At 39.1% G+C, this 72,089-nt stretch overlaps 2 protein-coding genes and 2 pseudogenes across 2 annotated transcripts; all 4 read left to right on the forward strand.

The window, feature by feature from the left end:
- The first annotated feature begins 2,502 nt into the window (after positions 1-2,502).
- Positions 2,503-3,432, forward strand: LOC136175577 (olfactory receptor 4A47-like). Its single transcript, XM_065945842.1, has one exon. The coding sequence runs from the start codon at positions 2,503-2,505 to the stop codon at positions 3,430-3,432; it is 930 nt and encodes a 309-aa protein (XP_065801914.1).
- A 16,766-nt stretch (positions 3,433-20,198) lies between these two features.
- On the forward strand, positions 20,199-36,369 carry LOC136175579 (olfactory receptor 4A47-like). Its single transcript, XM_065945843.1, has 2 exons — positions 20,199-20,877; positions 36,347-36,369. Exons 1-2 carry the CDS (start codon positions 20,199-20,201, stop codon positions 36,367-36,369), a joined length of 702 nt encoding a protein of 233 aa, XP_065801915.1.
- Positions 36,216-38,130, forward strand: LOC136175580 (olfactory receptor 4A15-like; annotated as a pseudogene).
- A 20,117-nt stretch (positions 38,131-58,247) lies between these two features.
- LOC136175581 (olfactory receptor 4A15-like) lies at positions 58,248-59,056 on the forward strand (annotated as a pseudogene).
- The last annotated feature ends 13,033 nt before the right edge of the window (positions 59,057-72,089 follow it).

A 72,089-nucleotide genomic window follows, 5' to 3' on the forward strand; every position in this document is an offset into this window, starting at 1 on the left:
TCACTGAAGAAAAACGACTGGGTTTATATATTATTTTTGATTGCCTTTAGTCTCAAAAGTATTCTAAATCACTTTTTAGAATCCTGAACCTTTTTTTCTCCCCCATGTTGGACCTTTCTGACATGAATTATGTGACTTGGCATATTAACATTTTTGCATATAAATGACCTTTAAAAACTTTGGGGAAAATCCAAGTGAGTTAATTAAATAGGAATCAGTTTTCTTGGACACATTCCAGTTCCAAGACTCAATAATAATTGCAGCTGAAAGGGATAAAATATACCATGATCTTCACTCCTAAGATGATGATAATCGCTTAGTAACTAGCATTGATTTTTCTGAAAGTTTGTAAGTATGACTTAAAAAAAATTCATGGAAATATCTTTCAAAATCTTAGATTAACTAATCTGACCATGTTAACATGACAGAGTGAGAAGGGCTAAATTGCCAAATGCTATTTTTCTTTTTCAAGTTAGTAAAAAGAAATTACTTGTGAAAAATCTCCCTGGGAAATGGCTACTTGATATCTTCTATGTATATATAGGATTTCTTGTTCATTTTGACAAATTTCCTAACTTTTGTTTTTCTGTATGTACCTTATTTGAAATTCCTTTCAAATAATCTACAGTGCACATAAAAATGACTTGAATAATTATAAGACTCCATGAAGAAAATGTACAGTCAAATGAAATAAAATATATTCTCAAATAATAAGGCAACCTTTTGCCATCCAGTGTCATTACACTGGATGAAAAGTAATTCCTAGTGTCTATGCGTAACTGAAAGTCATCGTTCAGACTTTGAACAAGTCTCCAAAGGTAAGACTAGTGGTCAGTCGTGGGAACCAGACTCATAAGTGTGGGACTTTCTTTGTTGTATAAGAAGCTATATTACTTTGAAATCAATCAAACTTAGGTTCAATTCTAGATATACCACTTAAAATTTGTTATTTGAGGAAAATGAAAGAGATATTCTGAGTACTAGTTTCTTCCATTATAAAATGGGAACTCCAGTTCTTGTTACTCTAAATATTTAATGTGATACATTAAATTATGAGTGTGTGATTACAATATAAGGTTGAGACTTTTCAGCAGTAGGATGATGTCATCAGAATAAAATTTGAAAGGACCATTTGGGCTGCTTTGGGAGAACCAGTTTTTGGAGGGAGGCTAGAATAAACATGGAGAGGTTTGGCAGGAGGCTACTGCAGCAGACCAGGAAGAAAGCAAGAAGTAGGATATGACCAAACTTGTGATATATTTTGAAAGTGGAGGAAAGAGGAATTAAAGTTTTATGAGACTATCAGTGAGTGAAGAGCACTGAATTTTTTTTTGTCTGAATAAGAGCATGGAAAATAATAGGATTTAATAGATGAATATGGAACACCTGTTTAAGTTTTGTATAGGAAATGTTTATAGTAGAACTTTTAAAAGTTGGTTTTATAAATACTACACTGTCATTAAACTGTATGTCAGAATTAGATATGTTGCATATATGCGTTTGAAAATTAGAGGAGAAATAGGGACTGATACAAAATGAGATTGTAGCATTTATTGGTCAGGAGAAGGGAAATTTCCAACCAAAGACCTAAGAAGTATCAGTGATGTTTGAGACAATTCTGGGCAAGGATCTTCTGTTCACAGTTTGATCTCCCTACACCGAAAAATCCCATGGACAGAGGAGCCTGGCGGGCTACAGTCTATGGGGTTGCAAAGAGTAGGACACGACTGAGCGACTAGACAGAGAGGGGAAAGGATCTTCTATTCACTGTTTGACCTCCCTACACTGATTATGTAAATTACCTTAACTGTTTTTCATTTACTATGCTTTCTGACTCTGTAAATGATGCACCTTTTTATGGAGTTCTCTTCCCATCTTTTTTATTTTTTCAATTTTTTTTTAATCTCAGCCATAGCATTTCTTCCTCCAGGAAGCCTTCTTTGATTATAGTTTGTTATACTCCTATACTGTGACCCTAAGCACTGTGTAAACATGCATTTTAAAGAAGCAATCTCTCAGCCGTGTCCAACTCTCTGACTGCTCGGACTATAGTTCACCAGGCTCCTCACTCCATGGAATTTTCCAGGCAAGAATAAGAGAGTGGGTTGCCCTTTCCACCTCCAATGGATCTTAACAACCCAGGAATCAAACCTGGGTCTCCTGCATTGTGGGCAGATTCTTTACCATCTGAGCACCAGAGAAGCCAAATATTAGTGGCACTTATAACTTGGATTTGGAATTGCCTAATCCCTTGTTATGTACAATATCATTGAGGGAAAGAAACTACCTCATTCAACTTGGTAATCAAATGGCCACGACATATAAGACACAAATAGATGTTCTATATACATTTTTCTAATGAATGGGAAAATAAACAATTATACATTGAAGTGTTTTCCCCTTCAAGTTTTTTTTCCCCCCAATTTAAGTGTGTTTTTGTCTTTCCCTTGTCTTTTAGATCAACTGCTTCTAATACCTGAACTCAGCTTTTGTCCAGACTGGATGGAACCAAGGAACAATGTAACTTACTTTGTCCTCCTGGGCCTCACTCAGAATCCAAAGGAACAGAAAGTCCTTTCTGTAATGTTCTTCTTCTTCTATGTTTTGACCCTGGTGGGCAACCTGCTCATTATTATGACTATAACTGTCAGTAAGACCCTGAACTCACCAATGTATTTTTTTCTTGCTAGCTTATCTTTTATGGATGTCACTTTTTCTTCTTGTATTACCCCTAGAATGATTTCAGACTTGTTCTTAGGGGAAAAAATCATATCATTTGAATCTTGCATGACCCAACTGTTTACAGAGCACTTTTTTGGTGCATCAGAGATTGTGCTTCTGCTGGTGATGGCCTATGACCGCTATGTGGCCATCTGTAAGCCCTTGCATTATCTGGTGATTATGAGGCAGAGGGTGTGTGTTGTGTTGCTGGTGGTGTCCTGGGTTGGAGGTTTTCTGCACTCAGTGATTCAACTCAGCACTGTTTATGGGCTCCCATTCTGTGGCCCCAATGTCATTGATCACTTTATCTGTGACATGTTCCCTCTACTGAAACTCGTCTGTACTGACACCTATATCATCGGCATCTTAGTGTTGGCCAATGGAGGACTGATCTGCACTCTTGTGTTTGTGCTCTTACTCGTCTCCTACGGAGTCATCCTGCACTCTCTGAAGAACGTGAGTCAGGAAGGGAGGCGGAAAGCCCTCCAGACCTGTGGCTCCCACATCACCGTGGTTGTATGCTTTTTTGTTCCCTCTATATTTGTAAATGCAAGACCTGCTAAGACCTTCCCCCTTGACAAATCATTGAGTGTGTTTTATACAGTCATCAGTCCCATGCTGAACCCATTAATCTACAGTCTAAGAAATTCTGAGTTAAGTAATTCCATGAAGAAAGTCTGGAGAAGGAACATCATAGCTCATTTTAACTAAGTGCATCAGTTACTATGAAAGGAGTCATTTGGCATCAGTGGCCATTTCCTTTGAATGCAAAAGTCATTTTGTGTTTAGCCCCTCAGTTGTGTCCAACTCTCTGCGACCCCATGAATTGTAGCCCGCTAGGCTTCTCTGTCCATGGGATTCTCCAGAGAAGAACACTAGAGTGGGCTGCCATGTCCTCCTCCAGGGGATCTTCCCAACCCATGGATCAAATCCAGGTCCCCCACATTGCTGGCAGATTCTTTACCATCTGAGCCACCAGTGAAGGCATTTTGGAGTTTGATTCTTGTTTCTCTTTCTTCAACTAGTTTATGATAATTATAATTAGAGATTACAATTGTACAACTCTGCTATCAATAACAGCTTTTCTCCCTACTAGAATGTAAAGTCTATAATTACTTGTCCATCTCTGTACCTAGAATGATATAATGCCTACATAGCAAAGAGTCACCTCAGAAGCCCAACCATTTATGGATATATATTTTTCACTCTTTTTCATGAAAGAAAAAGTAAAAACGATGCTGCAGGTCATGGGGGTAGCAGACAGTTGGACACGACTTACAGACTGAAAGCAACAAAAACTTTTTCAGGACAGATCCATTTTTATTTAGATTCTTACCATGTAAATGAATTTTTAATTTATATAATTTAAAGTATTTAATTCTATATATATTGCCTTCTTTACTATATTTCAGTTGCATTATACACAAAATTTTTAACTTATTGCTTTTCCTGTTTACAAGAAAATTTGAAGTAAAACAGGTATTAATAAACCACAGTGATGGAAACCAAACAATATGGTATGAAGTGTCAAATGAATTTGCTATTTTTTTTCTCAGCATTTTCCAGCCCTAAATGTTGGCCCTAAATCTGTTTCTTTTCATCTGGTAATAATCTTTGCAAATGCAAATGTAATTAACGTACTCATATTTGTTTCTTTCTGTATATGTAACATTTGCTTTTCCTATTCAACTTCTTGAAAATGTTTCCATATCAGTCCATATATTTCGTACATGCACGCTCAGTTGCTTGTAGTTTCTGACTGTTTGAGTTACCGTGGATTGTAGACAGCCAGGTCCCTCTGTCCATGGAATTTCCCAGGCAAGAGTTTTGGAGTGGGCTGCCGTTTCCTACTCCCGGTGATCTTCCCAATCCAGGATCAAACTTGTGTCTTCTGCATCTCCTGCATTTAGCAATGTGCGACCTTGGAAGCCCAAGTCCAAATATATATATATATCTTATTTAACATATATATATATCTTAATTTTCTTATGGTACAAAGTTCTCTTTATAAATTTATACAAAAATTAGCATGCACATTTCTCTTCATGTGGTTGCTAAACATTTTTATAACAAATAATATTCCAATAAATACAAGCTTTATATATGTGAAAGTATGAGTTCATAGGCATAGGATTGTTCCTATGATTTTTGAACCAATGATCAGGTAATATATGAATTTAAGATGTTGATATTGATAGCTCTTGCCAAACTACCATACTTGAGGTTGTTTAAATAGTTACAATCTTGTCTACTCTATGAGAATTCTTTTGTCCACATCTCAATGACCAGTACCTGATAAGCATTTATGACATATGATTAAAGTAGCTCATACTTTAACCATAACCCTTTTGATATAATTGAATTTATTATCTTTCCATATGTTTATTTTTATTTGTATTATTTTTGTGTGAATTTGTGTGTATATAAATATACAGAATTATATACATATATTCATTCAAATTTTATCTATTTCACTCAATGGCTAATCTTTTCCATACTAAATTTTATGAGATATTTATATACTAAAGAAATGATCACTTCTACCACTGCGTATAGTTAATATTTTCTGGTTATATGTTTCTAAGTTTTTAAACTATGTAGAATGCTTTTTGCATGTAATTGTTTTACATTTTGTATTCAATTAAAAATTTTTTTTACCTTGCTTAGAAAGATTTTCCCCATTCCAGTGTGTCAAATATTCTTAAATTTTTTTGCAGAGTTTAGTTTTAAAAGCATTTTTATATCTTATGTTAAAAATTTTGATTCTTCTCAAATTTATTTTGGTTTAGGAGTTAAATGGGGATTGAAATTTTGGTGGTTTCTCTATATTTTATGGTTTTTAAAAAATAGTTGCATGATTATCTTTTGGCCATTAATTTGAAATCCTGATTACTATATCCTGAAATCCCAATGTATTTGGATCCAGCTTGACACTCTTCTGTTTCACTAATCTATTCATGTGCAGGCTGACACATAATTGCCATAATATATAAGATATCTTGATCTGTGCGGAGACTCGCAGTCTCTCATTCCTGTTGTTTCTCACAAATATGCCTAGACTTACGTATTTCTATTTCAAAATTATTAAAAATTAATGATAAATTTAATGTAATTAAAATAAATGATATAGGTTAAAACTAAAATTAAAATTAAGTTAAAAGAAATTTAAATGAGGTGGAACTTCCTTGGTGGCTCAGATATTAAAATGTCTGCTTGCAATGCGGGAGACCTGAGTTCGATCCCTGAGTCGGGAAGTTCCCCTGGAGAAGGGAATGGCAAATCACTTCAGTACTCTTGCCTGGAAAACCCCATGGACAGAGGAGCCTAGCGGGCTGCAGTCCGTGATACCCCAAGAGTCAGACACGACTGAGCAGCTGAATCACCACATATTTAACACAGATTATGACAAGTCCTACTGTATAGCACAGGGAACTCTACCCAATATTTTGTAATAAACTAAATGGGAAGAGAAATTGAGAGAGAGTAGTCACATGCGTGTGCATAACCCAGTCACTGCTGTAGACCGCAAGCCAGCACGTTGCTAACCCCGGACTCTAACAGGGCTTCCGGCTGGCTCTGTGGGAGAGAACCCGCCCGCCATGCAAGAGCTGCAGGAGAGGCGGGCTGGATCCCCGGATGGGGCAGATCCCATGGAGGAGGGCACGCATCCCAATCCAGTATCCTCGTCAGGAGCATCCCACGGACAGAGGAGTCAGCGGGCTGCAGTCCACAGGTTTACAAAGAGTGGGACATGACTGAAGCCACCGAGCACGCAAGCAGGCACGCCCCAAATTAAAATAAAAATTTAAAAGTAACAATTTTGCTTCAGTAGTTTTGCCACTGTATTGACATATTTACCTCTTAAATTACCCAGATGTATCTGATGCCAATGATATTTGCCTTTACTTTGGGCTATCATGCTATATACTCTATGTTCATATCATAAATCAATTAATGAGGTCATCTTAGTTCTTAAATTTACTTGTTAAATTATGGCTGAATACCCATAATAAATTCATAACTTTCATCATTTTAAAGTGGCATAAGTTAATTCTCATTGTTATGCAATTATTACCACTGTCTATATCCAGAACTTTTCCAACTTCTCAAACTGAAATTCTAAAACTATTAAAGAAAATTCTCCATTTTCCCTCACTGACCTGTGGGCAGCCACCATTCAACTTTTGGTCGATGATTTGATTAAGTGTCTTGGTCATGTGGAATCATACAATATTTGTTTTTTTGTGACTGCCTTTTTTTTTCACTTAATGTCATATTATCCTTTTCCCATAAAATACTCTTGGTGATTGAAAATTATCTGGGACAAATACAAAAGCTTATTTCTAGAATCTTTTTACTCCATTAGTCTGTTGTCCATCTTTACCCCAGTACTAGTGCTGTGGTTACTGCAGCTTTGTAGTATGTTTTAGAATCAGGAATTATGAGACCTCCAACTTTCTTCCTTTTCAAAACTGTTTTGGCAATTTTGAAGTCCTTAATATTCCATATGAATTTTATCATGAATTTTTTTACTTTTGCAAAAAACATTTTTGGAGTTTTGATAGGGAATGTCCTGAATCTTTAGGTCACTTGAAGTAATATTAACATCCAAATACTATTAAATATTCTAGTTCATAAAAATTTTCCCATATATGTATGTGTTCTAGAAATACTTTAACATTTTGTGATTTTCAGTTTACAAGACTTTTGCCTCATTGGTTAAGTTTGCTGTTAATATTTTGTTCTTTTTGGTGATTTGTAACTGAAATTATTTTGTTAATTTCTCCTTGGTTTGATTACAACCATGTAAAAGCTAAACATCTTTTCATAAACAACTCTTAGCAAGTTGGAAATAAAAGGGATGTCAGTTTAGTCCAGTTCAGTTGCTCATTCATGTCCTACTCTTTGTGATCCCATGAATTGCAGCACACCAGGCCTTCCTGTCCATCACCAACTCCCAGAGCTTACTCAAATTCATGTCCATCGAGTCAGTGATGCCATTCAACCATCTCATCCTCTATCATCCCCTTCTTCTCCTGCCCTCAATCCCTCCCACCATCAGGGTCTTCTCCAATGAGTCAGTTATTCGCATCAGGTGGCCAAAGTATTGGAGTTTCAGCTTCAACATCAGTCCTTCCAATGAACACCCAGGACTGATCTCCTTGAGGATGGACTGGTTGGATCTCCTTGCAGTCCAAGGGACTCTCAAGAGTCTTCTCCAACACCGAAGTTCCAAAGCCTCAATTCTCCAGTGCTCAACTTTCTTTATAGTCCAACTCTCATGTCCATATATGACAATACTGGAAAAGTCATAGCTTTGTCTAGATGGAATTTGTTGGCCAAGTAATGTCTCTGCTTTTTAATATGCTGTGTAGGTTGGTCATAAGTTTTCTTCCATGGAGTAAGCATCTTTTAATTTCATGGCTGTAATCGCCATCTGCAGTGATTTTGGATCCTAAAAAACTAAAACCTGACACTATTTCCACTGTTTCTTCATCTATTTGCCATGGAGTGATGGGACCAGATGGTTAGTTTTCTGAGTGTTGAGTTTTAAGTCAACTTTTTCACTCTTCTCTTTCACTTTCATCAAGAGGCTCTTTAGTTCTTCTCTTTCTGCCATAAGAGTGGTATCATCTGTGTATCTGAGGTTACTGATATTTCCCCCAGCAATCTTAATTACAGCTTGTGCTTCATCTAGCCCAGCATTTCTCATGATGTACTCTGCATGTAAGTTAAATAAGCAGGGTGACAATATACAGCCTTGACTTACTCCTTTTCCTATTTGGAACCAGTCTGTTGTTCCATGTCCAGTTCTAATTGTTGCTTCCTGACCTGCATACAGGTTTCTCAAGAGGCAGATCAGGTGGTCTGGTATTCCCATCTCTTGAAGAATTTTCCACAATTTTTTGTGATCCACACAGTCAAAGTCTTTGGCATAGTCAATAAAACAGAGATAGATGTTTTTCTGGAACTCTCTTGCTTTTCTGATTATCCAGCAGATGTTGGCAATTTGATCTTTGGTAGGTCTACCCTTTCTAAAACTAGCTTGAACATCTAGAAGTTTACGGTTCACATTAGAGAATTTTGAGCATTAGTTTACTAGCATGTGAGATGAGTGCAATTGTGCGGTAGTTTGAGCAATCTTTGGCATTGTCTTTCTTTGGAACTGGAATGAAAACTGAGCTTTTCCAGTTCTGTGGCTGTGAGGCTGTCACAGCAAATGCCATGACAGGCAGCCTAGATTAGGAGTAGGCCTGGTTTCCCAGGGTAACATAATTATCAGGCCTCCTGGAGCTAGCCAATCAACATATACCTAGCAAGAAAAAGGGAACCTATCAGGGGAAAGCTGAAAGCCCCACGTTGGGACAACAAAAATTGCCTTGCAACTGTGTAACCAATCCACTTGGGCCAACTACCTGCTGCTTTTTTTGACCTAATAAATACCCGAGAGAACTGGGACTCGGGGCCTTTTCATCCTCACACCCTTGGTGAGGGCGGGAGGCCCTGGCTCGAGTCAGTAATAAATTCCCCGATTGCAAGTTGCATTGTTTCAAGGAGTCTTCTTTCCCGACCGGGGACTCGGACTACAGGCAGAACATTTGGGGGCTCGTCTGGGATCCCTTGACCGGGGAAGAACGCTCTTTGGAACAAAGGGGAAAAAGGACAGGTAATAGCACCGGTGCTCAGGCAGGTCTGGAAAAGTCCGGTGTAAATCCAAGGCCCTGCTAAAAAGAAGGAAGGTGTCTGGCGTGAGGGAAAGCTTTCCATGAGGGAACGGATTGGCTGTTCTGGCCGGCATGAGGCCGAGGCCAGCGATCATGCTGGAAGGCAGCCGGCTCTGTGGGAAGGAGACTTCCTCTCCTAAGGCCAAATCTGGGGAACAGTGGACGCCATTCGGTAAGGTGACCCTTGTTCCAGAGGATAGGGAGACTCAGGGGGTCCCGCCCCCCAGCTTTGTGTTGTCGGCCGATGTGTGTCTATGTGTTTTTCTACGCCCATTCACGTCTGTATAACTGCTGTCATCCTCTCCTGTCTCTTTGTTCTCTGGTGTGTTGTTGTCTACTTCCTCCTATAAAGCCTTGGAGCCTCGTTTCTGTTTCTGAGAGTTTCAGTGAACAGGCAGACAGTTGTCAGGGCAATTGACAAGTCCTGGCCAGGGCTACTCCCTGGCGGATTCTGAAGGCCTCCCAACAAGTCAGCCCCAGTAACGGGAGCCCGAGAGGGTGAAACTCTTTTCTTTTTTCTCGTATTCTAAACCGAGAATCTGGCCAAATAAAAACCCGTCTGTGTGGGCACGGGACAGGCACTTAAGAGCCGATAGGGCGCCTGCCACTGGAAGACTCCCATGAAAGGATAAGGGGGTCATAGAACGGGCTAGAAACCCTTAGGGTGCCCGCCCCCAACAAGAAAATTTCCGTGCAACGACTAAGGCACTTAAATAGTTCCACGAAGCATACCACAAGCCCAACCTCCTGGCCGCCACCACTCCTGATAGGATTTTTTGGTGGTAATTCTCGGTGACTTTCTTCTGACTCTTGTTATGGGGCAAGGAGAATCCACCCCACTCTCTCTCATGACTGATCATTTCTCAGATGTCAGGGCTAGAGCATATGATCTGTTGCTACTGGTTACAAAGAGAAAATTAATAACCTTTTGCTCTGCAGAGTGGCCCGCCTTCCAAGTTGGATGGCCTCCAGAGGGAACTTTTCAACCTTCTATTATTCGGGTGGTGAAAGAGAAAGTTATGGCTCCTGATCCCTGGGGCCACCCGAGCCAAGTCCCATATGTTATGGTCTGGCAAGATCTAGTAGAAGGTCCGCCCAAATGGTTAAAACCTTTTGTTCACGAACTCCCTGACTCTCCTAATGTACAGGCCCTGGTTATGGAAACTCCCACTCCCCCAGAAGAAGCCGAGAAGAATAAGGGCCCAAAACCGGTCTTGCAGGAATCCTCGTACTGGAACCTGATTGACTTGGAGACGGAAACTAGGCCCCCACCATATGCCCCTCCTCCGTTGCAGGTTCTCCCGGGGGGAGGAGCTCTCCCCCCCGGTTAATCAGAAGGGATAAGGGAACCCCGACCCTGGAGAAGGAATAGAGGAAATAGGGGTGAGCAGGATCATGTGGACCCAGAGTTACCTTCATCTACTGTACAGGCACTCCCCATCCAAGTGGGACCAGTTAATCCGGACGGAGAGCGAACCTATCAGTACTGACCCTTTTCCCATTTTGTTCACTCATAACCCCACTTGGGATGATTGCCAGCAGCTGTTGCAGGTGCTCTTCAACACGGAAGAACGGGAGCAAATCCTGGCAGAGGCGCAGAAACAGGTCCCGGGGGTCGACGGGAGACCAACCGCCCAGCCTCATCTCGTGGACGAGGGGTTTCCTCTGTTGTGGCCTAACTGGGATTTTGAGCTAGTGGAAGATAGGGAGCGTCTCCAAGCATACCGCCAGACTCTAATGGTTGGCCTGCGGGCCACAGCTAGGAAGCCGACAAATTTGGCAAAGGTAAATTTAGTAAGGGCTCACTGAGAGCCCGGCAGCCTTCCTAGAGAGGCTAATGGAAGCCTTTAGGCAACATACACCCATGGACCCCCAGGCTGAGGAATCATGCGCTGCAGTTCTACTAGCGTTTGTGAATCAGGCAGCCCCAGATATTAGGAGGAAATTTCAAAAGATAGAGGGGTTAGCAGAACAGACAATACAAGACTTACTGAAAGCAGCTGAAAAGGTGTTTAATAATAGGGAGACCCCAGAAGAAAGGGAGGAACGACTTCGTCGGGGGGAAAGGGAACTAGCTGAGAAGATCAGGAAAGAAGATAGGGAACATAGGGCGAAGGAAAACCAGAAGAACCAGAGAGAGCTAGCAAGATTCTTTTTGTGGGGATAAAGGCCAGAACAAAATTGAGGGAGCCTCGAGGCCCCCAGACAGGAAAAAAAGAGAGACCAAAAAGGCAGGCCCTAAAGAAAGATCAGTGCGCCTACTGCAAAGAACGGGGGCACTGGAAAAATGAGTGCCCTAAGAGGGACCTTAAGAGAGGAACAACCCAGAGAGAGAGAATTTCCCATGGAACTCGAGTTCCATATGCGGGGGAAGACAGTGACTAGTCAAGACTCGGCACCCCTCCCCGAGTCCTGGGTAACCATACATGTGGAGGGGAAACCCGTTGGCTTCATGGTGGACACTGGCGCCCACCACTCTGTTTTAAATCAAAAACTGGGACCAATGTCTAAGAAAACCAGCTTGGTGCAGGGAGCCACGGGGACAGATATTGTTGGATCACAGAACGGAAAGTAAATCTGGGGACCCATCAGGTGTCCCATTCGTTTTTGGTGATACCAGAATGCCCAGCCCCTCTACTTGGACAGGACTTGTTGACTAAAGTTAATGCTTAGATCCGTTTTGACCCTGGGTGAATGTCAGTCACGGATGGACTTGGACAGCCGATACATGTCTTGTCTCTAGCTTTAAGAGATTAATACAGACTTTTTGTGCCTAAGCCCTCAAAGGTTATAGCACCAGATATACAACCGTGGGTCCACAAATACCCGTTGGCATGGGCAGAAACAGCAGGAATGGGACTGGCTAAACAGAGACATCTGGTCGTCATTGAACTAACAGCCGAGGCGACGCCTGTGAGGATGAGGCAATACCCTATGAGCCAGGAGGCTCGGCGGGGGATCACTCCCCATATTCGATGGCTCATGGATGCCGGAATTCTCAAGCAGTGCCAATCCCCTTGGAACACCCCCTTACTACTGGTGAAGAAGCCAGGGAGTACGAATTACAGACCTGTCCAGGGCCTACGAGAAGTCAACAAGCGGGTGAGTGACATACACCCTACTGTCCCCAACCCGTATACCCTCCTGAGCAGTCTGCTGCCTGAGTACACTTGATACACTGTGTTGGACTTGAAAGATGCTTTTTTCAGCCTACCCCTGGCGGCCCAGAGCCAGGAGATATTTGCCTTTGAGTAGACCGAGGGGGAAGGCCAACCGGTAATACAATTAACTTGGACCCGCCTCCCACAGAGGTTCAAAAACTCCCCTACCTTGTTTAATGAGGCTTTGAGTGAGGAACTCTATGAATATCGGACTCGCCACCCAGAGGTCATCCTGCTGCAAAATGTGGATGACCTTATGTTGGCTGGAACCACAGAGGAGGCATGCAGCCCTGCCACCGGTGACCTCTTACAGACTCTAGGCACCTTGGGATATCGTGCTAGTGCAAAGAAGGCGCAAATATCCTGGCAAGAGGTCACCTATTTGGGGTATAAGATCAGGCAGGGGCAAAGGTGGCTAACTCAGGCCATGAAGGAAGCAATATTGCAGATACCAGAGCCTGAGACCCCCCGCCAGGTGAGAGAGTTTCTGGGGACTGTTGGATATTGCAGACTGTGGATCATGGGGTTTGCTGAGAAGGCCCGGCCCTTGTATGATGGAAGTAAAGAGACCCCAAGCTGGACTTGGACTGAGCCAATGAAACAGGCTTTCCAGACACTCAGACGGGCCCTACTGGAAGCCCCAGACCTTGCCCTGCCCAACCCAAATAAGCCATTCCAGCTGTTTGTAGATGAAAAGCAAGGAATAGGAGAGGGGGTCTTGATGCAACAATGGGGACCATGGAAGCGGCCGGTAGCATACCTTTCAAAGCGATTGGACCCGGTGGCCTCTGGGTGGCCCCCTTGCCTCCACATCATTGCAGCCACTGCCCTCCTCGTCCGCGACACCGACAAGTTGACGTATGGACAGCAACTCTGGGTTTACACCCCCCACGCCATCGAAGGGGTTCTAAAGCAGCCGCCGGGTAAATGGATCTCCAGTGCCCGCTTGACACATTACCAGGCCCTGCTGCTCGATGCCCCACGGGTGCGTTTTCTGACCCCTTGCTTCCTAAATCCGGCCATGCTCCTACCAAACCCAGAGAAGGACCGCTCTCTCCATGATTGCAATGAGATACTGGCTGAGGCCCTGGCGGCACGAAAAGACTTAACTGATGTTCCCCTAAGCAACAGTGAGCTAGTATGGTTCACCGATGGGACCAGCTATGTAAAAGATGGGCAAAGGAAGGCGGGAGCCGCTATAGTTGATGATTCAAGACAGACAATATGGGCTGAGACACTTCCCCCAAACACATCTGCACAAAAAGCAGAGTTGATTGCCCTAATACAGGCTCTGGAACAAGCAAAAGGGAAGAGAGTCACCATTTTTACGGACAGCCGATATGCTTTTAGCACCGTCCATATTCAAGGTCCGATACACCAGGAAAGGGGATTTAGAACAGCGGAGGGAAAAGAAGTCAAGAATTTGCCTGAGATCCGCAGGCTCCTGAAAGCTGTTCAACTGCTGCGGGCAGTAGCGATTGTACATGTCCCCGGGCACCAGAAAGGAGACGACCCTAGGGCACGGGGCAATCAGGCTGCTGGTGCGGCCGCTCGAGAAGCGGCCAGCCGGGACTACGCTGCCCCCATGTTAGCCATGAGACTTCCAACTCCTGGTATGGGGACTCTGCAGCCATTCCCTGACTATTCTCTCCCTGACCTCGTTTGGATGAAAGAGGATACCACCCTCCAGAAGGATGACAGAGATGGATGATACCGAGATCAAAACAACAACCTGATATTGCCTGCCATCCTGGGTCGTCACCTATGTGAACATCTGCACACAACTACACACTTGGGGGAGAAAAAGACCTTGACACTTCTCCAGACGGCCTGCCTGAGGTTCCCTCGACAAAATGCAACTGGACGAGAGATAATCCAGACTTGCAAAGTGTGCCAGCTGATGAGGACAGAGAGAAAGCAGCACACGGGGACGAGGTGCCGAGGGGAAGAGCCAGGGCAACACTGGGAGATAGATTTCATTGAGGGAAGGCCAGGCAAGTACAGGTATCGCTGTCTGTTGGTTCTGGTAGATACCTTCTCAGGGTGGGTGCAAGCCTTCCCCGTTAAGGGAGAGACAGCAATAGTGGTTGCTAAAAAGATCTTAGAGGAGATAGTGCCTAGGTACGGGCTGCCAGTGACTATGGGCTCTGATAACGGACCTGCCTTTGTGAGCCAGATTGTACAAGGGCTGGCCCAAGCTCTGGGGACAAAATGGAAGTACATTGTGAATATAATCCCCAGAGCCCAGGACAGGTTGAGAAAATGAATCAGACCCTAAAAGAAACTTTGACAAAGTTGGCAATAGAGACTGGCGGGGACTGGGTGACCCTCCTTCCCTTCGCGCTCTTTCGAGCGCATAACACCCCTTATAAGCTGAATCTTACCACTTTTGAGATTCTGTATGAAAGACCCCCTCCTGTGTGTCCTATATTCGAGGGAAAATGCCTACCACCCCCTACCTTGGGACAATTCCTGCAAACACTGATGGCATTAAGTAAGGTGCATAGCCATGTTTGGAAATTAATTCGAGAGATACACAAGGGAACAAGCAAGGGGACCATCCCCTCACATAATATTGGCCCGGGTGATTGGGTTTGGGTAAAACGACACCAATCTAAAGCATTAGAACCTAGATGCAAAGGCCCTTATGTTGTTCTCCTTACCACTCCTACTACTGTTGAGGTCGACGGGATCGGGCCCTGGGTTCACTGCAATCACGTGCGGCAAGCCACCCCAGAAGAACAGGAGAAGGCGCAAGCAGAATGGGAAGCAAGACCTCACCCGTCAAATCCTTTGAAACTGAAACTCGTATGACGGGAGCCCTCTTAACTCTCCTGCTGACAACAGTTTTCATCCGCCCAGGAGCAACCAGCCACAACCCCCATCAGCCCGCTAACCTGACTTGGGTGATCTACAATCCTGAAAATGGAGAAGTGCTTAACTCGAGCTCCAACGTGGCCCCCAAAGGGACATGGTGGCCAGTACTGACCTTCGATTTGTGCATGCTGGCAGCTGATAGTAATGGGTTTGGTCCCCACCAACTGACCAAGTTCTTTGCCCACGGCTCTTTCGGTCTGTTCACCCGTAACTGTGAGCAAAAAGGCCCACAGTACTACGAACAGGTGCATGTCTATGTCTGCCCAGAGGGAGGAAGGGATCAGAACCAAATTGAGAAGTGTGGAAGAGTTGACTCTTTTTATTGCGCCTTGAGCTCCTTGGCTGAAGTAGTGTTACAGAATAGGAGAGGTTTAGATTTGTTGTTTCTGCAACAAGGAGGATTATGTGCAGCACTGGGAGAAGAATTCTGTTTCTATATCGACCATTCAGGACTGGTACAAAAATCTCTCCAGAAACTAAGAGAGGGACTAACCTAGCGGAAGAGAGAATGAGAAGCCCAACAAGGCTGGTTTGAATCCTGGTTTCAGCGCTCCCCCTGGTTGACCACTTTGATTTCCACCCTCCTGGGTCCACTTATAGTATTAATATTGTTACTGCCCTTTGGTCCATGCATTTTAAACCATCTGGTCTCATTTATTAGGGAGCGCCTAAATACCATCCAAATTATGGTATTGAGACAACAATATCAGTCAATTTCACAGGGTGAAGAGAAAGAGTCCTCTACAAAAGTACAAAGACAGGGGGGGAATGTGAGGCTGTCACGGCTAACGCCATGACAGGCAGCCTAGATTAGGAGTAGGCCTGGTTTCCCGGGGTAACATAATTATCAGGCCTCCTGGAGCTAGCCAATCAACATATGCCTAGCAAGAAAAAGGGAACCTATCAGGGGAAAGCTGAAAGCCCCACGTTGGGCCAACAAAAATTGCCTTGCAACTATGTAACCAATCCGCTTGCACCAAACTACCTGCTGTGTAACCAATCCGCTTGTGCCAACTACCTGCTGCTTTTTTTGACCTAATAAATACCCGAGAGAACTGGGGCTCGGGGCCTTTTCATCCTCACACCCTTGGTGAGGGCGGGAGGCCCTGGCTCGAGTCAGTAATAAATTTCCCTATTGCAAGTTGCATTGTTTCGAGGAGTCTTCTTTCCCGACTGGGGACTCGGACTACGGGCAGAACAGTGGCCACTCCTGAGTATTCCAAATTTTCTGGCATATTAAGTGCAGGACTTTCACAGCATCATCTTTTAGGATTTGAAATAGCTCAACTGGAATTCATCACCTCCACTAGCTTTGTTTGTAGTGATGCTTCCTGAGGCCCACTTGACTTCACATTCCAGGATGTCTGACTCTAGGTCAGTGATCACACCGTTGTGATTATCTGGGTCATGAAGGTCTCTTCTGTACAGTTCTTCTGTGTATTCTTGCCACCTCTTCTTAATATTTTCTGCTTCTCTTAGGTCCATACTATTTCTGTCCTTTATTGTGCCCATCTTTGTATGAATACCAAGATGCCCTTGGTATCTTTAATTTTCTTGAAGAGATCTCTAGTCTTTCCCATTCTATTGTTTTCCTCTATTTCTTTTCACTGATCACTGAGGAAGGCTTTCTTATCTCTCCTTGCCATTCTTTGGAACTCTGCTTTCAAATAGGATTGTCTTTCCTTTTCTCCTTTGCCTTTTGCTTCGCTTCTTTTCACAGCTATTCTTAAGGCCTCCTCAGACAGCCATTTTGCTTTTTTGCATTTCTTTTGCTTGTGGATGCTTTTATCACTGTCTCCTGTATAAAGTCATGAGAAGGAATGTACCTTGACATGATAAAGTCCACATGTGACAAACCAATTGCTAACATCTTCCTCAACATTAAAGCTTTAAAGCTTCCACATTAAAATCTGGAAGAAGACAAATGGTCACAGTCTCACAAGTCCTTTGTAACATATTGTTGACATAAAAATTCCTGTGGAAATCTTAGATTTTCCTAAGTAGAGCTCCTGTTTTCTGAAGTGAGATAATTTTGTTATTAATTTTTATTTAGTTTTGCTTTCTGTAACAGTGCTTCTAATGGCAGCCATTTCCTTTCCTTTTCATCTCAGTTTAAGCATCACTTTTTAAGAAAGACCTTCTCTGATCACATTACCCACAGGAGAATTCTTTCTTTTATTTTCTATCCAGTACTCTATTTCTTATATTACACGCCATGAATACAGCTACAATTAACATCTCCTTCTTTATTGTCTAACTTTATTATGAGAAAATAAGAAAGGAATGCAGGAAAAAGAAGCTTTTACCTGATTTTAGCCCAGTTTTATTAATTGCTGTGTCCTTACTTCTAGTACAGTTGCTGGCATTACAGAGGTGCCCTACTTTTTTTAAAAAATGACTAATTGTTGAAATTATTAACTTTAATATATTTAATTGTGTCTTTTGATATGATTTTCATATTTGTACCAAATTTTATGGTGACTAAATTGAGTATTAAATAAAAGTAAAGAAAATTTTGCTATTGCAGGTGGGGAGATACACAACAAGTAAGTTCACTGAGGAAAAATGACGGGGTTGATATTTTATTCTTGATTGGCAGCAGTCTGATAGAGATCTGAAATACTGCTTTTTTCCCCCGTGTTGCACTTTTCTGACATGAATTATGTGATTTGGCTTATTAATATCTTTACATATAGATGTTCTTTAAAAACTTTGTGGAAAATCCCACTGAATTAATTAAGCAAGAATCAGTCTTGGACACGTTCCAAATCTAAGATTCAATAATAATTGCATCTGGAAGGGATGGGGTGTTTCATGATCATCATTCTTAAGTCGAAGAAAATGCTACCCACTTAGTAACTGGCATCAACTCTTCAGGAGGTCCTTTCTTAGACTTAAAAAAACCAATCTGGCCATGTCAATGTGACAGAGTGAGAAGGGCTAAACAATCAAATGCTATTTTTCTTTTTAATGTTATTAGGAAAGAAGTTGCTTATGAAAAATTTCCCTGGGAAATGACTAGTTGCTATCTTCCTATGTTTATATAGGATTTGTTGGCCATTCTGATAAATTTCCTAATGTGATAAACCTTTGTCTTTCTGTGTACACCATGGAATTCTTTTCAAACAATCTGTACTTCATATAAAAATGACCTTCTGAATAATGAGAAGAATCCATTTAAAAAATAGACAGTCAAATGACATAATTTTATCCTCAAGTAATAAGGCATCCTTTGCCCTATACTGTCTTACTGGATGAAAGAATTCCAGGGCTTACATTGAGTTAGACCTCATTCTTCAGATTGTGGACAAGCCTCCACAAGGTAAGACTAATGGAGAATACTGGGAGACAGCTTAACAATTGAGTGACTTTATTTATTACGGAAGAAGTTAGCTCACTTTGAAATAAATGAAACTTAGATTCAATTGCAGATATAGCACTTAGAAATGTGTGACTTTGGGAACGTGAATGGATGTTCTCAGCTTTAATGTTTTCAGTTATGAAACAGGGATTATAGTCTATGTTACTATAAATATTAAATGTGATACATTAAACTATGACTGCGTGATTGGGGTATACCGCAATACTTTTGAGCAGCAGAGTGATATCTTCAGAATAAGACTGAAAAGGACAATTTGGGCTGCTTCAGGAGAACCAATTTTGGAGGCCAGAATAAACATGGAGAGACTTGGTAGGAGGTTATCACAGTGGATCAGAAAAAAAAAAAAAAAGTATAGCAGAAAAAATAGAAGGGATTGCAATTTGTGATATATTTTGAAAGTAGCATCAATAGGATTTTTTTAATTTTTATGAGTGAAAAATAAGTGAAGAGCACTGAAATTTTTTATCTGAACAATAACATGGAAAATTATACCATTTAGCAAGATAAATAGGTAATAATTCTTTAAATTTTGTATAGGTAATGCCTATGTTTATTGTGGAAAATAAAAAAAGTTTGTTCTATAAATATTAGTTCAGTTCAGTTCAGACTCTTTGTGACCCCAAGAACCACAGCATGCCAGGCCTCCCTGTCCATCACCAACTCCCGGAGTTTACAAATATTAAATTGCATTCAATTGGATGTCCACAATTAGAAATATATAGTTTGAAAATTAGGAGAGACACAGGATCTGAAGGCACAAAATTAGACTGTTGCAGTGTTTATTGGTCAGGAAAAGGGAAACATTCACTTAAAGACCTAAGAAGTATCAGTGAGGTCTGGGACAATTCAGGACAGAAACCTTTTCATGATTTGATCTACTCACATTGATCATGTAAATTACCTTGAGTGAGTCTCACTTTTACACTTTGTAACCTCACTGAAGTCCATTTCTGTCGTTTCTTGCTAATTCACTTAAAAAAAAAAATTCAGCTGAAGCATTAATTCTTCTGGAAATTCTTCTCTGATTCTTTTGATTGATATATTCCTTTACTGTGACTCTTAACTTCTGTGAATATCTTTATAACTTAATGCATGTGTCTAGAATTATCTGATCCCTAGTCGTGTGTTATATCTTGAGGGTAAGGAACTTTGCATTATTCAACTTGGCAATTAGAATGTCAATAACACATTGGACATGAAAAGATTCTCCACACACATTCTTTTAATTGAATTTGTAACAAAGGATGAAATTTATAATTCATTTAAAAACTTCCCCCTTGTTCTGTAGGCTCACTGCCTCTAACCCGTGAACACAGCACCTACACAGACTAGATGGAACCGAGGAGAAATGTGACTTACTTCATCCTCTCAGGCCTCACACAGAACCCGAAGGAGCAGAAAGTCCTCTTTGTTCTGTTCTTGTTCTTCTACGTCTTCACTGTAGTGGGCAACCTGCTCATTGTTGCGACTGTAGCTGTCAGTAAGACCCTGAACTCACCGATGTACTTTTTTCTTGCTAGTTTATCATTTATAGATCTAGTTTATTCCTCTTCTGCTTCCCCCAGATTGATTTCAGACTTGTTCTTTGGGGAGAATACCATATCCTTTGAATCCTGTATGACCCAGCTGTTTACAGAGCACTTTTTAGGTGGATCTGAGATATCCCTTCTGCTGGTGATGGCCTATGACCGCTATGTGGCCATCTGTAAGCCCTTGCATTATCTGGTGATCATGAGGCAGAGGGTGTGTGTTGCGCTGCTGCTGGCGTCCTGTGTTGGAGGTTTTCTGCACTCAATTATTCAAGTTGGCACTGTTTATGGGCTCCCATTCTGTGGCCCCAATGTCATTGACCACTTTATGTGTGACATGTTCCCCTTGTTGAAACTCGTCTGTACTGACATCTTTGTCATCGGCATTTTAGAGGTGGCCAATGGAGGACTGATGTGCACTCTTTTGTTTCTGCTCTTACTCGTGTCCTACGGAGTCATCCTGCGCTCTCTGAAGAACCTGAGTCAGGAAGGGAGGCGGAAAGCCCTCCAGACCTGTGGCTCCCACATCACTGTGGTTGTCTGCTTCTTTGTTCCCTGCATTTTCATGTATGCAAGACCTGCTAAGACCTTCCCCATTGACAAATCATTGAGTGTGTTTTATACAGTCATAAGCCCCATGCTGAACCCATTAATCTATAGTCTAAGAAGTTGTGAGATCATGAATGCTATAAAGAAGCCCTGGACAAAAAAAGTGAGATCAAGTAGCAAATAAGTGCATTGTGCATTACAGAGAAAGTAGTTTAACACTAGGAATTTACTTCAAATATCAAAGTCTATTGTTTTGATGAAAACTTATCTTTTCTCTGAAGAATTTATCATGAATTTTATTAAAGAATAAAATATTTGTTTATGTTATTAATAGTAGTTACCCTCCTTGAATGTAAACTTCAATGTCTAGTTTATCACTGCAACTGGAAAGTTGAAATGGATTTAAAATAGTGTCAATAAGTCATATGTAATGTGTTGGTCAGAATTACAAGATTAATTAACTAATATCCATTACTTTTATTACTTTCTCATTTTTTGTAATCAGATTCTTACCTTTTATCCTCACTTGTTATTGTACTAATGAAAATATTTTATACTATATATTCTATCCTCGTCATTCACTTTTATTTGCTACATATGAAAATTTAGTGTAACAGTTTCCTCTATATAGGAATTTGAAAGTATGATGGATAATAGTAAATGTTAAAAAATAGAATCCCTACAGAAATAGAATCATGTAAAATGTACCTCCTGTCCAACCAATATCAGAGTTTCCCAGTTTTTCCAGATGTAGTCACTATACTGTTTCTAAGATTACTCAAATAATAATTTTTGCAAAAGAAGCATATTTTCATGTGTGTTTGCCTGTATATCTCTGTGTATAAATTTGCATTTTGTAGCTCAGTTTTCTGAAGATCTTTCCATACAGTCTTCACAGATCTAACTCATTCTAGTTTTCTCATACTGCTCAGCTTCTTTAAAAGTCTCTAAAATTTAGGTATCCAGTTTTCTTCAAGTTCGTTCTCCTTTTCTACAATAAATAATTCTGCAAAGAAGTTTTTTTAAAATTTTCTCAGCATGAGTTTCTAAAAGTGGAATTGTTGAGTTAAGTGGTATGTGTATTTAAAATATTGATATTCATAGCTATTGCAAAAATGTCATTATGAGTTTAAACAAACTTATTACTCTCCTCACTTTGGAAAATACATTTGACAACATGCTGAACCACTCGGGTTTGATGAACATCTATGGTATATGAAAATGTGATTAAACAAATTGTTTCATTTGTATACTTTAATTGATATTCAATAAACATGATTGAATTGGAGTATCATCCTTGTTTAAATGATTTGCAGTCCTTTTTCATGAATTGCCTATTAATGAACTTTTGTGTGTATTTGACTGCTGACACTGTTCCATACTGATATTAATGATTGAGTTACACACTAATTATCCCTATTACCCTGTGTTTGGATTACTGTTTTTCCTGCTTGTGATTTATTTTTTAATTTTTTAAATAATGTGAAGAATATTTTGGGGCATGGACAAATATTTATACATTTGCATAATTAATTCTATCAATATTTTTTGCCTCTATATCTTGAATTTGTCTAACTCAATGTTGTCAAAATATTCTTCACATTTTCAACACTCAATTTTTTGTCTTTATATTTTATGCTTACATTTTCCTTTGATATAAAGAAATAAGTAGGGATTATATTTTAATTATTTTTCTAGATTGTCGTTATTTTAGATGCATAATTATTTTTCCCCATGGCTTTGATATCCTAACTTTGTAAATATGGCATGTGTTTGCATCAAATTCATTCCTCCACTAGCGTCTATTGATGTCTTTATTCATGTGCCATTTAACACACAATGTAACTGTGTACATTTGATTTAGAATATACTTTACTATCTTAAAAGCCTAGGATTCCTTCACTGCTAATTTTTTATCAGAACTATGTCTATTTTTGCATATTTGCATTTTAAAATTAAATTTCAGTAAGCTAGTCTGGTAAAAACTACATTGAGTTAGTATTTTGAGTAATATTTGATTGAGAAAGCATTTGTATCTTCAGAGAATTGAGAATTCCTATCCACAAACTAAATGGTATCAGGTCCATAGATTGTAATGAAGATTTATGCCACCTATTTGTGGTCATATTACATACATCTTATTCAAGAATATGTGAACTCAAAAATCTTTTGGTTTGAAAAATATTTGCATCTGGTAATTGAATGAGAGAACACAATTTTCCTGAGTTGAGTTCTGGTTGTTCAGTTCAGGCCTCTGTTCACCAGACCTACATTATTATTATTATTATTTTTATCATTATCATTGTCACCTTAGTCTGCATGGGTTGCCATAACAAAATACTACAGACTGTGGAGCTTAGACAACAGACATTTATTTTCCCATAGTTCTGCAGGCTGATGTCCAAGATCAAGGTGATATCTAGGTTGGTTTCTGGTGAATCCTCTCTTCCTACCTTGCATTGGGCACTTTCTCACTCTGTCTTTGCATGGCCTTTCTTCTGTGCACTTGAGCAAGAGAAAAAGCTCTTTGCCCCTTCCACTTCTTATAAGAATGCCGGTTCTATCAGATTAGGACCCACCCTTATGATCTCAAGGAGTATGAGCTATTTCAGTCCCCATTTCAAGGTTTCCAAGCCTAGGTACAAGATGTAGGAGTGAATAAACTTTTTAGATGACCTCAGTCTGACAATTTCTAACTGCAATCATGAGAGAGGTGGAGACAGAAGTATTCAGCTGAATGAATCAAATTCTTGGCCCACTGAAATAATCTAGTATAACAGAGTGAATATTGGTACTTTAAATAGTGAATTTTTTTCAGATATCACAATAGTATCTGAAACACTGTAGTAATTTAAACACTGTGGTACTGGCTCATGAATATGTACACTGATTGAACAAAAGAGAAAGCTAAGAAATAGAATAGTAAATATACGGATTTTTGTGTCTGGAAGTAATGATGTTACAGGGTATTGGGAGACAGAATGGTTATTCAATATATGTACCGGGAAAATTTCTTTATCCTTTTTTTTTAAGAAATCATGATTTTAAAATTAAAAAAATTTTTTTCTGTGCCACAAGTCACATGGGGTTTTCGTTCCTCACCCAGGGTTCAAACCTGCACCCCTGCATTGGAAGCACAGGGTCTTAACCACTAGACTGCCAGGGAAGTCCCTATTTATACTTATGATAGGAAAGTGTATTTTCACATCACACTATAAAGAGTATAGTCTATGCGGGTTATATATGTAAATGTGAAATAAATAACTTTAAAATGTTTAAAGATAATTATCTTTATAAAGTTGAGGCAGGGAAGGACTTTGAGAAGTACATGCAGAGAACTTTCATCCTGAATCTAGTTTCCATATTCCTACATGATAGAATAGGTGGTTAATCCTTGATCCCAACCATGTTCACTGCAGTATCCAGGTGTGAGCTCCCCCTATTTTCATAATTTGGAAGTGTGTAATACAGTGAATTAAATATTCCTTTCTCAGATCCTCCATAGAAAGGTTGGAATGAAGACTTACATCACCTATGTGTGGTCATATTGCAAACATCTTATTCCATAATTCATGAAGACTCCTTCATTCAAAAGTCTCTAGATCTGGAAAAATATTGTGTGTGTATGCTCAGTCATGTCTGCCTCTTTGCAATCCCACAGACTGTAGCTGCTCTGTCTGTGGAATTTCCAGGCAAGAATACTGGAATCGGTTGCCATTTTCTACTCCAGGGGATCTCTCTGACTCAGGGATCAAGTTGGCCTTTCCTGTGTCTCCTGCATTGGTGCGTGGATTCTTTACCACTGCACCACCTGAGGAGTCCAAGAAGTCTTCACACCTGCTAATTAGATGAGGGGCCACGATTTTCCTGAACTGAATTCTGGTGTTTTAATTCATACCTCTGTTCACCAAACCTAGATTACTTTTTACCAGCATCATTGTCACCTTACTCTACCTGAGCTCTTTTCAAAATCCTGTTTATCCTCTGGGTGCCAGAGCCTGTGTGATTTGCATGTGTGCTTTGGGGTTGGAGTCTGCTTCTTACAGCTATCTTCTGGCTCTCCCCAAAGTAAGCCCCATTGGTCCTCAAAGCCAGAATATTTTGAGGGTCCCTCTCCCTGGTGCAGGACTCTTGGCTGTGGAGCTCGAAGTGAGGCTCAGCCTCCTGACTTCTCGGCGAGAAACTCTGCAGCTGTTATTACCATCATGTGTGGTTCACCCACTCAGGGTCATGGTCTTGACTATACTGTGTCTTCACTCTTCCTACTTGTTTGTTGTGGTTCCTTCTTTATATCATATTTTTTTCTGTAGGGGATTATCCTGCTAGTCTTCAGGTTGTTCTCTTTAGTAACTGTTCTATATTATTAGTATGTGTGTGTGCTCAGTCATGTCTGATCTTTGCGACCCCATGGACTATAGCCCACCAGGCTCCTCTGTCCATGGGATATTCCAGGTAAGGATACTGGAGTAGGTTGCCATTTCCTACTCTAGGGATCTCCTTGACTCGGATACAACCTATCTCTTGCATTTCCTGCATTGGCAGGTAGATTCTTTGCCACTTGAAAAGGGCTCTGTAAATAGTTATAATTTCAGCATCCCCATGGAAAGAAGTGAGCTCAGGGTTTTCCTACTCTGCATGTTGGCCACTGGCTCCTATATGTCTGTCTTTGTGCCAAAGCCACACTGCTGTGATTACCATTGTTTTGTCCTATGTTATAGAACCAGGAGTATGAAATCCACAAATTTGTTCTTTTTTTCAAGGTTGTTCTGCCGATTTAGATTCCCTTGAGGTTTCAAAGGGATTATAGGATGAAGTTTTCTGGCATCCTATCTCAAAAGTGCAAATTGTGGGAGAGAGGTCTGGTGAAACCCCCTCAGTCTTGGGGTGTCCCTCTCACCTGGTGAATAGCTTTCTAACAGACATGGAGCACCTTGCTATAACCCAGCAAGGGGGCACTCGTTCTGTCCCCTTCTCATGTCTGTGTCAGAAGCTTTCCCTATCTCTGTTATACTTTAATAAAACTTTGCTACACAAAAAGCTCCAAGTAGTCAAGCCTCGTCTCTGACTCCGGATCAAAATCCCCTCCTTTGGAGGTCATGAATCCTGGCGTAACACCCGGCTCGCAGCAGCAAACTTTCAGTATAAATTTTCTTTTTATTTCTGTCATAGTACCCTATTTTCTTTCTTATAAGCAGTGAATAAGGCTATACTTACTTTATTAAATTTTCTCCTTTATTGTTTGACTCATAAGAACATGAGACACATGCAGGAAAGAATTTTTACATCATTTCCCCCGTTTTATTAATTGCTGTGTTCTCACTCAGAGTACAGTTCCTGACTTTAAATACGTAACTTAAATTAAGAAAAAAAAATCAGATAAATAATTAGGCATTATATCTAAACTTTGGTGAGAAAATTATTGTATACTTAATCGAAGTTCAAAGCAGAATAAATTTAGTATTAAGTAAAAGGAAAGAAAAATTCCTGTTGCAGGTTGGGAAATGTGTGTCTAGTTAGTCTAACTGGAACAAATTGATTGAGCTGCTATTTGACTCATAATAACATCATGAAGGTTCTAAAACAATGTTTTTTCTTCCATGTTACACTTTTAGATCCTAACTTTGTGATTTGAGCCAACAGCATCTTTACACACAGATGTGCTTTTGTGGAAAATCCCAGAGAATCTAATTAAGAAAGAATTAGTCTTGGATATAGAACAGCTCCAAAACTCAGTGATAAATGTGGTTAGAAGGGACAGAATGTCCAGTGATCTTTGTCCCTTTTGGGGAAAAGAAGTGATATTATTTTAAGAACCGATATAAAAATTTCAGGTGATTCTTTGTTTGGCTGAAAACATTGCATTAAAAACAGAAAAACAGTGCAAGAATGTCTCTCAAAATCTCAAGTTGACTACTCCAGTTCTACACCATGATACAATGAGAGGGACTAAACAACTGAATGGTGTTTTTCTATTTTGAAGTTGGTAGGAAAAGAAATTATTAGAGACACATTTTCTTGGGAAATGATGGCTGTTATCTTCCTACGTCAACATAAGAATTGTTTATAATTTTGATCAGTTGTCCCAAAGTGGTAAATGTTTGTTTTTGTGCATATGTGTACCTATGTGTGTGCTCCATGAATTTTTTTAAAAATAATCTATAGTGCAATTAAAACAATCTTCTGAATAACCAGAAAACTTCATGAAGAAAACAGACAGCTGAATGAAATAAAATATATTCTGGAGAAATACTGCATGCTTTTGCCTTTATTGTCATACTGAATGGATACAGAATTTGAGGTTTCTAAGAGTAACTTAAAAAATCTTCCTTCAGACTGTGGCCAAAACTCCACATGATAAGACCAACAGTGAAGACTGGGAACCAGGCTTCACAATTGTGTGAACTTTTTATGTAAGAGATTAAATTCTTTTGAATTAAGTCAAGCTTAGATTTAAATCTCGTTTTACTATTGAAAACTATGTGATCTTGGGATAATTAATTAGATGTTTTAAGCCTTAGTTTCCTCAACTATGAAATGAGGATTATAGTACTTACTGCAGAATTTAAGTGTGACGTATTAAACTGTGAGTGCATGATTGGAATTCACTACAGGAGTTTTAAGAAGTGGAGTAAGATAATCAGAACAAGATTCAAAAACAATCATACCAGCCACTTTAGGACAACAAGTTGTTCGTGGCAGGAATAAAAGTGGAAAGACACAGCAGGAAGCTACTGCAGTTGATCAGTTGTTATATTTTGAAAGTAGAGACAACAGAATTTGTCAAGTGTGTCAATAAATAAAATTAGAGCAATAAAGCAGTGAAGAAAATTCTAAAGTTTTTTGGTCTGAGCAATTCCATGGAAAGTGGGTACCATTTAATGAGACAGGGAACTCTTTTAGCATTGTGGAAACTTTAAAATTTATGTTTATATATATTAAATTGATATTTAGTTATAGATGTCCAAAATTGGATGTTGTCTATAAGGGTTAACAATAAGTAGAGAGATAGGGGCTTGACACAAAATTAAAGTGCTTCAGCATTTATTGTGCAGGAAAAGGAGGAATATCCAGGTTAAGGTCCAAAGGGTTCTCAGTGTGATTTGAGACAGTTCAGGACAGTGACCTTCTAGTCATAGTTTGATACACTTACACTGATTATGGAAATTAGCTTGACTGATCTCAAGTATTGCACCTTTTTGATGTCATAAATGATGCACATTTTAAAGGAATTTTCTTCTCATCGTCTCTTGTGCTTTCACTTTTCTTTTAAAACTCAAACTATTGGAGAAAATGGATAACAGTGGGATGAAAAAAATATTTCTTCAAGTAATAGTTCAGGCTTTCACCCCCTGTTGTCATCCTGGATGAAAGAAAAATTCCAGGACCTTATGAATAATTTAAAATTTCTTCTTTCAAATTGTGAACTAGGTTCCACAAGGTAAGACTGATACTAAATAGTGGGAAATAGATTTCACAATTGTGTATTTTCTGTATTATGAAAGATATTAAATTATTTTGAAAGAAGTCTCATTTAGATTCCAATTCTAGTTTTATTACTTTAAAATGTGTGATTTTGGGGAAATTACTGAAATGTTCTGATCCTTAGTTTCCTCATATAACTAACGGGGACTTACAATTTCTGTTATTGTAAATGCCACATGTGATACATTAAGCTGTGGGTTCAGTTCAGTTCAGTTCAGTCACTCAGATGTGTCTGACTTTGCAACCCCAGGGACCACAGCATACCAGGTTTCCCTGTCCATCACCACCTTCCAGAGTTTACTCAAATTCATGCCCATTGAGTCGGTGATGCCATCCACCCATCTCATCCTCTGTCGTCCCCTTCTCCTCCTGCCCTCAATCTTTCCTAGCATCAGGGTCTTTTCAAATGAGTCAGCTCTTTGTATCAGGTGGTCAGAGTATTGAAGTTTCAGCTTTAGCATCAGTCCTTCCAATGAACACCCAGGACTGATCTCCTTTAGGATGGACTGGTTGGATCTCCTTGCAGTCCAACGGACTCTCAAGAATCTTATTCAACACCACAGTTCAAAAGCATCAATTCTTTGGCATTCAGCTTTCTTCATAGTCCAACTCTCACATCCATACATGATCACTGGAAAAACCATAGCCTTGACTACATGGGCCTTTGTTGGCCAAGTAATGTCTCTGCTTTTTAATATGCTGTTTAGGTTGGTCATGACTTTCCTTCCAAGGAGTAAGTGTTTTAGAATCACCATCTGCAGTGATTTTGGAGCCCCCCCAAAATAAAGTCTGCCACTGTTTCCACTGTCTCCCATCTATTTGCCATGAAGTGATGGGACTGGATGTCATGACTGTTGTTTTCTGAATGTTGCACTTTAAGGCAACTTTTTCACTCTCCTCTTTCACTTTCATCAAGAGGCTCTTTAGTTCTTCTTCACTTTCTGCCATAAGATGGTGTCATCTGCATATCTGATGATATTGATGTTTCTCCCAGCAATCTTGATTCCAGCTTGTGCTTCCTCCAGCCCAGCGTTTCTCATGATGTACTCTGCATATAAGTTAAACAAGCAGGGTGACAATATACAGCCTTGACGTACTCCTTTTCCTATTTGGAACCAGTTTGTTGTTCTATGTCCAGTTCTAACTGTTGCTTCCTGACCTGCATACAGATTTCTCAAGAGGCAATTGAGGTGGTCTGGTATTCCCAACTCTTTCAGAATTTTCCCGTTTATTGTGATCCACACAGTCAAAGGCTTTGGCATAGTCAATAAAGCAGAAATAGATGTTTTTCTGGAGCTCTCTTGCTTTTTTGATGATCCAGTGGATGTTGGCAATTTGATCTCTGGTTCCTATGTCTTTCTTAAAACCAGCTTGAACATCTGGAAGTTCTTGGTTCACGTATTGCTGAAGCCTGGTTTGAAAAAAAATTTTTTTTTTTTCCTGGCTTGAATAATTTGAGCATTACTTTACTAGCGTGTGAGATGAGAACAATTATGCAGTAGTTTGAGCATTCTTTGGCATTGCTTATCTTGGGGATTGGGATGAAAACTGACCTTTTCCAGTCCTGTGGCCACTGCTGAGTTTTCCAAATTTGCTGACATATTGAGTGCAACACTTTCATATCATCATCTTTTAGAATTTGAAATAGCTCAACTGGAATTCCATCACCTCCACTAGCTTTGCTCATAGAGATGCTTCCTATGGCCCAGCTGACTTCACATTCCAAGATGTCTGGCACTAGGTGAGTGATCACACCATTGTGATTATCTGGGTCGTGAAGATCTTTTTTGTACAGTTCTTCTGTGTATTCTTGCCACCTCTTCTTAATATCTTCTGCTTCTGTTAGGTTCATACTATTTCTGTCTTTTATTGAGCCTATCTTTGCATGAAATACTCCCTTGTTATCTCTAACTTTCTTGAAGAGATCTCTAGTCTTTCCCATTCTATTGTTTACCTCTAAACTATGGGTACATGATTGGGATTCACACTGGGAGTTTTGAGAAGTGGAGGAAGGTGTAAACAGAACAAGATGAAAGAAAATCATATGGTCTGACTTAGGATAACAAATTGTTAGAGGTCAGAGTAGATGTGGACATGCATGGCAGGAGGCTGCTGCAGTGACAGGAAGGAGCTGCGGTATGGAGGATCAAACCTGTGATACGTTTGAAAGTAGAGGCGACAGGATTTCCTAAAGGTAGGGATAAGTCCTAGAAGATCAACGAGGAAGCAGATAACTCTCTGAAATTTATTGATTGAGAAATGACATTGAAAGTGGTGGTGCCATTTAATGAGATGGAGAATACATTTTATATTATGAAAAATTTGAAAAATGTTGTGTTATATATACTAAGTTGATATCCAACTGCAGATGTACAAAATTGGAGACATTGCATGCAAAAACTGGGAAATAATGGGAAGTAAGTATAGAAATCGGAGCTGGTGACACGACATTGGATGGCATTTGTATTTATAGGTTAGGAAACAGGGAACATCCAACTAAAGACCCTCAGAAAGATGCCTCAGTGAGTCCTGAGACAATCCAGCACAAGGCCTTCTATTCATGGTTTCAGCTACTCTCACTGAATACGTGAATTAGTTTAAGTGGGTCTCAAGAATTACACCTTGGAATTAGTGCATTATCCATCATGAAGTTAGTAATTCAGCATTAGGGCCAAGCATCTTGGAATGTAAAAGTCTTTGTAAATTTGATGCAAACTTTCCATTTTTCTAAAGGATTAGTGATAATTATAATTAAAGAATAACTTTATTTCAAGCTATTGATATCAATTTTCTACTAAAATATAAACTGTGTAATGTCTGGTTTATCACTATACCTGGAAAACTAGGATGCATTTATAGTAAGGAGTCAATAAATGACAAATAATGCACTTGTCAATGAAATTTTATAAAGTTAACTGATTTTAAATTAATGTCTGCTTTTACTTTTACTGTTTTCTCATTCTTTCTTTTATTTTTAATTGTATTCTTACTTTTGCCTTCATTCTATTTATTGTACTAGTTAAAATATTTAGTTCTGTAAGAATATCCTTTTTATTCAGTTTCATTTATCTTGCATAGGAAAGTTAATATATTTCAATTTCTTAAAATAAAAATCGAAAGCATGATGCTTAGTATGCTGCTGCTAAGTCGCTTCAGTCGTGTCTGACTCTGTGCGACCCCATAGATGGCAGCCCACCAGGCTCCGCCGTCCCTGGGATTCTCCAGGCAAGAACACTGGAGTGGGTCACCATTTCCTTCTCCAATGCACGACAGTGAAAAGTGAAAGTGAAGTTACTCAGTCGTGTCCGACTCTCAGCGACCCCATGGACCGCAGCCTGCCAGGCTCCTCCATCCATGGGATTTTCCAGGCAAGAGTACTGGAGTGGGGTGCCATTGCCTTCTCCAGATGCTTAGTATAAGTGCTGAAGAAACAAAACAAAACAAAACAAAACTAACATCAACAACAACAACAAAAAAAAACAACAGACAAACACACACACACACAGAAAATGAAATAATGTAGAATTAAACTTTTCCCCATCCCATACCAGATTCTCCCAGTCCTTCCTGTGCAGGCATTACAGTCTGTTGTTAGGATTCTTCAAGTAAAAATCTGCAAATACAGGGCATTTTCATATATTTATCTGTGCCTACATTTCAGTGTATAAATTTTGGGCTTTCCGGGTGGCTCAGAGGTGAACAATCTGCCTGCAATGCAGGAGACTTGAATTTGATCCCTGGGTTGGGAAGAACCTGTGGAGAAGGGAATGGTGACTCACTCCACCACTCTTGCCTGGAGAATTCCATGGACAGAGGAGCCTGGCAGGCTATAGTTCATAGGGTTACAAAGAGTTCGACACAACTGAGTGACTTTCATTTTCAAATTCAACACATGGCATTTTCATACATTTGTATTTCTGTTTCAGCATATAAATTATGCTTTTTACTGTTCAACCTCCTGAATATTTTTAGATACTAATTTCTATAGGTCTAAGTCATTCTAGTTTCCTCCTACTGCTTAACTTCTTTAAAAAACTACACTGCAATTAATTCACCTGGCCTTCTTCATGTTTTCTCCCGTCTTTTTCAAATTTAAATAATTCTGCAATGAAATTTTGAAGTTTTCTGCATATGAACCCCTAGAAATGGAATTGCTGAGTCAACTGTTTTATGTATCTAAAATGTTGATGTTCATTGTTATTGCCAGAATGTCATCCATTTAAGCATTTTTTTAACACATTTCAAATTACTTGTATTCCTTTTCCATGAACTGCTTATGAGTGAATTTTACATATTTTCTTGGATTGCTGATCTCTTTCAGATTATTTGGTAAAAGCGACCATTTTACCAATGTTTATTCTTCCAATTCTAGAAAATGAAATACCTTTACTTGTGTCTTTAATTTCTTTCATCAAGTCATATATTTTTCAGTGCATCATACTTTCATCTCCTTGTTTAAATTTATTCCTGTATATTTTATTCTTTTTTGATGCTGCTGTAAATTGGATTATTTCCTTAATTTTTAACATATTTTGTTATTATATGTAAATGCAACTTGTTTCTGTATATTGATTTTGTGTTCTGAAATACTGTTGGATTTGCTCAGCAGTTCTAAAAGTCTTGGTGCAATTATATGCATTTTCTGTTTGTATGATTATGTCTACTCTGTACTCCTCAATATGGCTTCTTAATCTTAATATCATGCAAAAGAGTTTATATATGTCAGTGTGTTAATCTGCAGTTTATTTTATTGATGACTAGTATTTAATATTATGGATGTATCACAGCTTCTGTATCCTTTTCTTTATTCTTTTCTCAATATTTTGGCTATTTCCAGCTATTTGAAATTATGATTAAAACTGATCTAAGTATTCATGCAGAATTTTGACAAACAAGGAAACAAACCAGAAAAAATAATGACATCATAATTTTCAAGACACTAGATTTGAAAAATAATTGACTGTGATTACTGAGAGATGGGAAACAAATTGACTTGCAAGATTTTTTCCAATTTATTACCTTTAAAAAATTTCCATATTGTGCTACAGAGAGAAACACCTCAAAATATCCATGTAGACTGTATGAGTTGAGGAGATGAAGTTAGGGATCTGAGAAGACCAAGGCAGCCAAAATTCTGAGAGTAGAATATAGATGATACACCTGTAATCTGGGATGGGGGGAGGATGAGAGAGAGAGAATTCTGGATAACAACAGAGGATCCCTCTCAACTATTCATCAGAGTACTGATCAGTGCATACATTTACGAATACCTAAGGATGGGGAGGAGAAGGCAATGGCACCCCACTCCAGTGCTCTTGCCTGGAAAATCCCATGGACGGAGGAGCCTGGTAGGCTGCAGTCCATGGGGTCGCAAAGAGCTGGACACGACTGAGCGACTTCACTTTCACTTTCACTCTTCACTTTCATGCATTGGAGAAGGACATGGCAGCCCACTCCAGTGTTCTTGCCTGGAGAATCCCAGGGGCGGGAGCCTGGTGGGCTGCGGTCTATGGGGTCGCACAGAGTCGGACACGACTGAGGCGACTTAGCAGCAGCAGCAGCAGCATCAAAGATGGGGAAAGATTTACCCAGATGGTTAGCAAGACGAGGGCTGGTGTTCAGGCTGGGCCTATTCTAACCAGCTGCAAAGCCTCATGGTTCACTGGAGCAGTGCTCTTGGTTGAATACTTAGGAAGATTTTGCATTGGTAGTGGGGCATGATTAGCTCTAGACTGAGTACTTCTCAAGACTTGCTTCAAACACCATATGAAGATTTTTTCAAAAGAAATTCTAAAAGGAATGATCCAAAAGAATCAAAGTAAATATCCTGTTCAGAATTCTGTATATTTGTTACTGTGAGATATTCAAATATTCAAATATTTTCCTTGTGATACCCTTGTGTTATGATAGAATAAAGGTTAGACTAGGCACATGAAATGTATTAGGAAGTCTATTAATTTCTTCCCTTCTGAGAAAGTGCGTGCTATTTCCAGATTAGCTTTTATATAGAACTGGTTGATCAAATCTATATGGGAATGAACTTTTTTGGGGGTCGAAAGATAGAATTCTAGTCATGTAAATTTAAGTATTATATTATCCTAGTTTTTAAGTATTTTTCTCTGAGTTTATAAAATTGTGTTTTTCATGGCAGTGGTCTATTTTCTTTCAATTGGCAAGCATACTATCAATAATTAATTAATCATATTACCTGATTATCTTTCTAGGGTATGTAGAATTTGTAGTGGTGACCCTATCCTCAATCTTGATTCTAATAATTTATTTTTTCTTATTTTTATAATCCATTTTGCTAGGAATGTATTACTTTTATTTAACATTCAAAGAATAAATTGAAATCAGCTCAGATATCTTCAAAGATAAAACTTAAATTTGAAAGTCAAGATTTACACAAGAAAGTTTTTATATATTTTATTTCTGCCCAGATTGGACATTTTCGTGAGATGATCTCAAGTTGTTTTTCATGATTTTCTCCCAGAGGACAGGATTCTATAAGTCATGTACTACACAGTGATTATCCTGGTGGTATCTCTGGAGATAAAGAGTCTACCTCAAAATCATGATTATAGTCCCAGTGAATTTAATTAGACAACAATCATGTTTGGAGATGAAGCAATTGAATGACTCAATAATACGAGACACAATTAAATGTAGACAAAGTGTTCACGACCCTGTGCCCTTACCTCAGAGAGTATTTGTCTGTAGCAGTAACCACATGACAGGCTTCTTCTCGAATTGAATGATGGACTCAAAACATAAAAAAGTGTGAATAAGAAGTTATTCTTCAGGAAATCCAAAGTTCAGCAGTGCTATTTGAAGACAGGACAGTATAAGTGACTGAGAATCAAAATGTTGCAAAAGCTCTTTCACTATTTCATCTTCACTGGTATAAGGGCAAAGAGCAAAATTTTTGTTGTAAACAATTCTTGCAGAATTTGAAGTTTTCTCTCGCTCTCCTCAATCAAAATGCTGATTTAACATTTGTTATCAGAACACCTGCCAACAATGAATATTCTGAGTTTCTGTTGACAATCAAGATTCAAATTGCTTAGGTTACAGGACATTGATGTTCGTCTTTGAATCCCAACAATTTGAAAATGTAATTTTCTCTGAGTGACAGAGATGAATTAGATTTCCTGCAAGCTTGAGAAGAGTTGATCATGTGGAAGCAGTTCAAGGTCCAGTGATGGTGCATGCACCTTGCTCTCTGTTCCCAGAGATGGAGTGAGTTCATGAAGGATGAGGAAGACAGCATGGGAAGACAGCATGAGGAAGTCCAGAACCTGGATTGAAAGGCTTTCTCTTTATGCTGGTAACTCAGGAAGTATATTTATACATAAAATTCTGAACTAGGCTTTACATTTTGCAAGAGTACATTTAAGTTTCTTAAGGGTTCTCCTTTGTGATTTTCATAATCAGCTATGTTAGGAATCCTTTGTAATTTCTGAAAAATCTGCAGATTAAGTCTATTCTGTAATTCTCTTCTTGAATACTTTCATATTGTAATGATCTGGAGTAAATTAACCTTCTCAAAACTATTCTTAGAAATTAATTTCAAATGCAACTATTTGGAGATATTTTTGTGGGCAAATACTTTAAATCTGATAATATGCTCAATTAATATGTGCTCTAAATATAATATGTTAATCTGTTAAAATTAAAAGAGGAGGTAGCATCTGTAGACTTTGATTGACTGACTTTCAAGAACAAAAATTAAGAGTGTAGTAAGCAAACTCTGACTACAATTCCTATTTGTTTGTTCACAGGTGAGAGTCAACAACCTATCGTCTATCTGATGACCACTTAGAGGTATTCTTCCTTTACCTGTTTGTTTATATAATTTATGCTACAATTTTATTTCTATCTATTATAACTTAATAGTTTAAATTTTTTTGTCTATTTTAGATTTAGCTGTGTATATCCTCTAAAATGTAAATAATTTTCACAAACTACATTTGTCTATTGTTTTAGTACTTTTCCTAAACCCATAAAAAATTTATGTTGTCAAATATATCTATTTGGGATTTTAATAATTTCTTAAGAAGTTTCTTCTGCTCCTAAAATGTGCAAGGTAACCTCCATTAACTGGAAAGTAAATAAAAAGTAACTCTGGGTTTCAGTTTAGTTCAGTTGCTCAGTCGTGTTTGACTCTTTGCAGTACCCCAGGCTTCTCTGTCCATCACCATCTCCTGGGGCTTACTCAAACTCATGTCCATTGAGTTGGTGATACCATCCAACCATCTCATCCTCTGTTGTTCCCTTCTCCTCCTGCCTTCAATCTTTCCCAGCATCAGGGTCTTTTCAAATGAGTCAGTTCTTCGCATCAGGTAGCCAAAGTATTGGAGTTTCAGCTTCAGCATCAATCCTTTTAATGATTATTCAAGACTGATTTCCTTTAGGATGGACTGGTTGGATCTCTTTGCAGTCCAAGGGACTCTCAAGAGTCTTCTACAACACCACAGTTCAAAAGATACTATCTACATTATACAATTTAATGAGCTTCCAAATGGAAAGCTAGTTGTGGCAACTCATGTATTTAATACTGTAGCTTTTTCCCACACAGGTCTCTAATCACTCACCTCTCCATTAGACTATATGATTGTTGAGATTAGGATTAATATTTTAATCAGTCTTATGACATCTGAAAATATGGACACATAATAAATTTTACTGCCTAATTGTTGCATAAACAAACTATCTTAAGCTTTGGGGAAGTCACTATTAATAATATATATTTACAGGTAATTTTGTCCAGAACTCTGAAATATGACATACAGAAGAACCCATGGAACAAAGGAACAATGTAACTGAATTTTTCCTCTTGGGGCTCACTCAGAGCCCCCAGGGTCAGAAAATACTATTTGTCATCTTCTTGCTCATCTACATTGTGACCATTGTCCTGACTGTGGTGGTCAGTCCAACCCTGCATGCCCATATGTACTTCTTTCTTGGCAACTTATCATTTATGGATGCTGTTTATTCTACTACATTCACCCCAAATATGATTATAAACTTACTCTATGAGAAAAGAACCATCTCCTTCCAAGCTTGCATGACCCAGATTTTTACAGGGCAATTATTTGGTGGTGCTGAGATTTTACTCCTGGTGTTCATGGCCTATGACCGCTACGTGGCCATCTGCAAGCCCTTGCATTATTTGACAATCATGAATCAGAGTGTGTGTTCTGCTTCTGCTTTTGGCCTGGGCTGGTGGGTTTTTACATGCTGTCCTTCATCCTCTCTTTGTTTACAAACTCCCCTTCTGTGGCCCCAATGTCATGGACCACTTTGTGTGTGACATGTACCCCTTGTTAAAACTGGCCTGCACTGACACCCAATTTATTGCCCTCACAGTCCTGGCCAATGACGGGGCCAACTGTATGGCCATCTTCACACTGTTACTCATCTCCTATGGGGTCATCCTGCGCTCCCTGGAGAATCGTAATCAAGACGGAAGGCACAAAGCCTTGTCCACCTGTGGCTCCCACATCACCGTGGTGGTCCTCTTCTTCGTGCCCTGTATTTTTATGTATGTGAGGCCTCTTTCTACTTTACCCATTGATAAATACTTGACTGTGTTTTACACCATTATCACCCCTATGTTGAACCCTCTAATCTATACACTGAGAAATGGTGAGATGAAAAATGCCATGAAAAAGCTCTGGAACAGAGGCAAAAGAAGAAAATGAAGCAGCATGAATATATATATATATTTTTTTATGAAGCATTGTTCCTCCAAGGAAAGCCATGTGTGATTACTTAATTGGAAAAAAAAATCTTCTCTGCTTTAATAAGTTGAACATAATGAAAAGAGTTATTTGGTAAAAGTCTTAACGATCAAAATATGTTCTTAATATTTTCATTAGTTTTTTAATTCAAAGTATATATTATGTTCAAAACACATTTTTAAAAGATTTCCACAATTTTTTCAGAAAATATAGTTTATGTTTGTAAAAGGTCTCTTGAGACTACAAATTTATTTTCTATATGATAAGTTAAGCTATAGTTAATATTTTAAATTTATTTAATTAATGGAAGATTTTATGTTTCTCTCTTAAAAACTGACCTTTTAGAATTAATAAGGCTCATTACAAATTAAAAAAAATACAAGAAATATGACATAAAATCTTGGTTCACTGCTCTTCACACAAAGACAGCACATATTAATATTTGAGGCACATGAGTTATTCTTCCATCTGTAAGGTACTCTTCATATACTATTTTGCTTATGTTACTTAGAGTGTTAAAGTCAAAGAATGTTTCAGAGTTGCAATATTTATCATGAAGAGGCTACACGAATAATCTGAATAAGCATGGTGCAAATGCAGAAAAATAACCAAATCTTACTTATTTTCCAATTGGGCAATCATGTTATCTCCTGAAGCTTACCAGCTTTGTCAGGAGTTAAATTTTTATAAAGATGATTGTTTCACCTTCCCTGATACTTTAGAATTTCTGGTAAAACCTCCACTATTTTTCAGTATTCCTGTTTCTTTGTTTACAGTGTTTCATAACCTCTATAGAGATGAAGGATCTGTCTTTTATGCATAAATTTAGCATAATTCATCATTCATGAGCTTCAAATATGCATTACGGAACTTGACAACAGATATTTTAAGTGATATCATTGTTAAGAAAGATTCTGACAATATATGCCATTCTTGTTTCTCTTATTAATGAAACACAGATTTAGTCAAGACAAGTCAAACCATTTATGAGACCAACATGCACTGCTTAGTTGCTCAGTCGTGTCCAACTCTTTGTGACCTCATAGACTGTGGCTCTGCAGGCTCCTCTGTCCGTGGAATTTTGCAGGCTGGAGTACTGGAGTGGGTTGCCATTTCCTTCTCCAGGGGATCTTCCTGACCCAGGGCTGAAACCTGTATTTCCTGTGCCTCCTGCATTGGAGGAGAATCCTTTACCTCCCTGAGTCACCAGAACATAACTAACACAGATTATCAGGTAATAAAGAGTCCAGACTATACTATTTTGTTTGACAGAGACATCATTTATAAAATCCTCCCTCTTTCTCTGAAACAGGCTTGAAATAAAATATTGACGGCCTCTAATACGGTTAGAAGCACGTGCTTGAAGAAACTTGTTATTCTGTCTTCCTTATTCAGCCTGGATTCCTGTGGGGCTAAGGATATGGGGCAATGGATGCTTTTCACTTGTAAATGATACTAAATGAGAAATCTCATATCCTGATTTTTATACCTTTTACATGGAGAGTTCTTACATTCAAATGTCTTCTATTTCTCAAAGCCTTCTCAAACACAATACTATTCACTGAATAATGGCAAACTTCTGGTTTACCAAATCTTAAATAATTCGTTCCTTGACTTTTGGATGTTGCTATAGAAACAAAATCTTGTGTCCCTCTCCAGAATCATAACTTAGTTCCTTTCTAGTGTGGTACTATTTGGAGGGGGCCCTTTGGGAGATGACTAGGTCATGAAGGTGCATTCTGATGATTGAGGTTATAGTGTGTGTGTGACAGTCGCTGTGTCTGACTCTTTGTGACCCCATGGGCTATACAGTCCATGGAATTCTCCAGACCCGAACACTGGAGTGCATATCCTTTCCCTTCTCCAGGGGATCTTCCCAACTCAGGGATCGAACCCAGGTCTCCTGTATTGCAGGCGGATTCTTTACCAGCTGAGCCACAAGGGAAGCCCAAGAATACCAGAGTGGGGAGCCAATTCCTTCTTCAGTGGATCTTCCCGGACCAGGAATCAAACCGTGGTCTCCTGCATTGCAGGCAGATTCTTTACCAACTGAGCTGTGAGGGAATCCCTGATTGGGGTTAATGCCATTATGAAGAGACATCGGAGAGCTCACATGACCCTTTTGCTATAAAAGGACATAGGAAAAAAGATGGCTATCTATAAACTAGGGAGGAGGACTCATCAGATACGGAATCTGTTTTGGTCCCTTAGTTTTCTAGCCACCAAACTTGTGAAAAATAATTGTTTATTATTTAGTTTGTCTAAGTTGGTGGTATTCTTTAACAGTAGCCCAAAAAAACAAACAGAGAAATTTAGTTAATTTTCAATTTTTTTTTTTTTAAATTTCAAGTGATGAGATAAATAGCTTTGTGAATTGTCTGTGTTTATTTATCTACAAGTTCCTTGAATTCAGGGAAAGTTTTTTCATTGACTTTGTGTTTTCTATTCCTTGTCCAATGTAAGGGATACAGCACCCACTTTATACCTTTTTCAATTTTTTTTGAATTCTTGATCTATTGGAGTGAGAATATTTACTGATAAATTTTGAATAACACTTTTTACAGAAAAAAATGTATATACTTATTATAGATATTTACTCTTCTTTGACATTTGCTAAGTAACTTATTTCCTATGTATTTATATATAATTAGAAAAATATATAAGCATGCTATTTTAATATTCTTTCATTGTTTTATTTTTTCTAACACATTCTTTTGGAAAACTCCATTTCCTCACAATGATTTTATAAATTTTAACCTCTGCTTGCTTTTTAAAATAACTTTTGAAACTATTTCCCACCCATTAGCATTTATTTTGCTTTTGATGAGGAAATATCTAAGCCTCTTTTCCTCTGCAGATAATATAGTCTACCAACATAATTATTAATTTCAGTTAACTTGATATTATCTTATTTAGTATGTAAGTATTTTATGCTACCTAGAATATTCAATTTTGGAGCACTTTCTCCTCTTCCTCCTCCTCAACCTTCCTCTCCTTCACTAAAAACTGTTAGTCACTCAGTCATGTCTGACTCTCTGTGACCCCACGGACTGTAACCCGCCAGGCTCCTCTGTCCATGGAATTCTCCAGGCAAGAGTATTGGAGTGTATTGCCATTCCCTTCTCCAGGGGATCTTCCCAACTCAGGAATTGAACACAGGTCTTCATGTCAAGCAGATTCTTTACCATCTGAGACACCAAAATTTGGGGTAATTTTCAAAGTTTGAAGTCTTCCCATAAAGATAAATTTATAGTGTGATGACTCTACATATTTATTTTAAGGGAAATGACATGTTTAAATATTTTGTTTTTCCACCCAGAATAAGATACATATTGTGAAAGATTGATTAATGTCTCAATAAACATATGCAATCATCTCCAAAAAGTGTTTATGGGCCTTTCCTTTGTTTTCCTTTTTGAAAAAGAAGATTCTTTTATTTACACTTGATTCACATCTTCAATGAGCTGCTCAGAAAGGATCAGTATCCTTTGCTGGTTGAACAACAGCTCAGTTGTCAAAGCCACAGGCATACGTCTGTATCCCAACATTCATAGGCCTGTATTCAACAACAAAACTATTTATCCTACTACACTCTCAAATTTGTATCCAACCTCATATAGATCACTATGAACACCTGTACACATGTATTCAATGTTATGTAGGTTTCTACCCAATTGGACGTTTGTGTCTGTAAGTGAACACACCCATGTCTGTATCTGACCACACATGGATCAGTATCTGACTACTGATATGCATGCACTTGTATGCGCATATGCATATGTATTTGATGTGATCACACACCAGCCTATATCTGTCCACACACAGGATTGTATCTTTCCATTCACTGCTCTGTATGTTGTTGGTCCTTTAATGGACCGGAACCTGGTGGTCTGGAGAGTGAGAGAGAGAGAGGCTGATATCCCCTGGTTTACCTAGAAAGCTGAGTCCTGTTCTTAGGGCTGGCGCTGCTGCATGTAGGCACCAGGCGCCCTCTCGAGTGGGTGAAGGCACAGTGCGCCTTCTCCAGAGGGTCTTAGAAGCCCGGGCAAGAAAGTGAGCTCAGTGGGCCTCCGCGCTCCAGGGAATTAGCCAGAAATAGAGAGATAGAGAGAAAGACAGAACGAATAGAATAGAAAGAAAGAAAGGGAAAGAAAGACGGGGACCAAAGCTCTGATGGAGCAAAGGTGTTTTAATCAACATGGCGTGGGCATATATACTGTCTTACAAGGTGGTTATTCTCAGCAAAGACAAAGATTAAAATTCCAGACTTACAAAACATAAGATGATCCCTATCAAAGAGAGAGAGCTGCAAACAATCACCTTTTACCATTTGGCTCATAAAAAGGAAGAGGGTACTTATCACTGTAATGAGAAATGCCTGGATTCCTCAGCCCGGGGAAAGGCCTGCCTCTCCTCTTAATTCCTGAATATTCAGGAATCAATAACGGCCAGAGAGTTCCTGACAGATCCAAAACAGCACACAGGAAGCCTTTTGTTAAATGCTTCCTGACAGTATCTGACCATAACGAATTCAGGCAGGAGTTGATTTAACAAGTCTTCCATGTGGCAAGGAGTGATGTCACTCTCTAGTAATCAGTATATTGCTTGGCTTTTAAGGAGGGTCCAAAACGACTTCAGGTATATGAATGATGCCTTAGCAGGGATAGATAGAAGAGAAAGCCCTTCTGGGTCATCTCTTCCTTCTCCGTATAGATAGAGAGCTATATAGACATTGCCCGGTGAGGTTGTCAGACTTGTAAACTGTCAGCTCAGGGCTCCTAGAGGGAGTAGGGCAAACTATCAGGTCAGTTAAGTCTCATCCCGTGATGACATCAGCTTAAAGTTCAGGATCTCAAGTTCTAGATTCAGACTACTTTTCCATAAGGAAGGAAGCAAAATGAAAATATAACCTATAGAGTCGGAGCAAATATTTGCAAATCATACACTCATAAGGAGTGAATATCTAAAATATATAAGGAACATCTACTAAATAATGTAAGAAGAAATAGCCCAATTAAAAATAGGCAGATAATCTGAACATATACATTTCCAGAAAAAAAACTACAAATGCCAATAAGAACCTGATAAGTTCCTCAATATCACAAATCAAAGAGGAAATTCAAATGAAAATCATAATGAGATATCACTTCATGCCTGTTAGGATGGCTATTTGACATATATAGAAGACAATGAATCTTGGTTAGGACAGACAAAATGGAACCCTTCTATACTGTTCGTGGGAATCTAAATTTGTTCAACCACAATGGAGAAAGTTATGGAAGTTTCTAAAACAAAATAAAAGTACCATGTAAATAAGCAATCCTACTATGTGTAAATATCCAAGATTATGAAGTCAGGAATCTGAAGAGATCTCTGTATTTACATGTTTATTGCAAGTAAATGTTTATTTATTTATTTAATAAATGTTTATTTATCACTATAGCCAAGACATGGGAATCACCAAAATGTGAATTGGCAGATGAATGGATTGAGAAAAATATATCTATCGGAATATTATTCATCCATATAAAATAAGGAGCACCTGCCATTTGTGACAATATAAAGGGACATTAAAGGCATCAGGCTTAGTGAAACAGAAATAAAAAAAAAACTATATGGTATCACTCATATGTGGATTTTAAGGCAAAACTCAGAGAAGAGAGTACAGTATTGATTACTGGCGGCTGAGGATAAGTGAAAGTGAGTGATGGTGATCAAAGAGTTCACACTTCCAGTTTTAAGATGAGCAGCTTCTATGGATCAAATGTACAGCATGATGACCACAATTAACAATATTGATTATATGTTGAACGTTGCTAACAGTAGCTCTTAAATGTTCTCACCTCATACACACAAACTATAGTTTTGTGAGGTGATGAATGTGATAGCTAATGTTACTATGGTAACCTTTTTGCTATATATATATATGTGTGTGTATATATATATACACATATATATATCAAATACTCTTTATTGTACACCTTACACTAGATTTGGTGAATGGAAATCTGTACTGAATAACCAGAACTCAGTTCAGCAAAATCGTGGCTCCTCATCAAGTCACCTCCAAACCCAGAGATTTTTGAAGAAGGGTGACATCAGGCATTTTTAAAATAAGAACTCTGTAATATCACCTCAAACAGGTGCTGTAGACCTTCAACCTAAGTTGTTCTCTGTGGTCTGAGACTATTTGCCAGTTAGCCATGCTCTGAGCAAATAAAAACACTCAAATCTTTTTGGAGATCACTTGACGTAGGTTCCAAGCTAAAGCTCACGCCTGGCTGGCAGAATGGCGCTGTCCTTCACTGGCCGGAAAATGTACTGACGGTTGTTGACATGATCCAAATAGGCTGACAGACATCTCTCCAAAAGACAGGTTTATTGGAGATCAGCAAAAATTGCAATTTGAGGCTTGCAATCATGGAGGAAAATGTGCAATCACCCCCGAGAGAAAGGCAGAGCAATGCTTTTATGGAAGGGAAAGGGAAGTTGAGAGGGAAGGTGGGCTCTAGTAAATAGAGAGTCCATGATTTTTCACTGCCTTAGGCCCTTGACAGAAAGCAGTCTTTCCTCTTCCTGTGAGGCTCTGCTATGTGGCAGGGTTTAGGAATTCCCTTTTCTAGTCTTCCAACCCCATTCCATTTTCTGTTTCTTAACATTTACAAAGTGACAAAACATTGACCTGACGCTCTTCTTACACTGGGCCAGTTCTGATATCTAGTAGCCTTTGAGTGTTCTGCGGAGGGTGTACATTTCCATATTGGGTCCCTGATGCTTGAGTAAAGTCATTATAATAAAGGACTGAGTAAAACTTTTTTTTCGGAAAAAATTTCCCTTTCCTAAAGAGTTGGCACAAAGAAGTACCATATTCTTGTGCTCCTAAAGAAATTTGATAGAGGCAGGGAATAAGTCTTATCCCACTCCCATGTCCTTTAGTTTTTTGGTTTAGCAGCAAATGGAGAGCCCTGCTAAATCAATGTGGAAAACGGAAACTTAACAAACACCATATCGCTAATCTTTGAAGGTGCTAGTCTCTCAGTCGTGTCTGACTCTTTGTGACCCCACGGGCTGTAGCCCACCAGGCTCCCCTGTCCATGGAATTCTCCAGGCAAGAATACTGGAGTGGGTAGCCATTTCCTTCTGCAAGGGATCTTCCTGACCCGTGATCCAACCCATGTTTCCTGCATCCCAGGCTGATTCTTTACAGACTGAGTCACAGAGAAAACACATCGTATAGAGTGATTTACATTTATATGATGAAACCCTATAGGATTGAGCCAAAGGAGGTATTTGCCTATAATCTCTTAACATCTCCATTTCCCTAGGCAGGTCTCACTGGAAAACAGTGAAGCTCACTGAAGTAGTTACATACATCAATTAGACAAACAAAACAATTCCTATTGTTTTCATTACTCTCTAACAAGTGAGAATATCAGCTATTCCATATAAGGCAAAGATAAAAGAGACTGGAATTTAAGTAACCTGAATTCTTATCTTTAATCTGCCAGTATCAGAATGTGCAATTTCAGAAATATTGCTTTCATTTTCTGAGTCTCAGATTCCTTGTGTGCACAGTAAAAAATAAATTCTCTTTAAGACAAGAGTTTGAGCAAACTCTGGGAGATAGTGAAGGACAGGAACCTGGTGTGCTGCAGTCCATGGGGTCATGAAGAGTTCATCCTGGTGGCACAAGGGATACGAATCTGCCTGACAATGCAGGGAACAAGGGTTGCATCCCTGGTCTGAGAGTATTCCTCATGCCGAGGTATGTTAGTCCCTCGGTCGTGTCCAACTCTCTGAGACCCCATTGAATTTAGCTTGCCAGGTTCCTCTGTCCATGGAATTTTCCAGGCAAGAATACTGGGGTTGGTTGCCATTTCCTCCTCCAACTTATCTTCCTGACCCAGGGGCTGAATTCATGTCTCCTGTTTCTCCTACATTGCAGGCAGATTCTTTTACCTCTGAGTCACTGGGGAGGACGGAATAATTCACTATCTCTAATTATTTTCTTAACAAAGAATAATTCAGAAAATTTGAAAGTATTCTTAATTTGCTCTATTTTGTTAAACACCTTTATGTTTTATGCTTTATACACACATACACATACACACATACACCTATATGCTTTATACATACTTTTTTTGTGTGTGTGTATAAAGGAAATACTTTCATTTTCCATACCGAGACTTCAGGAACCAGTTGAAACAACGTAGACATCTTTTTATAAATCTCAACAAACAAAGCATATGGGTAGGTTCCAAACTATTGTTCTGTAGGTCAGATACATATATTTATATTACATGAATGGCTTATTATCTATTAGGCACAAAGAGAAGCAAATAGAGGTTTACTAACTTACTAATTTACTTGACTCATATATACATGTGTTTCCCCCTAAAGTATGTCAGGAATATTACACTGGAATGCAGTTTCCTGTCAACAGTTTCACCTACAAAATATCAATCCAGGTCTTTAAAGCCAGTCTTACTCTCTTTCAAATAAAGCAGAGTTTTCTGTTTTATGTTTAGGCTGGCAGATGGGAAAATGATCTGCAGTCTTAATGACTGACTCTGTCCTTCAAGTAGACGGTGTCAGTGTGCTTAGCCTTGTCTCATAGGTGACAACATATTTCTGCAGTGCGAGTTTATTCTCTTTTTGAAGGTTTGTTATGCCACTTCACTTTTACAAAGGCCAACATGAGTATAGTAATGGTAACCTATAAAGACAAAGAATCTGAAAAAGTATATATACATACGTACACCCTGATAGCTCAGCTGGTAAAGAATTACCTGATGCAGGTGACATCAGCTCAATTCCTGAGTCAGGAAGATCCCCTGGGGAAGGGATAGGCTCACGACTCCAGTATTCATGGGCTTCCCTGGTGGCTCAGAGGGTAAAAAATCTGCCTGCAATAGAGGAGACCTGAGTTCATATTCCTAGATCAGGAAGATCCCCTGCAGACGGGGAATGGCTACCCACTCCAGCACTTTTACCTGGAGAATCCTGTGGAGAGAGGAGCCTGGCAGGCTATGATCCAAGGAATCGCAAAGATTTGGACACCACTGAGTAACTAAATTTTCAGTTTCATTTATCTTCAAGGATAGGATAAGTCTTGAGTAAATGTAGTTTCTACTCTAAGAGCAATGAGAGCATTTAAAGAGGAAAAAACTAAGGCCAATGATTATATCTTAGGGGCTATACTAGAGACTCAGTGGAGGAGTAAGATTAATGCAACACAAATTATAAATTGTCAACAGAACACTTGGAAGGTATGAGAACTGAAAAAGGAAATGCAAGCAGTCTGGCATTCACAGTGGATGCAATTTTACTAGATTGTCAGTAAATTTAAAGCTCATTTAAGATCTTCCTTTACACATTCTCAAAAATCTGTCCACCATGTGACTATTTTTTATTCATTAAAATATATATTTAGGGAATAAGTGTGCTTCTCCTAAAAATCAGTGAGAGATAATGTTTGGATCTGTTATATAAACATATTTGGTTTAATCTGGAATATCATTTGGTAAAAATGTTAGGTGTTAGTGAGGGAAGTGAGCTAACTACTGTTGAATACAAACTATGAGGCATACATCTTGACAGGCTCTTTACATACATTATTACTGTAGGAACAAGTATTGGTAAATACATTTCTATCCATTTCATACAAGACAAAAGTGACTCAATAAAGTTAAGTAAGAACATGACGTCTTTGAGACTGCTTTCTCTACTCATCCCACTTCATGATGGGAAAATATCACTTCCCACTTTCTCACTCCTTGTTGGGGAAATATCAAAACACAGGTCTGATCACTGGCCACATTGTGAAGACTGTCTTTGAGGCATTTTCTATTTCTCTTTGGAGGGGAGATTTTTTCCTTCATCTCTCTGTTGATCTCAATTTCCCAGGTTTGTCACACACTCCTGATTCCATTTGTGTCAAGGAAAATCATCTGCTGATCTCTTTTTGGCAGATGTATTATCCTTCATGGACATCATGAAAAGTGGGGTACAATAGGCCCAAGAAATGAAATTCAAAGGCTGCCTTTCAAAGGAAGGGGCACTTTGGTAATAGAGATGTTCAGAGGGGAAACAAACAATCTGGAGCAGCCAGCATCTGCTGAACGGAAGCTGCGGGCACACAGCGGAGGGAGCCGGCCCCCGCGGTGACCTTCCGGACAGAGTACCGGCTGGATCCTGCAGCCTCTCCCTTCAGGAACCAGCCCTGAGAGGTTACCGCCCTGGCTGGCGACCTGCTGGGTTGAAGAGGGCTGTCCGGCCATGTCTGTGCGGAGCTAGGAGTAGGTCTCGTTCGCCGGCACCGCGTCCCGCCTCCGGAGTCTCGAGTCCTCTCCCCGAGGGCGGCCTTCCGCGCCCTGCCCGCGTGCCCGCAGGGCCGTCCTTCTGGGCCCCAGGATGGGAACCTTGCGGTCCACAGTCTCACGTGCTCGCTTGCTCCTCTAGGTGCTTCCGGTTCCGGGTGCCCTGTGCTTTTCACTTCCGCTTCTTCCCTGGGCCTCCAATCGTCTAACCTCTTTTCAACTCAGCTTCTGGCCAGAGACCTCGCCTGGGATCTCAGCTCCCTCCTGCCAGCCTGTGCCTGTCTGTCCCTGACTTGGGCCTATGCGTCTATGCCCTGGGCCTCAAGTTCCCCTGCCGTTCTAACTGCCTGTGATTCGCTTTCACTGAGCGCTTTTGTGGTCACCCCATTTCCCTATGTCAACCTCCCAACCTAACTTCCTGTCCTTCAGTAACATGACTCCCATTTATCCACCGTGAGCTCTCAAAGAAACCCAAGTACAGTGACTTGCCTTCACGTATGCAATGTATTCTTACTAATTTTTACCTCTGCTGTGAATTAAATCGGGCTTGCCAGGTGGTGCAGTGGAAAAGAATCCACTTGCTGATACAGGAGATGCAAGAGAGACTGTTCGGTCCCTGGGTCAGAAAAATCCCTGGGAAAAGGAAATGGCAACCCACTCCAGTATTCTGCCTGGGAAAGCTCATGGACAGAGGAGCCTGGCGGGCTTCAGTCCATGGGGTCACAAAGAGTCAGACCCAACTGAGCGGCTGAGCACAGTCACTGAAGTAATGGATATTCTGTTTGGCATGGGTAGCACCTTGAAGAACTATAAAGGTGCTATTTCTATAGCGCTTTTCCCTTTGTTATGCCACAGAGTTAACTTTTATATTTATATTTGTATTTTGAAGCACTATTGGATTTGTTTAGTAGTTCTAACAGGGTTGGTGCAATTATTTGCATTTTCTATATGTAAGATTGTCTCCTCTGTACTCTGATAGATATGGCTACTTGCTCTTAGTAACATGCGTATGAGGTTTATGCATGTCAGTGTGTTCATCAGTAAGTTATTCATGCGATTGCTGAGTAATATTTTGATTTATGGATGTATCACAGTTTATTTTTTTCTCAGTTAACAGATATTTTGGCTGTTTCCAGCTATTTGAACTTATAATAAAAGTTGTTCTAAATATTCAGAACTGGACATGGAACAACAGACTGTTTCAAATACGAAAAGAAGTATGTCAAGTCTGTATACTGTCACCCTGCTTATTTAACTTATATGCAGAGTACATCATGAGAAACTCTGGGCTGGAGGAAGCACAAGCTGGAATCAAGATTGCTGGGAGAAATATCAATAACCTCAGATATGTAGATGACACCACCCTTATGGTAGAAAGTGAAGAAGAACTAAAGAGCCTCTTGATGAAAGTGAAAGAGGAGAGTGAAAAAGTTGGCTTAAAGCTCAACATTCAGAATACCAAGATCATGGCATCTGGTCCCATCACTTCGTGGGAAATAGATGGGGAAACAGTGGAAACAGTGGCTGACTTTATTTTTTGGGGCTCCCAAATCACTGCAGATGGTGATTGCAGCCATGAAATTAAAAGACGCTTACTCTTTGGAAGGAAAGTTATGACCAACCTAGATAGCATATTATAAAGCAGAGACATTACTTTGCCAACAAAGGTCCATCTAATCAAAGCTATGGTTTTTCCAGTGGTCATATTTGGATGTGAGAGTTGGACTATAAAGAAAGCTGAGCACCAAAGAATTGATGCTTTTGAACTGTGGTATTGGACAAGAATCTTGAGAGTCCCTTGGACTGCAAAGAGATCCAACCAGTCCATCCTAAAGGAGATCAGTCCTGGGTGTTCGTTGGAAGGACTGATGGTTGAAGCTGAAACTCCAATACTTTGGCCACCTGATGGGAAGAGCTGACTCATTGGAAAGACCCTGATTCTGGGAAAGATTGAGGGCAAGAGGAGAAGGGGACGACAGAAGATGAGATGGTTAGATGGCATCACTGACACAGTGGACATGGGTTTGGGTGGACTCCGGGAGTTGGTGATGAACAGGGAGGCCTGGCATGCTGCAGTTCATGGGGTCGCAAAGAGTCCGACATGTCTGAGCGATTGAACTAAACTGAACTGATAATGCATCTAAAAGTGTTTCCCCTTGTTTTGTAGGTTAACTGCTTCTAATATGTGAACTCGGCTCCTGTTCAGACTTGATGGAACCAAGGAACAGTATTTCTTATTTTGTCCCTTTGGGCCTCACTCTTTCTTTTTATATTTTGACAGTGGTGGTCCACCTGCACATTATCATGACTAAAACTCTCAGTAAGACCTTGAACTCATAGACATACATGCCCGGGGCTGTGGTATGTGTTTTACTGCTGGTGGTGTCCTGGGTTGGAGGTCTCCTGCACTCAGTAATGCAGCTCAGCACCATCTATGGGCTCCCGCTCTGTGGCCCCAAAGTCACTGATCACTTCATGTGTAACATGGACCCTTATTGAAACTGATACGTACTAACACCTAGATTGTTGGCCTCTCAGTACTGGCCAATGGAGGGCTGGTCTGCACTTTTGTGTTTCTGCTCTTATTGACCGCCTACGGAGTCATCCTGCACTCTCTGAAGAACCCGAGTCAGGAGCGGGGCAGAAAGCCCTTCACATCTGCGGTTCCCACATCTCTGTGGTTGTCCGCTTCTTTGTACTTGTAGTTTTATATATGGAAGACCTGGTAAGACCTTTCCTGTTAAAAAATAATTGAGTGTCTCTTATACAGTCATAATTCTCATACTGAACTCATTAATCTACAGTCTAAGAAATTCTGAAATGACTAATGCTATATAAATAAGGTCTGGAGAGTAAAAAAGGCAGACCAAGTTTTAAATCAGTGCATTATCCATTATGAAGTTAGTGAATTAGCATTAGGGCCAATCTCCTTAGAATGTAAACGTCTTCATAAATTTGATACATACTTTCCATTTCTTTAACAGATTAGTGACAATTATAATTAAATTATGTGTTCATGCTATTTATTAATAGCAGTTCCCTGATGGTATGTAAACTGACTAACAGTTTATCATTGAATCTTGAAAGGTAGTGTACATTTAAACTAGGGAGTCAATAAATAATATGTCACAAATTAGTCAATGAAATTTTTATAGTTACTAATTTTAAATTAATTTGTATCTACTTTTATTTTTTCTTATTCTTGTTTTTATTGTTAGATTCTTATTTTTTATCTTCTTTCTATTTATTGTACTAGTTAAAATATATTGTGTGGATAGAGTGTTTTTTCCTCAGTTTCATTTGTGTTCATATGAAGTTTTAGCATAATATTTATTTTAATTTTTCAAATAAGAAAAAATTCTATTATAATAATGGAATTCATGCAAAATGAAATCATGTAGAATCAAACTTATCCCCATCATAACCCAGAGTCGTCTAGTCCTTTCAGATGCAATCACTATATTCTCTTTCTCAGATTTCTCAATTTATAATCTGCAAATACAAGCATATTTTTATTTATGTGTTGGTGTTTCTGCTTCAGTGTATACATTTTTCATTTTACTGCACAGCCTCCTGGAGATCTGTGCATGCCAGTTTACTTAGATCCTAACTCAGTCTAGATAGTTCCTACCACTTAATTCTTTCATGCAGCTACACTAAAATTGATGCATCTGGTCATTTTCATGTTTTCTTCAGTTTTTTCAATGTTTAATAATTCTGTGATGAAGTTTTTTAAATTTTGTCTTTATGAGTTCCAAGAAGTGGAATTGTTGAGTCAGTTATTTTATGTATTTAAATTTTGATGTTTATAGTTATTGTCAGAATGTCATCTGTTTGGGCATCTTTTCACATGTTTTAAGGCATTTATATTCCCTTTCCATAAACTGCTTATACATTAACTGCATATATTTTCTTTGACTGCTGATCTTTTCCATTTGGTTTGGATAGTGTGGCCACTTTAACAATATGTTTCTTTCTTACTCCAATTCATGACAATTGGGCATCCTTCTTTGTTCCTTTAATTTCCTTCATTGATGTCATATACTTTTCAGCGTACCAGACTTTTACTTCCATTATTTACTTTATTCCTATGTATGTTATTCTTATTGATACTATTTTAAATGCGATTAGTTTCTTAATTTTATTTTTATATATTTTATTGTGAAATATGCAAATGCAACTCACTTTTGCAGGTTGACTTTGTGCCTTGAAAATTTGTTGGATTTATTTATTAGATCCAACAATTTTGGTTCAGTTGTCTATATTTTCTGTGTAAAGATTATGCCTATTCTGTACTCTTTTAAATATGGATTTTTCTCATAGTATTATGTATTTGAGATTTATGCACATCCTTGTGTTTATCAATAGTTTATTCATTTTATTGCCAATTAGCATTCCATTTTGTGGATGTATGACAGTCCTTTTAGCCTTTTTTTGATTAAGAGATATTTTGCCTGTTTCCAGCCATATTAACTTATGATTAAAATTACTGTAAATATGTATGTAAACTTTTAAAGAAACAAGCAAACAGATTCAGAAAAAATAGAAAATAATTATTTTTGAGGTACTGCTGCTGCTGCTGCTAAGTCGCTTTAGTCGTGGTCGACTGTGTGACCCCATAGATGGCTCTCCTGTCCCTGGGATTCTCCAGGCAAGAACACTGGAGTGGGTTGCCATTTCCTTCTCCAGTGCATGAAAGTGAAAAGTGAAAGTCCTGTCCAACTCTTATCGACCCCATGGGCTGCAGCCTACCAGGCTCCTCCATCCATGGGATTGTCCAGGCAAGAGTGCTGGAGTGGGGTGCCATTGCCTTCTCCGTTTGAGGTACTAGATATAAGAATTAAGTGACAGTGATCACTGAGAGATGGAAATTTAGTTGAGTTCTAAGTGTTTCCCTGTTTATTACTTTTAAAATGTCTCATGTTGTCGTACAGAGAGGGATACATTAAAAAAAAAATCCCAATAGACTTTCTGAGTTGAAGATAGGAGGTTCAGTGTCTGAGGACACCCAGGCAGCTAAATTTATGAGAGTAAAATATGCAGAGGATACAATTATAGTTCTGGAATCTTGAGGGGGCTGTGGGAGAGAGAGAGAGAGATTGTTCATTACTCAGGTTTCATCAGTGTACTGATCTGTCCTTGCATTTGAGGAAAATACCTGAGGCTGGAGGGAGATTTACCCAGATGGATTACAAAGAGGGCTTGGAGCTCACATTGGGCCTGGAATAGTGTTTATTCTCACCAGCTGGGAAACCTCATTGTTCACAGGGACAGTGCTGTCGGTTGAATACTCAGAAAGATTTTACATCAGTAGTGAGACATGATTAGTCCTAGATTGAGCACTTCTCAGGATGTGACTCAAAACCCATATTAACAAGTTAAAAAATAATCCCCAAAGAAAGCATCCAAGGGAATCAAAATAAGAACTATGTTCAGGATTCTGTGTGTTTGCTAATGTGAGAAATCGATCTCACTGTTTTCCTTGTGATGCCCTTGTTTCTTTCTCTGGGAAGGGTTAGTCTGGGGGCACGCTGTTTTCTCCCTTCTGTGAAAGTGTTTATGTAAGATTGGTACCATTTATGGATTAGTTGTTACAGAACTGATTGATGAAAGCCACATGAGAATGACATTTTGAGGGGGAAAGTAATTCTGAGCATTGATTTATTTAGATGCTAGATTATCCCAGCTTTTAGTTGTTTCGCTCTGTGTGATTAGAAAGTTGTCTTTTTCATAGCAGTGCTTCATTTTCTTTTCTTGGCAAGTATACATCTGTGAATTCATTTGTAATATCATCGTATCATCTTTTTAAGATCTCTAGAATCGAGAGTGATGGCTCTTTCTTCAATATTTGTTTAAAATTTACCGTTTTAACCATTTTATTTATTTATTTCAAAATTTCATTTATATCCCTGCATCCAGTCTTAGTTCTGCCTTCAGGATGTCTGCTCTCTCACGCAGGATCAGTCTTTGCAGCGTGTCAACTCTCTGAGCGCACAGGCTCAGAAGTTGCAGTGGGAACTCATCTGCTCCAAATCCACTCCAGGATTCTTGCCTGGAAAACCCCAGGGACAGAGGTGCCGTGTGGGCTACAGTCCATGGTGTCGCAAAGAGTTGGACGTGGTTGATCAACTAGCACAAACGCATGTGTGGGGTCTTAGTTCCCCAACTAGGGATTGAACCCAGATCCCCTGCACTGTGGGGATCCCCTGGTGGCTCAGACGGTAAAGAATTCGCCTGCGATGCGGGAGACCTGGGTTCCATCCCTGGGTGGGGAAGATTCCCTGGAGTAGGGCATGGCAGCCCACTCCAGCATTCTTGCCTGGAGAATCCCATGGACAGAGGGGTCTGGCAGGCTACAGTCCATGGGGTCGCACAGAGTCGGACACGACTGAGCGACTGCGCACACAGCCCTGCTCCGTAAGGTGGATTATTAACTATTGGACCATCAGGGGGTTCCCCCCTCTTCAATCCTGATTCTGATGTATTTTTTCTTAGTATATTTTGCTAGAAATGTATCAATTTAAAGTTCAAAGACCTAATTATTGGTTTTAAATAGATTTATTATTTTTAATGAATTCCTCTTTACATGATGTCTGTGTTCTCAATACTGTTTCCAACTACAATGCTCTCTAGGTTTATTTTAATTTTTCTTTTCTAGTATCTTGAGACAAAAGCTGAGCTCATTTATTAAGATATTTGTTTTCTAATATTTGCATATAAAGAAAACTCTACATTTCTTTCTAAGCACTCTTTTAGTTGCATCCAGCTAATATATACATATTATATTATCCTTTATGTGTGTGTATGCATACATATATGGATACATATATATATATTTTTTTTCTAGATATGTGTGTTCAGTCGTGTTTGACTCCTTGTGACCCCATGGACCCATGCACTGTAGCCCAGCAGCTCCTTGGTCCATGAGATTTCCCAGGCAGCGATACTGGGGCAGGTTGCTATCTTTCAGTCCAGGGGATCTTCCTGACCCAGGGATCAAACCTGCCTCTCTTGCAACTCTTGCACTGGGATGCAAACTCTTTACCACTAGCACCAACTGGGAAGTCCTGCTTTTTGGACATCATTAATATAGATTATTTTATATAATGAGTATCATTATCTTTCTGTAGAAAATGTCTGAAGATTTACACAGGTAATTTTAGGCTCGTATTGCTTAATTTGTAAATGAAAAATGTTTTATTTTCCTTTTATGTATATGTATATGTCTACATACATGCTATATACATATATGATGTAGGTATAGACATGTGCTGATGATTTAAATCCTTAAAAATGCGCAGCAGCTTCCGTCACAGCCTAGGGCACTTTCTACTTTGGCAAAGTCCACGTGAGGACTTTGAGATAAGCGGAGTGACCCCACAAATGTTTTCTCTTTCACCATTTTGATACTAAAACAGAGTCTATCAACTTGTCTGTCTGAAATCATATGACAACCTTTATCTGCATTTGAAATAAACCTTAAGTAACTTATTCTGAAGTTAGCATTACTAATATTTGGAAATAAATTCAGATATTATCTTCAAAGACAAAGCCTAAACTTAGAAGAATATTTGCCTATTTTTAAGGTTTGATTTAAGTTAGAAAGTTTTTACATATTTCATTTTTGTCCAGATTTTATTTTCCTTTTTGGTGATATGGTCTCAATTTACACTTTATGCTTTTCCCCCCAGAGGGCAGGATTCTATAAGTCCTGTTCCACATGGTGATTGTGCTGGTACCATCTCTGGAGATAACGACTCTACCCTCAAAATTATGATTAATGTTCCAATGAATTTAATTAGAGAAAAATCACCCTTGGAGATGGACCTACTGAAAGCCTCACCTGTATGTACTGCAGTTAAATATAGACCAAGTGTTGACAGCCCTTTGCCTTTAACCTGAGGAGTGTTTGTCTGCAGTAGCAATCACATGAGAGACTTCTACTAGAATTAAAATGATGGACTCAGAACATAATGAAGTGTATATATGAAATCATTCCCATCCTTCAAGAAACCCAAAATTCAACAATGCTGTTTGAAGACAGGACAATTTAAGTGAGAATCAAAATTTTGCAAAGTCCATTTCACTTTCACCGGTATAGACAAAAGCAGCAAATTAATTTTTTTTTACTTTAATCAATCCTTACATAATTTGAAGTTTTCTCTCTCTCTCTTTCTCTGATTAAAATGGTGATTTAACATTTGTTTGTTATCAGGACAAATTCTGATGATAGTAAACATTTTGAGCTTCTTTTCACAATCAAGATTCAGAGTTCCTTAGGTAACAGGACATTCATATTCATTTTGAAAATTCCAATAATTGAAAAGTATTTTTTTTTCTGAATGTCTGAGATGAATTACACTTCCTGCAAGACTGACTGACTCAAAATCCAGTGATGCTGAATGTACCTTGCTCATTATTTTGCCAGAGATGGCATCAGTGCATGAAGGACTAAAGAGATGGCACCAGAGCTCAGAACATGGATTGAATAACTTTCATCTTCTGCAGGTAACCCAGGAAGTGTATTCAGACACAAAATTCTTAACAAGGCTTTCTGTTTTGTAAGAGCACATTGGTGGAGTGAAAATTCAATCCTTTAAGAGTTTTCCTTTGTGATTTTCATAATCAGCCATGTTAGGATTCCTTCATGATTATCAAATATGTAAAAATTGATTCTATTTGATGATACACCTTTTGGATAATTTCATATTCTAATGATCTGAAAAAAATTTACCTTCCAGAAAATACTCTTAGAAATTAATTTCAAGGTTAATGATTTGGCAGTATTTTCATTTCAGGTTTTTATAACTCTGACCCTACTTTCAATTTTTATGTTCTCTAAATATAGCATGCTAATCTGTTAAAATTAAATGATGAGGTAGCATCCATATATCTTGACTGATTGACTTCCAAGAACTCAAGCAAATACTTACTAAGCAAGCTGTGACTTCAAGTCCTACTTTTCTATTCACAGATGAGCTGCAGCATCCGATCATATGTTTGTTGGTCATTTAGAGGCATTTTCCCTCTGTTTGTTGATATTTTAATTTATTTCATATTTTTATCTTTTGTTAGTTAATTGCTTACAGATCTTTACTTTCGATAATAACTCTATGCATATCATCTAACATGTGTTCAGACTATTTTGTCCATTGATGTTTTGTTATACTTTCCTAAGTTCTTAAAATATTTGAAATTTTCAGATATATTTGTTTGAGATTAATTGATTGGTTAAGAAGTTTCTTCCAACCCGAGAAGGAAGAAAGTCACCTCTTTCATGAAATGGACATTAAATCTTGCTTTACTTCTTTTTAAAACTTTAATCAGCTTTTATTTTTGTCTGAGATATAGCTATATGTACAATTTAAAGATTCTAGATAGAAAACTAGTTGCAGGGCTTCACTTATTTAGTGTTCTTTTCCCACATTTCTTTTTTTTTATTTACTTGCCTATCTATTAGTTTGTGGTCAAGGAAGATGGTTTCATCAGCCTTGTATTATAATATCTGAAAGTACCCAAACATAATAAACCACAAGGACTGTTTGTTGAATAAAAAACAAATTATTGTAAGATTTTAGGAAGTCACTTTTAATAATTGTATTTATAGATAATGCTGTCCTGAACTCTGGAATAAGACATACAGAAGAACCTATGGAACAAAGGAAAAATGTAACTGAGTTTGTCCTCTTGGGGCTCACTCAGAGTGTCGAGGGGCAGGAAATTTTATTTGTCGTGTTCTTGCTCATTTACATTGTGACCATGGCGGGCAACCTGCTCATTGTCTGGACTGTGGTACCCAGCCCAACATTAGATGCCCCTATGTACTTCTTTCTTGGCTACTTATCATTTATGGATGCCTTTTATTCTACTTCAATCACCCCAAAGACAATTATAGACTTACTCTATGAGAAGAAAACCATTTCATTTCAAGCTTACATGACCCAGCTTTTTACAGAGCATCTATTTAGTGGTGCTGAGGTTTTCCTCCTGGTTTTCATGGCCTATGACCGCCACCTGGCCATCTGCAAACCCTTGCATTATTTGACAATCATGAATCACAGAGTGTGTGTTCTGATGCTGCTATTGGCTTGGGTTGGTGGGTTTTTACATGCTCTACTTCATATTATTTTTTTTACAACCTTCCCTTCTGTGGCCCTAATGCCATTGACCACTTTGGGTGTGATACGTATCCTTTGTTAAAACTTGCCTGCACTGACACCCACATTACTGCCCTCACAGTAGCTGCCAATGATGGGGCGATCTGTGTGACCATTTTTACACTCTTACTCATCTCCTATGGGGTCATTCTGTGCTCCTTGAAGAATCTCAGTCAGGAAGGGAAGCGTAAAACCTTGTCCACCTGTGGCTCCCACATTACAGTGGTGGTCCTCTTCTTCGTGCCCTGTATTTTCACGTGTTTGAGACCTCCTGTTACCTTACCCATTGATAAATACCTCGCTGTGTTTTACACCATTGTCACCCCTATGCTGAACCCTCTAATCTATACTCTGAGAAATGGAGAGTTGCAAAATGCCATGGAAAAGCTATGGATCAGAAAAAAGCAATGAAGCAGCTGCAAAATATATTACTTATTTTCAACAAACAATTGCTCTTTCAAAGAGCAAGGAAAGGCGTGTGTGATTTTTTTTTTTAAACTGTAATAAGTGTCTCCTCAGTTTAAATATCTTGGGTATGATGAAAAAGGTTTATCATTTGAATACTTCCAATGATCAAAATAAGCTTATAAACATTTCATATTTTCCTAATGCAAACTATATATTTAGTTTGAAACACATTTTTATGGTTTCTGCAATTTTGGAGGAAAATGTATACAGTTTGGGGGTATAAAATATCCTATTGAAGCAATAAATTTGTGTTCTATATGATGAGTTATACTGCAGCTAATACTGCAAATTTATTTAATTAGGGAAAGGTTTTCTCATGTTTTTCTCTTCAAAAATGTAATCTTCTTCAGAATAGAGCTCATTACAGATTTCAGGAAAAATAATTTTTAAAATATGATTAAAAACTTGGTTTATTCCTCCACACACAAAGACATTCCATATTAACATTTGAAGTAGATTTCTTATTTCTCTATCTATGAGATTCTTTATGCACATTATTTTATTTCTATTGTTTAGCACGTTAATGTCGAAGAAGAAGGTTTCAGTCATAATATTATTAAGGAGGTTATGTTTGTAAAAATAATCTGAAAGACTAAAGTTTTATACAGAAAAATAAACAAACCTTATTCAGTATTCCAACTGGATAATCATATTATTGCCTCGTTTTTGTCAGCTTTGTTTGGGGTTACATTTTCATAAAGGTGGCTCATTCTGCTTTCCGGATACTTTAGAGTACCTGGTAAAACCCCTGCTAAATTTTCAGTATCCTGGTCACCTTTTCTGCTTACATAACCTTCTGTAGAGACCCAGGCACACTGGTCTCTCTCATGTGTAAATTTAGCACAGTCTATCATCCGTGCACTTTAAATATTCAGTTTGGAACTTGACACCAAAATATTTGGGGTTATATCATTGTTAAGAAAGATTCTGACAATATATACCATTATTATCTCTTATTAATATAATAGAGATTGCTAGGTAATAAAGATGCCAGAATATATTGTTTTATTTGACAGAAACAGCATTCGTAAATTAGGCTTGAAACAGAATATTATCTGCCTCTAATATGGTCAGTGCATGTGGTCAAAGAAGATTATTATTTTGCCTCTCTTGTTTACTCTGGTTTCATGAGGGGCTAAGCCTATGGGGTGATGAGTGCTTTTTGCTAGTAAATCACACGGTGTGAGCGGAGAAGGCGATGGCAGTCCACCCCGGTGTTATTGCCTGGAGAATCCCAGGGACGGGAGCCTGGTGGGCTGCAGTCCACGGGGTCGCACAGGGTCGGACACGACTGAGCGCCTTCACTTTCACTTTTCACTTCCATGCGCTGGAGAAGGCCATGGCAACCCACTCAGGTGTTCTTGCCTGGGGAATCCCAGGGATGGGAGCCTGGTGGGCTGCCGGCTATGGGGTCGCTGAGAGTAGGACCCGACTGAGCACCTTCACTTTCACTTTTCACTTCCATGCGCTGGAGAAGGCAATGGCACCCCACTCTGGTGTTATTGCCTAGAGAATCCCAGGGATGGGAGCCTGGAGGGCTGCCGTCTATGGGGTCGCACAGGGTCGGACACGACTGAAGCGACTTAGCAGCGGCAGCAGCAGCACGCTGTGTGAGAAGCCTCATGTCCTGAATTTCATGCCTGTTACCTGAAGATTTCTCATACCTCAGTGAAAGTGCTAGTCACTCAGTCGTGTCCGACTCTTTGCGACCCCGTGGACTGGAGCCCACCAGGCTCCTCTGTCCTTGGGATTCTCCAGGCAAGAACACTGGAGTGAGTTGCCATTCCCTTCTCCAGGGGAACGTCCTGACCCCGGGATCAAACCCGTGTCTCCTGAGTTACACACAGATTCTTTACCATCTGAGCCATCAGGGAAGCCCTTTATTATCTCAAGGTCTTCTCAAATAAAATACTAATCATGAAATAATAACAAGCCTTTGGGTTTACTAGAACTTATGCAATTTATCTCTCCACTTTGGGATGTTGCTATAGACTGAAAGTTTATTTCCCTCTCCAAAATCATAAGTTAAATCCTTTCTAATGTGATGGTATTGGGAGGGGGGCCCTTTGGTAATGAGTAGGTCAAAAAAGCTTCACCCTGATGAGTGGGATTGATACCCTTATAAAGAAGCATCAGAGAGTTCACGTAACTCTGGCATGTGAGGACACAGAAAAAAAAAAAAAGGCTGTATGTGACCTAGGGACAGGACCTCACCAGATTTGGAATCTGTCAGCACCTTAATCTTGGATTTCCTAGCCACCAAACCACTGAAAAGTAAATACATATTGCTTAATCTTCTAGTCTATGATGTTCCATGAAAGCAGGCCATGTATACCAAGACATATGTTTCATCAATTTTCAAACTTGTGTATTATTTCAAGTAATAAGATAAAAATATTAGCTAACTCTCTATGTTCCTTAGTTTATAAGCTTCCTGAAGTCAGGGACATTGTTCTGTCTTTATATTTTCTATTCCTTGCACAGCATATGGGGCAAAGAATCCACTCTATAGATTTTGTCAGTTATCAGAATTATTGGTCTATTGGAGTGAGAATCTTTACTAAAAGGTTATGATTAACTCTTTTTACATCAAATATACTTACAAATAATACTATTCTTTGAAATCTCTTACAAACATTTATTCTACTGTTTATGTTAAATTTTAAGTGTTTTATATATAGCTCTTGTTTTCATATTTTTCCTTTTTATTTCTTCTACCACATTATTTTTGAAAAGTTTCATTTCCTAGCAATTATTTTTAAGGTTTAACCTCTTTTTTTAAAAGAACAACTGATGGTATAATGCCATTTGAAGAAACATGAATGGACTGAGAAAGTATCATTCCAAAGTAAGTCAGAGAAAGAAAGACAAATAGCATACAATATCATTCATACGTGGAATCTAAAATATAACACAAATAAATTTTTCCACAGAATAGACACAGACTAAAGACACAGAGAACTGACTTGTGGTCGCCAAGGGGTTATCTGGGGAGAGGGATGGATTGAGTTTAGGATTAGCAGATGGAGATGATTATGTTTGCATTGTATAGGCAACAATGTCCTACCGTATGGCACAGGGAACAATAGTCAATGTTCTGTGATGAAGCGATAAAACACCATATAAAATATATGAAAAAGAATATTGTGTGTATATGCATTGTATAATGGAGTCACTTTGCTATGTAGCAACAACTAAAGGATTGTAAGTCAATTACCCCTCAATAAAAGAAATGAAAAATTCAATTATTCATTAACAATCTAGAATTTACTTTTATTTGTGATAGGTAAATATTTAAGCCTACTTTTCCCAAACAGGTAAAATAATCTATCAACATAATCATTAATTACAGTTTATTTGACAATTTTCTTTTTACTATGTGAGGTTATTACACTATTTAGAAGGCTGAATTCTGAGGAACTTGCTCCTCCTCATCACTCTCCTCCTTTGCTACCTTCTCCTCCTGCTCTAAACATCAGGCTCATTTTGAAAAGTTTGCAAACTTCCCATAAAAGTATATATAGCTTGCCGTGACACTATATATTTGCTTTGATGAAAATTACATGTTTTAATAATATATTTTCTCATCCAGAATAAGACACATATCGTAAAGTATTCACTGATGTCTCAACAAAAATTTGTAAGTATCTCCATAGAGTGTATACAGATCTTGTCTTTTCATTTTCTTATAGAAAAGGATGACTCTCTTATTTGCATTTGATTTACTGACACGTTTTCAATGAACAGTTCAGAGAAGACTCAGTGTCTTTTTCTGGTGTAAATTATAGCTCATTTCTAAAGGTCACAGGCACATCAGTCGTTCAGATCAGTCACTCAGTCATGTCCGACTCATTGTAATCCCCATGAATTTCAGCAGGTCAGGCTTCCCTGTCCATCAACAACTCCTGTAGTTTACTCAGACTCATGTCCGTTGAGTCAGTGATGCCACCCAACCATCTCATCCTCTGTCATCCCCTTCTCCTCTTGCCCTCAATCTTTCCCAGAATCAGGGTCTTTTCCAATGAGTCAGCTCTTCCCATCAGGTGGTCAAAGTATTGGAGTTTCAGGTTCAACCATCAGTCCTTCCAATGAATATTTAGGTCTGAAGTCCTTGAGGATTGACTGGTTTGATCTCCTTGCATTCAAGGGACTCTCAAGAGTCTTCTCCAACACCACAGTTCAAAAGCATCAATTCTTTGGCACTCAGTTTTCTTTAGAGTCCAACCCTACATCCATACATGACTGCTGGAAAAACTGTAGCTTAGACTAGACGGACCTTTGTTGGCAAAGTAATGTTTCTGCCTTTTAATATGCTGTCTAGGTTGGTCATAGCTTTTCTTCCAAGGGGCTAGCGTCTTTTAATTTCATGGCTTCAGTCACCATCTGCAGTGATTTCAAAGTTCCCCAAAATAAAGTCTGTCACTATTTCCATTGTTTCCCCATTTATTTCCCATGAAGTGATGGGACCAGATGCTATGATCTTAGTTTTCTGAATGTTGAGCTTTAAGCCAACTTTTTCACTCTTCTCTTTTATCAAGAAGCTCTTTAGTTCTTTGCATTCTGCCATAAGGGTGGTGTCATCTGAGTATCTGATGTTATTGATATTTCTCCCAACAATCTTGATTCCAGCCTGTGCTTCACCCAGCCCGGCATTTCACATGATGTACTCCCAACTAGTTAAATAAGCAGGATGATAATATACAGCCTTGATGTACTCCTTTTCTGATTTGGAACCAGCCTGTTGTTCCATGTCTGGTTCTAACTATTGCTTCTTGACCTGCAAACATATTTCTCAGGAGGCAGATAAGGTGGTATGGTATTCCCATCTCTTGAAGTATTTTTCACAGTTTGTTGTGATCCACACAGTCAAATACTTTGGTGTAGTCCATGAAGCAGAAGTAGATGTCTCTCTGGAACTCACTAGCTTTTTCAATAATCCAGTGGATGTTGGCTGTTTGATCTCTGGTTCCTCTCCCTTTTCTAAATCCAGCTTGAATATTGGGAAGCTTGTGGTTCACATACTGTTGAAGCCTGACTTGGAGAATTTTGAGAATTACTTTGCTAGTGTGTGGGGTGAGTGCAATTGTGCAGTAATTTGAACACTCTGTGGCATTCCCTTTTTTGGGATTATCCAAACATTCCTTGGCCTATGTCCAACAGTACACAAGTATGTATCCCACCACACTCTCAGGTCTGTATCCAATCTCATGTGAATCTCTATGACAACTTGTAACTACATATTCAATGTTATTTAGGTATCTATTCAACTGCTTGCATGTGTCTATATGAGAACACACACAGGTCTATATCTGACAATATATAGCTACTAAGTGAACTAGTGAATATGTTAATAATTGTTATGCATTTTGTCTAGAATAGTGTTGATTTTAATCTGTGCTTTCCAGATATTGGGAGATCCTTCCTCTTTATATTGTTGGTTATTATTTGCAGCAATTTGGTAAAGTATGCCTCTGTGAGTAGACTTGAGATGTTTTCCTTTCCCCTCTGCCTGTTTGCTTCAAAAACTGGAGACTCTGTTAATAAGCCCTAGTCCAATAGTTCACTGAGTGGGCTGTCAGTGAAATTTTCAGCAGGTCTTTGAATGAACATTTCTAGCACCGTGGGTTGAAATAGTCATAAAATATCCCCAATACCATATCTGAATTTAAGATCCTGAAGGAGCCTTGCCAACTGGAAATTGGCACTTGCTGTCAGCTTCTGCAAGGATTAAGTCAATGGTCAGCACAGCCGCTGACCCTCAACACTCCCTGAAAGGAGTTCAGGGAATAGATTTGGAATGAAGCACCCTGTGCTCTGAGAAAAGCTGGCAGAATAGGCCTTCAGATAGATATTTTCAGGAGACTTTATGAGCCACAAATCTTACGTCTTCTCACGTCTAGAAAAGCACTGAAATCATTAACAGTAACATCTGCTTCGGCCATTTGGAAGAAAATAAATTTGAAAGTCAAAATGGGATAACTGTAGTTCAGATATCCAAGGTAAAATTAGATGGCTATTATGGATTTCAGACACATTCCTGTGTTGCTAAGAACTTAAATTTTCTGAGCTGTGTCAGATTAGGGGATGGTACTGGTCACTGGTAGCTACAACCTTATGATTTCAAGGTATCCTCTTATAACTATTAAGATCTTCTACACTAAAATTGTTTTAGATCAGATATTAACAAAGAAGAGGAGACATATGTAGTGGCCAATAACTCCTGTTATATATATATATAAATACACACACTCACACACATACCACATCAGAAGTTAAAACCTACTTAGATAAAGGTAAACAACTGGCTACCTGGCTGCAAGTCTCCCTTGAGTGTCAGGTCCAGATAGACTTATTCTTGTAAATCCCCAAGTTATTGAGTTCTTAATCATACCAAACTCAACTTGAAAGTCAGGAATATTTCAACCTGATATTCATTCCATGGGTTGAGGCAGAACTACGCCCCATTTCAGGGGGAAGTAGCCAGAGCCTTTGTCCCCCATTCCCTGAAAGACTTAGGGAAGGTTAACCTAAGGGGAAATTAAAAGCCATTTCCCATAAAACCGGGTTCCTCTGCTAAGTTTGACTAATGTCTCTGTCCAAAATGATTATTCCATTTTTGTCCAACACTTTTTCTCCTCAAGATTGATGAATACCAGAGAAAAGTGGGAATTGATACTGAGCAAAGCTGCGTGGGGCTCCTGGGCATAAAAATCTTTATGTGCTCCTCATTTCTTTGATTACAGAAAATTGATTTCATTCAACATCCTTGACCTTCCCTGAGTTCCAAATGGAAGATTCAAGTAGTTGTTAATTAGGTAAGGAAGAGGGTGTGAGACAAGGGAAAAGCAGACAGTAAAGGAAATGATAGTCAGTCTTGGGGAAGATCCTAATTCCCCATCAAGGGACACACACAACATCTTTGAGCTGTTCTGCAGATACTGAAACCCCCCACCAGGTGGGAGAAGTTTACAGTGGTATACTGCCCACATGCACCTGACCCTAGACCAGCTGGAACCAGAAAGTTCGTGATGCTGACTCCCGCTTACCTCATCACCAACCAATCAGAATGATGTCCACTAGCTGATCACATTTTTTTGAACCATTGCTATAAAACTTCTCACTATCCTCTCCAAGTAGAGACACAAAGTTTTGAGGGCTGCTCTGCCCACCTTTGCCCGGGAAAGTAAATAAAGCTATTTTTTCCTACTTCCCACAAAACTCTCTCCAATAGCTTAATAGTGTTTTCAATGTTACTTTGGATTGCTGGCTAAGTGAACTCTAAAGCAGAATTAAATGTCTATCTCAAGATAAATCCATCTTAAGCAATTAATGATTTTTTGTAATTTACCTACAACCTATGTAGGGATCTTTGGCCTTTAATTAAGTTACTTTGAATTAAGTTATTTTGATTATGGTCCTACCTAAAATTCTTAAAAAATTTTTTGACAGTATACTCAGTATATATCCCTAGGGGGGGAAAATGATAAAACAATAGTGTAGTCTTTTCTACATAAAAGTAAATGATGGCTGACATTCCTATGTTTCCAAAGTTCATCTGAAAGCATAACATTATGCAAATAGCAACTAAATTTAAAAATCTATATTTCTGACTGCATCTGGTGTTCGTTGTATCACATGGGCTGAGTTGCCCTGTGGCATGTGAGATCTCAGTTCCCCAGTTAGGTATAGAACCTGTGTCTACTGCTTTGGAAAGCGGAATGTTAACCACTAGGCCACCAAGGAAGTCCTGGCAATTCAATTTTGAAAGAGGAATGAGTCATTCTAGTGACAACACAAATTATAATGTTACAATTAAAATCATGTTGTACTGGTTCAAAGATAGATATAATGTAAATGAGTAATAGGACTTATAAATTCAGTCAGGTTCATAGGATTTTCCTGTAGTATACTTTTGGTTGTAAGTGACAGAAAGGTTAACTGAAATGCTTTTGAAATTTAAGGATATTTGTTGATTGGCTAACATAACTGCAAACTTCCAAAAAACTAAGCTTCACAGTTAGTTGATATATTGGATCAATTATGCCATAAAGGAGTCCTTTTCTTCTTTTCTTGTCTGATTTATCTTACATCTGACTTACCTGGCCCTTGGAAGGATTGCTATCTGTAACAACTCAGAGAAAAGGCTCTTCATATGACTCTGGCAGAAGTAACTGACCTTGATCATCAGATACATACAACAAGGACTAAACCACAGTGGAGACAGGGCAGAATATTTTTGCGTTTCAGGTGACCAATTAGCACTTGGCTACCTCTTGCAACTCATATTGTGACAGTAAGCAAGAAACTACAGGAAGTTGGCCTGCATTTTGGGTAGATTGAAGATGTGATTAGACACTGAGGGGTAAAATTCTAGGCTATACCTTTAGCTAAGCCTCTAAAATCAGTTGAGGAGTTAGTGGAAGGTGAAGGGAGAACAGAGTCGACAGTGAAGGGAAAAGACAGTAGACAGACGCTGCAGCTCTGTGATCGGCAGCAGTGTCCAGTGGCATAGGTCATTACTCCTGCCGTTCTCCCCTAATCTGTCAGGAAACTATTTTTAGGTAAAGTCCCCACTTCTGAATTCATCATCAGCATTGAAATGAAGGAAGACAGAATGAATGTGACTGAATTCATTCTAATGGGACTTACCCAGGATTCTCAGATGCTGATAATTCTATTTTTGGTGTTACTTAGCATCTACATGGCAAATAGATGGGGGAAAAATGGAAACTGTGACAGACTTTATTTTCTTGGGTTCCAGATGGTGACCATCACTGCAGATGGTGACCACAGCCATGAAATTAAAAGACACTTGCTCCTTGGAAGAAAACTATGACAAATCTAGACAGCATATTTAAAAGTAGAGACATAAATTGCCGACAAAGATCTGTAGAGTCAAAGCTATGGTTTGTCCAGTAGTCATGTACAAATGTGAGTTGCACCATGAAAAAAGCTAAGCACCAAAGATTAGATATTTTCAGTGTATGGCATTGGAGAAGACTTTTGAGTCCCTTGGACAGCAAGGAGATCAAACCAGTCCATCCTAAAGGAAATCAACCCTGAATATTCATTGGAAGGGCTTATATTGAAGCTGAAACTCCAATACTTTGGCCACCTGATGTGAAGAGCCAATTTATTGAAAAGGACCTTGATGGTGGGAAAGATGGAGGGCAGGAGGAGAAGGAAGCAACAGAGGATGAGATAGTTGGATGGCATCACCATCATCGATGGACATGGTTTCAGCAAGCTCTGGGAGATGGTGAAGGACGAGGAAGCCTGGCTGCTGCGGTCCATGGGGTCACAAACAGTCAGACAAGACTGAGACACTGAACAACAGCAACAATGAGAAAAAGTTTCCACATTGTGGCAGAGAGAGGGATATCTCAAGTATTCATCAAAGAACTGATCTGTGTGTGCATCTGAAGAAAATACCTGGGGCTTGGGAAAGATTTACCCAGATGAATTAGAGAGAAAAGTGCTTGGTTCTCAAACTACGCTAGGAAGAGAGCCTACTCTCATTAGCTAGAAAACCTCATATTTACAGGGGTGGGGGGCAGTGCTGTTGGTTTAATATTTAGGAAAATTTTCATTAGCTGTGGGACATGACTAGTTCTAGACTGAGCATATCCCAGGACCAGCTTCAAGACTTGTATCAGCAATACATTTTAAAAAAATCCTCAAAGAAAACACCCAAAGGAATCAAAACAAATATTTTGTTCAAAATTTTATGTCTTCGCTAATGTGAGCTATTAATCTAATTATTTCCACTTGATGCCCTTGAGTCATGCTGGTATAAGGGTTATGCTGGGTGCATAAAATGCATTAGGAAGTACATTATTTCATTACTTCTATGAAAGTGTTGTGTAACAAGTTATTTCTTGATTAGTTGTCATGCAAAATTAATTGATTAAAGCTAGATGGGAATGACCTATCTTGCAGGAGAATGTTAGGACTCTAAACATTCAATTTATTTGCACTTAGATTATCCCAGTTTTAAACTATTTCTCAATGTGTGTTTAGACCAGTGTGTTTTTCATAGTAATGGTCTGTTTTCTTTTCTTGGCAAGTTAACTGGCATACATTCTTTTATCATATCATTTTTGTTGTCTTTTGTCCACAAAATTTGTGGAATCTGCAATGATGGCCCTCTTTTCAATCTTGATTCTGATAATTTGTTTTTTCTCTTATTTTTCATTAGTCCATTTGGCTAGAAATTACAATTTATTCAATGTTCAAAAGGATTGATTCCTGGTGAAAGGTTGTTGCTGAACGATAAGACGCGGGATTCTTGGCCTCCGGAGGAGACGAATTCAATCCGGGGCCAGAGACGAGGCTGGATCGCTCAGAGCTTTTGTGTAATAAAGTTTTATTAAAGTATAAAGGAGATAGAGAAAGCTTCTGACATAGGCATCAGAAGGGGGCAAAAGAGAACCCCCCTCCTAGTCTTTAGCTGTATGTTATATAGTCACAGTCTGTTAATGAAAAGAAAGGAATGTCATAAAATCTAGAATGGCACCAGATAATTCATCCCAGGCCATAAAACTATTGACTTGCATCTTGTACCAACAAATAGTTTCGTTTACATAGATTAGGGGAACAATACCTGAATAAGTAAGTTAGGCCCTTTGGCGGAACCAACTTGAAGATGGAGTCTGGGGTTCATTAACATAGCTTAAGACAACATTTCCATACGAAAAAGAAATGTATTGGTTAACTCAAGGTTTGGGAGTAGTTAGCTTTAGGTGAGACCAGGTGTCATGGCCACACAGAATGTTAGGAGAAACCTCCTTTTAATTTTGTATAGAGAAGGAAAACCAGATCGCTGGTTTGTTCTTTCCTGCCGGTTAAGAGAGAGAAAAATGTCTGGCACTTACAGCCTCTTTCCTCCATTTGGAGACCCCTGGCCTTCCTGCCTGTTACCCTCTCATTCCCCCCTTTTCTTTTAGGAGAATTATGTTGCCTAGGGAAAAGGGGCGTCGTTCTCATTCCATAACTGCTTCCGAGCTGACAAGGGGCGTTGTCCCTAAATTGGTGAGGCAACATATTCTCCTAATCCTCATAGTGAGGATGCCTGATCCAGGGGCCCCAAATAGTAATCGGAAGAAGCTGCAGTGATAGCAGGAGTTTGAGCAACCATTTGTAACTTAAAAGCTTTCATGCGACTAGAAACAAATCCAGTTACACAGTTACAGATGCAGGGAGCAAAGAGCAAAAACAAAACAATCAGAATTATTGCAATTAAGATAGTTTTCCACCATGGGGAACTAGTTAATGTCTCCCAAAGTGAAGCGATTGAGGCTTCAGGAGTGTCCATGGCCCCAATCATCTTGTTCATGTGTTTAGTAAAATGAGTAACATTAGTGCTCATATCAGGTATATATGTACAGCACTGAGTATGAATGATGGCACAAGTTCTTCCTTGCGCAGCTGTCAGAATATCTAAAGCCAATCTGTTTTGTAAAACCACCTTTCTAATTTGTGCTTGTTCAGCATTAAGAGCTGAAATAGCTTTTTGAGAATCTTGTAATGCCTGTTGAGTAAAATTAGTCAAAGCATCTACTCGTAGCATAACATCTGTAGTCCCCAAAGAGGGGACAAACACTGCAGCCAAATAATCATACCAGTGAAATACAGACCTTGCCCACCGAGTTTTAAGGTGGGGCAAATTAGCAGGCTTTTCTGGAAGCTCTGAAAATATAAAGCCATGAGTAAAGGCTAGACCCAGGGTGCATCTCCCTATCCAGCCAGGGGGAAGCCAAGCCCATAGGTAAGAGCCACATATCCAATAAGTCCCATTTGGAGCAAGCCATCGTGACTGAGATACCCAGTCCCAATTAGTGCCTGGCCAGACAAAGGAAGGTCCTGAACTGGGGTTGGAAAACACGGGAATGATTACGTTACATATTTCTTGAGGCAAAAATCCCAATTGTTTCCAATTAGTGTAATTAAGTTGCTGGCTAACTTTGGAGGATGGCTCTGTTTGTTCCCAGCATATAGGGGCAGTAGATATTAGACGTCCTTTTTCAGGAGTTAGCCATATAACCTCATCCCATATTTGATAAACGTCAGGTAAAAAACCATCAGATCTAGACCTATTTGTCTTATGTGCAGCAAAATAGTCATTAAACTGAGACAGTGTATAATCAAAATTAAAAGTCAGATTATGTCCATAGTTAAGGTATAAAGTATTACACCAGTCCATTCTAGGGTTGTTAGATGTCATCAGATGAAGAAGAGGCATCACATGTGATTGTTGTCGAAGGTATTCGCAGACTTGGAGAAAGTCTTTTCCTTGAAGTGGAGATGTCCACCATGGGAAGCCTTCCACTGATGAAGAGGGGAGTGCTCCGCAGACCCAGCAGTTAGACCGATTGTGGAATGCAGCATAGGAGTGAGCCCAGGACAGGAAGGCATTGTCTTGAGGATCAAAGGGCAGACTCAGGATTTCTGGAGTCAGCAGAAGTAGGCTCACATAGACTATCAGGCCCATCTGAAACATACAAAGTCAGAGCATAGAAAGTAAAAACATAAAATGACATCACTTAGTTCTGGTCAGGGTGCCACCTCTTGACTCGAGTGTGATGTACCCAAGAATCAATTCCTGGCACTTTGACAGCTGTGGGAGAAGAAAGAATAACCTGGTAAGGGCCTTCCCAGAGGGGCTCGAGGGATGAGCCCCCAGATCCCAATGTTTTTATGAGGACCTCGGTTCCTGGCTCAAATAGAGGCTTGCTGGATTCAGAGGCTGGGTCAGGAGTCGTCTCCCGGAGTTCTGTTAATGCCTGTTGAAAAGCTGAGAGCTGAGTTACATAATTAGTTAACTCCAAGGCTTCAGGATCTATAACAATGTCTGTGCGTAAGAAAGGCCTTCCATAAATACATTCAAAGGGGGACAGTCCCTCCTTTTTTGGGGCAGTTCGAGCCCTCATTAAAGCTATGGGTAGGACTTTAATCCAGTTGTCCTGCGTTTCTTGAG

The sequence above is a fragment of the Muntiacus reevesi genome, chromosome 9, assembly GCF_963930625.1.
Source record: "Muntiacus reevesi chromosome 9, mMunRee1.1, whole genome shotgun sequence".
NCBI lineage: Eukaryota > Metazoa > Chordata > Mammalia > Artiodactyla > Cervidae > Muntiacus > Muntiacus reevesi.

What these genes read in the sequence shown, in the direction of transcription:
- LOC136175577 (XM_065945842.1), top strand. Translation starts at nt 2,503, where the DNA reads ATGGAACCAAGGAACAATGTAACTTACTTTGTCCTCCTGGGCCTCACT.
- LOC136175579 (XM_065945843.1), top strand. Translation starts at nt 20,199, where the DNA reads ATGGAACCGAGGAGAAATGTGACTTACTTCATCCTCTCAGGCCTCACA. An exon ending in GCGCTCTCTGAAGAACCTGA is followed by an intron (nt 20,878 to 36,346) that starts GTCAGGAAGGGA and finishes TGTCTATTTTAG; the next exon opens with ATTTAGCTGTGTATATCCTC.